Genomic DNA, 72089 nt, shown 5'->3' with positions numbered 1-72089 from the left:
TGGAGAACGTACTTGGCAAATGTTGATAATTAAACTTCGATATAAAGTAATTGACGTTTGAATCACGGATGTACTTCAATTAGCAGTACTTTCCAAGTTGTTGTGTGGAAATAAAGCAGCTCAATAGAATTCACTACCGTGCGCATGTAACAATTGAACAACGTGGACAACTAATAATGTCAAGAGAGCACTCCAGTAGAAATAATTAAGGATTTCATTGGTTTTTAATTGATTATGGGGCATTTTTAAATTAAATAAACAATAATTTTTTCCTAATATATGCATTTAGTGCTCGTTTTTATGTCAGCATATGCTTATCACCATCGGTTTCCAACGTGATAGGCCGATGACGCTGGCAGCGTGATAAAGAGAGCGATCACGGTTTCATAATCGCTGCCATCACCTTCCGTCGTGGGAATCGCGTTGCCCCTGGCAACGACATCGCTCTCACCCTTCTCACAGTTACATAATTAGGGTGCTGGTCTTGTACCATTACCATTGTTACATTGGAAGAATATTACGGTAACAAATGGAAAAGAATGCTGCGTTCAAGATTTTTTGCAAAAATTTCTGCAATAATGGGTTAAATCTAGCAAAACACGGTGAAAAGTAAAGAAAATATCTGTCACTAGCATTATCAATCAGAAAACATGTCAATAAAGGCCAAGTTTGAAAGATAATAACAAAATAAAACGAAGCGCCTCTGCGGCACAGTAAATCCAACGACTTAACTAAATTCGTAAATCCATATAAGGGTTAAATAACTGTGGAAAAGTGAAACTGCCTTCATTTAAATGCGTCGAACTTCCTCTGTAATACGCCTGAATCGATTAATATTTAACGAAAGGATAGCTCTACCCTCTGGAGTCATCTTTAAAATTTGATGAGAAAGCGTCCATAGTGGCAGCATAGATACAGTTTCTCTGGTATGGACTAAGGCATCCCTTATTTAGTCTCCTTGCTCAAACCAATCGAGTGGCTCGGGATGTCACCCTTATGGGTTCCAATACTCCCCGAGATGATTCTTCGCGCTGAGTTCAAGTCACCGGCTCGCGAGCTTAATCGATTTCAATCATCGGGAGCAGTCAACCGCCCATGCTACCTGCGGCCTCGTCTCAGTAATTTCATTTCCCGCGTCCCCTTCATCATAGTCAGCCATCGTGTTACCAGGCGGGTCGAATTCCACCGCTTCAAGCGCGCCTCTATTAGTTTCTTTTTTCTCCAAAACTGGGTCTGATCTTCCTTTCTGGCTTCATTTTTCTTCCGCCGGTCAAATTAAATGGGGAGATTTTTTTTCATTGCATTCCTGGCAATCATCTCGTAAATAAATTCCTACGAAGACAATTTCAGTCACACTTCCAGTAATTGCTCGTGGGAGAGATAGGAACTCTCTTTCGCATTGAATGGGGAAAGGTTTGCGTTTCTATGGAAAGCGCTGTCTTCATCTTTAAACTTTTCTGGTATCATGGAAAGTAATGATACGAGTAAAGTAAATAGCAATATTGTCGTGTCCAAGCGTTGAATATCCACCGAACCACCCCTTTGGATTGCATCTGCCTTTCTTCAGACGACAACTTGATGTCGAGTAGACAAATTATTCATCGAGCGCCGTTTTGGTGGAATGGCATGTATGGCATATCAGAGAAATATATTTTTTTCAAACCCAACTGTTCCATTTTTGTGGACGCTATTATATAAGCTCATTTGAGCGAACGATTTCTATTGGAATATGAAAGAAATTTCTCATTTATTTATTATTGAAGGCAGGCAGGATAATTTAAAACTTACTCTATAGCATTGCAGCATGAACTGAGACTTGGTTTCGAAGGTCGGCATTTTCGCTCTGCTTTCCAGCCTTTTATGTGTTTCTTATGTTAGTGTCGTTCTCGTATTTCACTGCTGTCAACGAGAAAAGAGGTAAACCAAACTTTGTCACCTTATATTTTATGTAATCCTACAAATGTTTTCATTGGATCGGATGGATTTGCAAAAAAAAACGATTTTTCCGATCCGCCCTAATGTACGGATGATCTTTGAGTGAGAGGCTTTTGAGAGAGAGAGTTGAGAGATATCAGATAACGGCGAATGATCACAACTACAGCAGGGGCATATGGGTGGCGTGAGGTTCTCCGTATCGCACAACCAAGTCGGCGCAATTGAATCAAATAATAGAAATTTGCACAAAGTTTTTCATCGCGATATTATCCCATAACTTTCCAGAAAGGTGAGGTTTTATCCAACTACGAGTTTTATTTAGAATGTAACGAAAATTTTAGTTTTTCGTCAAAAATATTTATTCGTCAACATTATTGCTGTCGCCTTAGAAGTAGTCCCTATTTGATATATAGCACTTGTCCCAGCACTTCTTCCGATCCCCGAAACTCTTGTCAAATTCAATCTTTTGGATAACCTTTAGCTCCGTTAGCCATTTCTTTTAATGTGATTTCCAATTGTAAAACGAAGGGCCTTTCAAGTTCTCTTTGCTTTATGAAATAGGAACTAGTCCCACAGCGCCATTTCTGACGAATACGTAGGCTGGAAAATCGTTACAGCATTGTTTTTGGCCAAAAATTCAGGAACAAGCACTAAGGTACTAGGTAAAAATCGTCGAGATAAAAAAAAAGTTTGATTTCATTTCCTCGGATTTTTAACAAATTTGTTTCATCGGAAGGTGACTCAAACTGGGTAAATCAGGATAAAATAGTTGGTACTCTACATTCATTCAAATATATTGACCGTGTAACAAACGAAGAAGAAACCACCAACTATCCATCTAAATTTTTAAAGTTCTTGGATGTGCCTGGCTAACCATGGCACAATTGATATCGAAAGGTTGGCTCGCTGTTCATCATGCCTCGAAGCCTAAACCACCGAAAATTAATCAACGGAACGCATTTGGAGATAAAAAAAGCTATTAATTAATGTGATTCAAGCGACTATTCTCAAACGAAATTTCAAAGGTGAGGAAGTGCTCTTTCCGAGGATTCCATGATCACAACATATATGCCCTTTTGAGCTCAAAGGAATTCAATTTCAAAATCGAGTTGGTTGCATTCGTGATGACGATTAACAAAGCACATGTTCAGTAATTCAGTTTTTTTATGTATGTGGTCATGAAATCCCATGATTTTCTAATGGTCAATTGTATGTGGTATGTTCACGAGTTGGTAAACCATCCGCTGTATTTCTTTCTTTGCTTCGGGGGCGCAGTTAGGAATTAAGGCTAGGGGGGTATTAGGCGCAACTAATACTGGCGGGTCTGGAGGGTATAGAAAACCCGCTAAGGGAAGCTAGAGGTTAGGGGGCCCTACCCCAGAAATTGTTTAAGATAATTGTGATAAATGGTTAAAAATGGCGAGTTTTACGGTTGTGTGAAGAGTTAGATATGTTTTGTTTGTGATTCATCCTTCCCCCTAATATTAGTTACAAAATTTTTCACATTAAAATATCTTTATAAAATAGTTCTCTGGGCTCTGTGGGGGATTTATCCCCCAAAATCCCCTCGCTGCGTCCCTACTTCTCTTCGCTTTATTTATTTTACTTCATCCGCTTTATCTTGTGCCTGATTACAAAACAAAACTGTTGTACCTATATCATAAGGTGCTTAACTCAAGAGATTAAACCCGAATGTGTAGGGCACATCGTGGTGCGTTTACGCATTGAGCACGTTTACGCAGTGCATTTTTTCCAAACAGAGTTGCTATTTCTGACACTCCTAGAGTCATTTTATACGAATGCTGCTTCATAGGGGCTTTCCTAACACGATTTTGAGTATCAGTATAGCGTTGTGTTAACTTGCCCCGTAAACCGACCAAGTTTACGCAACAGAGTTAGACCTAAAAACATATTTTTAGGATTAATAACACAAATAGCCAGCAGCTGATTGCGCATAATGTTGACTTCATTAACTGCTTTATAAAACCGCAATGTCCAACATTTCTTAAGTTAAATCGTCAAAATTGGAAAATTCGTTGAAAAATAATCCGCGTAAACGTGCTCAATCCTTATGTAGATTCAATAAAGATAACGTCTTTCTGACAAGCAATTTTAATACTGATTTACGCAGTTTTATTGAATTTTTTTCCTTATTTTATTATAATAAGTCAAATATGATTAAAAACGGTACAGCCGCTCTTGATTTGCAAATGGTGTAACTAAACTCTTCATTGATTGTTAGGCGGTACGAAGTTCGCCGGGTCAGCTAGTAAAATCTAAAAAAATAATTTTCGAACTAGTAACAAACATTAACTCTCTCCTTTTCCCTATTTTTTCATAAAATCTCATTTGGTATTGTATAACCATTGTGCTCCTTAGCAATTTCAAATGAATGGGATTATTCTGAAATACAAGTGGAGGAAATTCCGCTGGTGCATTACTACAGCTGTGCTCTTGTGATGAGCTGAGGAATAAAAATTTTCTAATCCAGCTCGGGCTTATACTCTGTGCACTGTTATGTATTGTATTATGTATATATATTGTATATATTATGTAAATTCCTATTGTTTTTTCCTCTCAGCAGCCAGCGATAATCCAATAAATTGGTATGTACCGCAGGAGAGAGAACTGAAGTTGAAGCTGTTAACCCTTCAACTGCGCAAATAAGCTGAAAAAGCTCCCCACAGGCGCAAAAATTATAATATTATTTTTATTTTTGCATAATATCATAAATTATAACTTTTTACTTGACGAAAAAATGTTTCAAAAATGTTTTATTGACTAATTTTCTGCTGATTTTACTTCAAATGATGGACTTTAGGACATGTATTACAATTGTGCGAAAAATAATTTCAAAATATACCTATTAATTAATGAAAATCGTCAATAGACTAAGGGAGCAATCTGCTAAGGCGATCGCTTATAGGCGATTGGAGCAGGTTAAGGGTTGAATCGATTCCATGAGGGATGATGAAGTCACATGATATCATCAATTTTTTATTTTATTATTAGTATTCTACCGATTAAGGTTGGTTTTCATGGAGTATTCAAGAAGTGAGCTGGGAGCCTCCCTTTCCTTCCAGCACTACCTTCTTTAATTCACTGTAAGGCCTACTCTCTTTCAATCTATCTAAAAATCCTATTCTTTTCCTTCCCCTCCCTCGCTTCCCTAACATTCTACCCTCTAACCCCATTTTCAACATCCCCTCACCGCTAAGCACTAACTCCATCCATACCTTCTGTCTCCTCCGTATCTCATCTAAAAGCTGCCTCTCCTCGCCAACCATATCCAGCACTTCGTCATTCCTTTTCCTCTCCGTCCATTTCACCCTCTCCATTCTTCTCCATACCCACATCTCCAATGCCTCCAATCTTCTCTCGTGTTCGTTCCTCAGTGTCCACGTTTCCGCACCGTAGAGAGCTACACTCCAGATCAAACTCTTCACTAACCTTTTCTTTAAACTCTTACACAACGATCCTCTCAGAAGCTCCTTCCTGTTCATGAATGCCTCGTGGAGGGATAACAAAATGGGTTCCCGTTTTATTGTCCCGTAAACTAAAATTGTCCTATGAATTATTATTATTCATTATGTGAACCACAACTTTCATTGCGCTCATTTGTCATCATAATTTGATGTTTCTCAGGGTTTTTTACTTCACCACCGAGAAATCGCCCTCATTTGTAGATGCTGAATCTTTTGAAGGTATTCTCATGGCTGGGCTATTCCCTTTTGGTCTGAGCTCTACCTCGTATCCCAAGTTTCATGAACGAAATCCGCAACGTCTTTTCTCCTTTTTAAGTAAAAACTGTAATTGGTTTTATATAGAGATAGATATTATAGAAACTGTATAAATTCATCGCTCGTACTTGGAAACGAGAACTGCGATGAAAACAATGGGCAATCTGAGCATCCTTGGACTGTTATTTACGCCGCCCAGGCCTGGAGAATATCGGCACTTTTTTCTGTTCGTACGAAGAGCTATCAAAGTCATGAATATTATGAAAATGACATCGATTCTATTCCATCCATTGCTAATTCTTCTTATTCTTTGATTAAATTTGCAAAAAAATACGTATCTATTTTATTTATTTTTTCATTCATGGAGTAATAATGATCATTTGTTTATCGGCCCTTAAGTTTTTGAAGTACTCTACCGGATGATGTAGGTATGCACGGAGAAGTTCGCGAATCGACCGAACCGTCACCCAATTCATAGGTTATCTTTCATTTTTAATTTAGGCCTATTCATTTTCATTCTATCCATAAATCCAATTCTAGTTATCTCCGATTCTCTTTTTTTCTTCCTCCATATTCCCCGCTTACTTAAACTCCTTCCTTCTTACACGGTTTTTAGCATCCCTCCTTCCAGATCACCTCTAGAAGTTTCCTCTCCTAGCCCAACACGTTTATCACTTATACGTTTTCCTTTTTCCAATCCACCTTCTCCATTCTTCTTCTCCTATTTTTTCCGATCTCCCATCCTCAACGTCCACGTTTATGCTCAGAAAAGCGCTGCACTTTAGATCTGACTCTTCTTTAGCCTTTTCTTAACACTTTATCGTAATATGATCCTCTTATCATCTATTCGCTGATCATGAATGCCTCCTATGCTTACGCAATTTTCTCTCTGATGTTTTGCTGCTCTGTCGTTAGCTCGGGTAGAGATGCCAGCGTTTTATCATGACCATTTCATTTTATCGCCATGAGGTCGGAGAGAGGGAAAAGATGGGAAAGTTTGTAAGCGACTCTCAAGGTATAGCTCGCTCAATGTTCCCCGTCGAAGTTGGTTTTTTTATGAATGAGGACAATCTCATCACGTGATAATACGACGAAGCTACCTGTGAAGTGCTTTCGGAGTATGGGGTCCTGTACCTTTCCCTATCACCGCCTGAAATTTGTTTCAGATGCTTGCGGAGACTATCCGGAAGTGGTCACATACGGAGAAATGTGAGAGCGTGCTTAAGTGAGGTAATTACAAAGAATTATTCGATTTGAAGTGGATTAGAACTTGGAGTAAGGCCAAAATGAGGGTCTTTCTTGTTCCTGTTCATTTTATATCGATTTTTTCCCCTTTCGTAATTTTCTAACTACTATGCACCCACCGTTTAATCCGTTCATCCGTCCGTTTTTAAAACAGTCAAGAAGTGAATAGTTCTGTTTGTGCTCTTTACTTTAAACGTGAAGGGTAGGGAACCTTGGAGGCAACAACAGTAAAAAAATTAACCTCAATCGAGTGAAAGGAAAATAGCCGTTTATATACGTTCTCCTCTATGGACAAATATCGGTTACATACATCGGTGACCTATTTAGATGGGACATTAATACCTTGATTTGAACGCAGGATCCTGCCAACTACGCGTAAACGAGGAAACCTGGAATCCATCGAGAGCGAACAACTGAACATCCAACTACCATGGGCGTGGAAAGTTTGGGAATTCTTCGATCGCTATCGTTGCAAAGCTAATATTATTATTAAATTTATTTACCGTTTTAGGTAGGTTTACCTTTAGCATTATGCAGATCTACTAACGTCTATCTACTGTATCTCCACTCTACTCCTTATCCACATATTGAACACCTGCAATCCTTCCTCGTCCTCTTTCCTCAACGCTTATATTTCTGCAAGGTAAAGTGCTATACACCTGATTAGTTTCTTTATCTTAAACTCTTAAATCACGATAAACTCATCAGCTACTTCCTGTTTATGAACGCCTCGTTTGATAATGCAGTCCCTTCTGATATCCTTGCTATAATCTTACCTGTAGATATTTAATATTGAAGAAAAGGATAGGATATTGAAGGAAATAAGGAAGAAAGACATCAAGGAGCGGAAAGAACTAGCTTGAAGGAACAGAAGGAACTAGGAGAAAAAAACAGGGCTACAATAGGCCTATGTTAGGATTAATCTTGTCTGTTTTTCGAGCGTCTGGAAGGGGCATGTTCCCCCGTGTCCGCCCTCCCTAGATCCGCCTATGTATGTGGCTACACCCTACTGTGGCGGAATTATCTTATGAAAAACTTCACCCTACTTTGTTTTCAAATTGTTACAAATGTCCTGCTTAACACTTTATTAACACAGTCCGTCCATTAGTTTATTTTTGAAGCTGGTAGAAATAATACCACTGGCTGAAAGATACGGGTGCGAATCGGAATTTCAGTATAAACGCCTACTGTGTGAAAATGAGATGCAATGTATATTATAATCAATAATAGAAGGACATTGAAAATATAATGTTAGCTTTCCTTCAACGAAATAAATGCTTTTTCTTACGATTTACTATCGGCACAAAAAAGGTAGAACGCTGACCTTAAAGTATTTGTACGAATTTCTGCCGAAGCTCCATAGGGTCGTGAAACATATATCGCTTTACTCTTTGTTTATTTGACTACAATAATAAATCATTATGCAGTGTAGATACGTAAAAGTTTAGCTTATACGGTCGAAAGAGTGAAGATGAACATTGCGAAAATCCAGGCGAACGGCGAAACGGTCGTCCCATTGTCACGGGCAAAATATTTTATTAGCGTATTTCATTGTTTTTTTGCAGAGAGAGACATCTTCGAATTACTAATAGTTTTATTTTAATTAAGTTTTACCCATTCTTTGATTGCTTTAAATGGTCGATAGGTATATTTCAAAGAGACACACCCAAATACCTTCGACATCGCAAGCAGACATTTTTCTGGGCGGAAATAAGTTGACCAAGGGTGGCATAGTGTGAATCGGTTTTGCTCAGTGATTAGAGCCCAGGACCCTCCTGTCGATAGATCAACTCGCAAGCCCACCACGTAGTGTGTAGGAAGAGGGGGAGGTGGGGAATGAATACGGGGACACGAGAGAAGGAGGAGATGGAGAGGGAGGGAGTTGGTGAGAAAGCATTAACGAAACTGTGACGTACTGTGTCGGCTTTTTCTCCGTGATTAGGACCCAGAACCCTCCTCCTGTCAGTAGCTTAGTTGTCTCCCCGCTAGACCACCACAAAGCGTCAAGGGAGAAGGAGGGAGTTGGTGAGAAAGCAGGAAAACATTGGCGAAATTCGCGACCCTCGCACTGCTCTCTCTTTCTGTCGAGGCGGGCGGGCAGGTGGGTATCACGAACTTTGCACTCCGCAGTGAGAGATTCTTTAGCACTCCTCCCCCCTCTCCATCCGACTGGCAAACAATCCCTGGACCATCCCCGCGGAAAGAAGGCAACGGTGCGACGTCGGCTTGGAGGGGGAGGGAAGAGAGCAGTTTCTTGCGGAGAGGAGGTGGGATAGAAAAAGGGAATTAAACAGGGTCGTGAGTGGGTGGGGTTCGGATCAGTGGATCCGCCCGTCCAACTTCTCTTTGCGCGACGTAAGAGGAAGAGCCTGGTTACGAAGGTAGTGCTGAAGATTAAGGAGTGGGAAGAGAGAGCCTCCATTTCGCCCTCTCTCCAGAAAGCTCAGCAATTCCTCTCATTTCACTCCCTTCGTACAGCTACTTCTTCTTCTTCTTCTTCCTGGGCTAATTCTTTCCTTCTCGGCCGTACAGGCGCAGGAGGGAAACGGCGAAACTTCGCTAAACACATCACCCTGTTGCCCCTCCACTACAAACTACCCCATTGCCCCTTCTTCAACCCCTCCTTCACCCCACCCTTCCAACCCGTCTGGCCGAACTATTCCCACGGAGAACTTCTTCTCCTTCTCACCCGCTAGGAAGCTTAATAGGTGTGGGGAGATTATTTTTCTATGAGGCCAAATGGCCCCGAGGAAAAGTTCCTGGTTGCCTTCCCGTGCATTAATAATGCATTTTCCCGCTGAATCCATAAAAAATGGAATACCGAGCTCCTTAATCGCGGACGGATGCATTACAAATTGGATTAAAACGTAAAAAAATATTTTTTCGTGCCTCAGGGTGCCTCTTTTCCCGGTCGCATGTGTAAAAATTACTGGTGGAAAATAAATTAATATTAACTACTCCTGAAGGTGAAAAATAATTATCAAAATATTTCATGGTAACCGGTACGAATAGAAGAAAAGGCTGATGTATTTTTTTGGTATTTAATACTAAAATTTGGTCGAGTATATGATGCATAAGGAAAACTCGTTTCAACAAGGTATGAATGAATTACGTATTTTCTGTGGTGCATAACATTCTTATATTGGTTTTTTTGCCAGCCTTCAACAAGGAAATGATATTCGACCTTTTCCCTCCTTAATTTCGTCAAATACATCAGCAGCAATATTGTCGGTTTTTAACTATTTTGGCTAATTGAAATTTTTTTCATTGTATTATGGAGACAGCAATTTAATTGACTCGGCGAAACCATCGAAGTTCGTGCTTTGCCATTGAGTGAAAGATATGGTCATTTACGATACCAAATTATCATTTATGACTTTTTTTTAACTACAATTCATTGATACAAATTTCTGTCTTATTTTTACCGCCCATCTGACGGAATTCCGTTCAATATGATTCATTTTAAAGCGATAAACTTCATATGAATATCTACTGCATAGTTAATGTAATTTGTGGTAAAAGAGGTATTGGGCGCATGACTAAACTCTGATCATCTAACTATAGCCCTTTTTTTCCGAGAAAAACATCGAATTTCGCGTCAAAATTGATTTATCTGATTTATTCTGCCTTTCGCATTTCTTAGAAGCGTGGACTATTTGCGAGAGAATAGCCACGTTTCAAAGCGTATAAAAACGTATTAATGCAGTTGGGAGATAAGTATCCAGCTTATTAAGTAAAAAAAATATGGGGAGAAAAGTGCATAAATGTTTTCACCGGAATAGTTGAGTGCTCTCGTGAATGAGTTTGAAGAACTCTTCACTTGGTTTGGACGTCTTGGGGCGTGCAGATTTTTCATTCTTACTTTGAGCTACAAGACAAGGAGGATTATAGCACAGACGTGCGGAGATGATGACGCCCGTAGCGGAGAATGCGGTGCAGGTGAAAATTATTTATAAGATCTTGCTCCTCCTCCTCTATAAAGCGATTCAAATGACATAAAAGGGAAGTTAAGGTTGAAACTGGGTTAAGCCGTCTCTCTCGTCTGAGTTCCTTGAGAGCGTGTTTTCAAATTATTCTTCATTTAGGAAGTACCCTTGAGGGTGTAAAGTCGCTTATGCCGTCTCCTAGCAAAGTTATGATTTTTTAAATCATTTTCAAGTTTCTATCCGGAAGTGAATAAGGCTTAAAATGTGAAGTGTATCTGGAGGGCATAAACTTAGTTTTTTTCTCCTTTCAAAGAAGGAATATTTAAGAGAATTCTCGTCGAGACTTGGATCTCGGAAACTTTGGATGACAAAGAAATCTAGCATCTTCATCTTGAGGGCTGTCCTTAACCAAATTTTCAATCTTAATTTTTCTTCTTGACTGCTAAACAACCCCTATGGAGAGATGACGTCTCGTCTCAAGGTTAATTCTCTTTCATTTTCTTGTCTTAGTTTAAAAAAATAATTTTACACTGTGACTCTTCATTGGAAGGATAAATAGTAAGGTAAAGTTTTGGGAGTATAAGAAAAATATTTACATTTTTATTTATTTTTGTATTCTTTACTTCTTCATACCTATATACTTCATTTATATTTTTTTACAAAATATTTTTTTACAATGAAGTACCAGTGATTCTGCTTATTGATATACTTTTGCCGTGGAGGTTTTGACTTTTACGAGGTAAAGATTACGCTATGAATCTATTTATAGCGAATTGATAGCTTTTTTTGACTGGACGATAGATGGCTATAGTTCTAGTTCAATTTTTGGGCCCGTTAAAGTATTTATTTATCCAACCCATGCGTTTGTTTATTTTACTATCAGCTTACCGTTAAAATGATTTATACAAGAAATTCTAAATTGAAGTAATATTTAAAGGGAGTGGAAGAGCCTTAAACAATTTCCAGGACGTAACGCTGCTTAGTTCACCTGGTGATGGCAATTAAATTGACTAATATTAAATCTTTGATGCAAGAAATTGAGGTTGGTTAAAATTTACTATGACAGCAATTTGGTTTCTTTCACTGCAACGCCACTCTCATACATGTCCTCATCCAGACAACAAACCTGAGTTAACTACCTTACCATATGAATCTTTCAAAGTTGTCAGCATTAGGTTAAAGATGAGGGGCAACAACGACTACAAATGCACTGTTTCAGCTTTAAATTTTGCTGTTACTCACAAAGCCTGTATAAACTCAGGTACTAGAAACAAGGCAATAAATTAACCAGAGAACGACGACAAATCAGCGTGTTGTTTGCGCTGGTGTATTTGCGGTGTAAATTGACGGCCTTTACGGCATTTGAAAAGAAAACAGAACTTTTGCAACCTTATCGTGCTTTTTTACTCACTATATTTGAATAGCAATGTATTGCAAATTAAATTGGCTACCAGGATATGGTTATATTATAAATATTAAAATAAGCACTTGCAATTTTCTAAAAATTGCATTGTTTGCATCAATATGGAAAATCATCACGCGAGGTTCTTCTGGTAAAATGACATGCTAGATTTTCATATTTTTATTTCGTAGTGTGGATTAATCTTCCGGTTGGCTAAATAAATAAGGAGTGATTTTTAAATATCTTGCAATTTATACGTGTTTAGTTGATAATATTCTCGTGATCACTAAATAAATGTGTGATTGCTTTATGCTAAAGTGAGAGGTAGCATATAATATTTATTTCAATAATTGTGAGCTTCAACCTCATTGTTGTAATGAGAGCAAAGAAATCCTTTTCATTGTTACTGGCTATTTTTCCAGGAGTTGAAAATTAAAATTATTTTTTGTTTTATTGCTAAATCGTCAACGTTTCGACTTCAATTTTTTGTTCGAGTATTATGAAAACAGAGGGTGCTTTCCATTCATCGACACTCTTCAACACAAGTCGACTAGTGTCGCGTTTTTCGTGTTCCATTCCATGCGTGTCGCCGACTGTTGTGACACAAGTCAACAAACGATTACGCGCAGTTATTTGAGAGTTAAAACCAGTTTCCGTGAGTTGACGCTTGGGTCGCATGAATGGAAAGCACCCAGGAAAATTTACGACGTTCCCAAGGAAACAGTTACGGAATAGATGAGAGATTCTTTCTACTCTTCACCCATCCTACTCTCTCCTCGAAGCGACGGAGAGGAAAATACCCTCATCGCAAGAATAAGCTTCCATTTTTTTATTCTTATTATTTTATTCCCAGCGTCAAAACTTAGGTGTTGTTCAGGTCGGAGAGAAGGTGGGAGTAGGGGTTGGCGGTGCCTGAGTTAAAGGGAAGGTCGAGAGGTTTTGACGCGGCGTTGCCTCCAAGAGTTGACACCGGCCACTCCTCTTTTCCGCCTCTGGAGTGGCTCCCCGGAAGAGAGCGCTCCTTTGTTGTGTGATAAAAGGATATCAAGAAAGCATATAAGAGCATCGATCCCGGCGTGACAAAAAACAAACGAGAAAAATGTCGTACAAATCGATAGTCCGCTACCGGGACGCTATTGTTTTTAAATTTCATATCTCTCTTCTCCTAATGCATAGCCATGAACAATTTTTTTCTGAGGTAAAAAGTAGAAATTTTCTTCCATTGTAGCACCAAAGAGTGAGTTTTCAGTGGAATAGATGCAGGAAGATATATTTTTAGGATTTATGCTGAATACCTTCCGTCCCGCAGCTGATAGGTTCCCAGGTGCATAAAGCTGTAAAGCAATGGTGGTTATGGTAAAAAAAAAAGTTTCGCTTGCCCACGTTTTTGATACAAAATTCGTTTTCATAACACTCTGATTTCCTGTCACAAATGTTGAATTTCTAGAAGTTTTTAATGAATAATTACGGTATACTAGCACCCCATATATTCACCTTCCCATTGTCCATGTTCTCAGGTAATTTTATCAGGTATTCTTGATAAATTGTGGTGGCAAAAATGTAACTCGTTTTAATTTTGTTTTTTGCATCAAAGTACAGGATTTTGGTTTCAGATGTTAGTGTTGAGGTAACTTCTACTTTGCAATGTATTGTTCCATCCATTGTATGCTCGATGAGGTAAGAAAATAAGTTTTTTTCAGATTTTTATTTTATTTTTCCGTTCCATTACGATAATATAGCGGTATTGACGTCATGGCAAAATTAGCAGTGCCGGAAGACACTTTACTTAACTTTTCATAGAAGTGGAATATTACTCTGTGTGTTTTTTGTTACAAGTTATTATTTACATTTTATTAAAAAACTCTTTTCTGGTTAAGAGTGTATATATTAGAAATTTTAAGGCAACAAAATTGATTAAAGTGTTATTTGGCTATTATGTCTTTTGTTAACCAATGCCGGAACGGAAATTCCGGCTCGTTTCGACGCCATGGCACAACTGCATAGCGGTGATATTTTTTCGTGATAAATTAAAGGTCTTTGCCATCATCATAATTAACAGTAATCAATCTGGAGATTGATGTTACGCATAACTCCACTCATTTGTCCTATCATCTAATCTTTTTACTTCTGCAAAATACGGATGAATACCTCTGCCGTTCTTCCCTTCCGTTTAATTTAATGTAACGAAGATAATTTTCATTGGGCCATCGTGTTTCATAATGCGGCCATTTCTCCTCTACGTTTCCATAGGCTTGTCTTATCTCTTTTAACTTCTGCATAACTCACATGAACTATCCGTATCATCTTCATCCTTCATCTAGGAAACCATTTTTCGAAAACCTCTACCCTTGATTTCTCAGTCATGAATACTCAGTCCAATATTCTTTTACTTCTGTAACCTCATACGTTGTCCAATTCCATTTTTTTTTTTTTGGCTTTATTTATTTAATGCCGTTAGTTATTTCGGTTTTCATTGTATTAATTAATATGTTAATGCATGTTTTGCTCGGTTGATGTTTTAGGTTGTTTATTGTTTGTTTAAAAGAACGTTGCTATGGTTAGTAGATAAAATGAAGGGGATTGTTAGAAAGAAAGTTTAAGAGAAAACCGTCAAGAAATAGCCGTCCAGGGGATGGTCGGGTTTTATCGATTCCTCATTTTTCCACCGATCTTCACCAAATTTAGGATTTATGACTTATTTAACATTATAAACAATCTTAGGCATGGAAAAAAGCTGTAGCATAACTATTTAATTATGATAAATATGGTACATATCTTGATTAGGAAGTGGTTACTTTAACGAGGAGGCAGCCATCTTGTTTGACGAAAGACGATCGAAAACAAATGATAGTAGTAGGTAATGGCAGGGAACGAGAGGGAAATATTACCACTTATTTACCTCCGTTTGCAAATAAAATGATTGTTTATCAAAAGAAAAGAAAATATATTAACTTCAAATGTTTAAAAGAATAGGTTCGAAACGGGGTGTAAGAGAAAGGAAGTGACGGGTGAGGAAAGAGGATCCACTTGTACCTTTCCTTCCTGCGACCACTCCAATGTTCACCTTCATCGGAAGTGCCACTGTCCCTCCTCTGTCCCTGTCTTTCTTCCACGCAAAGATCTTTTATTTTTTTGTCGCACTCTTCAACTGTCTTTTTCGGCCGCTTCAGATTTATCGGCCCTCTCCCTTCCACCCAGCGTCCCAGGGCTCTTTTCGTTATCAATCGTGACGTGGAATTCTTGTGAGTGGGGAAAGTTTCCTCTCTCTCTCAACCCCCTTGGGACTTGAGGCTGCGTGGGGGCGAGGAGACGAAAAGTGGTGGACATTGGACAGGGGTAGCTACCTCCTATAAAAGGGGAATCGAGCAATGGCATTATATTACTCCTGGGACCGCAACATCCCTAAGCATCGACTTGTGAGGGACAAAAAAGTTTGGTGGATTGCAATGGGGACGTCGATCGCTTTTTCTCCGCATGAGCTATTATTGTACTGAAAGCGACTCCAAGTCGGCTTGAATTTAAAATATCATAGGTATTTGGGTAGCTCTTATTTATTCCCTCGAGTTTTAATGATAATAATGATGAAATGAAAGCAGAAACAAATGAGAGAAGTTAGAAATTTAAAGTACTATTTGTAACCAAGACCACACTATGATATACGAATATCTTCGTTCAATTGTATTAGGTTCAACTATGTGGAATTAATGCACTAAAATGAAAAGGAGGCTTCGTTGATTTCCACAGATTTATTTCGTCCGTACGACATGTTTGATAATGACCTATGGCCGAAACATGTCGTACGGCCGAAATAAATCTGTGGAAATCAACGAAGTCTCCTTTTCATTTTCGTTTACGAATATCTTGACTCATCCTTTTCTGGCGTCCGTTTCAAAATTCATCTCTTTCTCCGTTAGGTAACTAGGTTACAGTCCATATATACAAAAAGAAAGTCGAAAATCGAGTTATTTGCACCATTAGTCGTGAACGGCTGTATCGATTTTGATGATATTTGGTTTATTGGATATGCCTCATCCACGTATCACAGAATAAACATTTAAAAAAGTAAAAGTTCACGAAAAAAATTAATCTTGATATGAGGGGTATATTTTTAGGAGTTGGTAACACTACAAAAGCTATCTAGTCGGTCGAAGGTCAATGATTTGTTTTGTTTTTACCAACTTAATGACTGAACTTTGTAACAAGATTAAAACTTTTTAATGGTTAAAACTTATTCAGAATATGAAAATAAGATTAAAATAGTTTTATTCAATTAAGCCCAGCTCCAGTTGAGTCGTCAACAAATACGTCACAAACGTGTGTGCAAACAAATAGCTATTGTTGACTACTGGTAATGATCGTGTTCCCATTGACGAATCGAGTAGATTGTTTTCATTTCATCGGAAGTTTTGCAATTTCGTTTCATTAAAAGATGAGCTCATCAAGCAAAGAGTTCCCGAACATGATTGATAGCTACAAAAATCACAAATGGTTGAACGCGCTTTTTAACGTATTCAATTTCCAATTCTAATTGCATTCGCGATGACGATTAACAAATCCCAAGATGAGTGTTCGTAATCTGAATCTAGAGAGACCATGTTTTTCTCATGGTTTCATTTATTTGGACTATTCACTGTCGGTAAAGCATCGCTAAGTTTGTTTTTGCGCCTGAAAGCTGAACATACATTGTTGTATATCAGAAGGTACTTGGCTCAAAAAAAAATGAATGTGTAGGGTGGACGTTAGGACGAATGTGTTGGGACGGTCATCAATGGGGCACGTTTACCCTGTGCACTTTCCCGAACCGAGTTACAGCTACTGCGCCATAAGTCATGATATATTAATGCAGCTCCCAACGGGACATTTTCATGAGATTTTGAGCGCCAGTCAGCATTGCGTAGACTTGCAACGGGGCAAATTTACACTAGGCTTGGACCTGAAAACATTTTTTTACGGTTACAAACATAAATAGGCTAGCCACTGAACATGCATAACATTTTGACTTTATAACCTGCATTATAAGACCACAATGTCCAATACTTCCTAAGTTAAACCATAAAAATTATAAAACCCATTGAAAAAAAACGGTGTATACGTGCCTACTTTAGGTAGATTGAATAAAGAAAATTTCTTTCTATCAAGCCATTGTAATTCTTATTTTTGTAGTTTTATTGATTAAAAAAAATGTTATTATAATGAGTCAAAAATTATTAAAATCATAATAGCTGCTCTTGATTTATAATTGGTGCCACTGAATTTTCATTGATTATTAGGCGGTACGAATTTCGCCGGATCAGCTAGTAATGAGATAAAAACATAATAATATACGCCTGGTGATGGTGATTACTCATCAAAACCCGGGTCGCTGTATGTGAAAAAATTAGCGGCATAAGTAAAAGTTAACTAACCAAGAAACCTTAAAAATATAATGCCCTGACATCACTGTGCAAGCTCTAAGTACACACTGAAAATAGGAGCTCCAAATTGACTTGAAGATAAAATTTAAGAATGTATCGTAGGCCCAAAAGTTTATTGAAAGAAATTAAATTCCCGAATCGGTATTTCTACTTCCGCTGTCGATCATCAAGGTGGAAGAGCATCTCGTGTTACATAGCGTTAAAAACATGTTTCCTGATTATCATTTAAGACTCCAGACGTCGACTTGTGTGGAGCAAAAAGTGTTTTGCCGTCCATCACTTTCCTTTGCATGAGCTTTTTATTGTAATGAATGTGACTCCTAATAAACCTGATTTAAAATCTTTCAGGCATTGTTACCCTTGAGGTTTAATGATAAAGAAGAAGTGTCCGCAACGGTATTCCTACCTGTTATACAGTGGAGGATAATCGTGAAGAGCTACCTCATACTAAAAATACCTTTGGATGTAATCTAGGGAAGTTTTGCCTGAGTTCTTTAGTAGAGGGTTCCTTTCATTACCTAATTTGAGGTTTTAGTGGTACTCAGTATTTTGCATTAATTCTGCTTGCTTTTCAAACTTGCATGCACTTTTTTCTGTTAGAATTCTGTAATTTATTTCAATATGATAAGTAACTATTTTATTTTATTATGAAACTATTTGTTAATCATTGGTGTTAAGCATTCATTATTTTGGAAGTTAATTCAGTTAATACGTACATTAGCTACAATTTGTTAAATGCCCTAAAGTAATGACGTAATAGCGGTGCCGATTCGGTACTGATATGAACGAATATAGAACTGATCCTTCATTAATACCAAAATCACTAGTATCAAAAAGGCATACTTCATATCTTTAAAAACAATAACACGTGAAATCGAAGTATTTAAGATGTAAAAGCGTATTTTATTTATTAGTATGCATTATTTTTACTTAACTTTTCTCTATTGTTGCTGATTTATTTCTCATTTCCATACCCTAGCGGTCGTTTTCCCATTACAATAAGGAACTCACGAATAATTTAATTGTTCTACTTCATCAATTAGAGCTCAATTTAGGTACGAGGTCTTTTCTCCAAACCCCGCAAATCAGCCGCGCCAAAATTAAGGGTAAGGATCAGCTCATTCAAAAACCAGATTTTGTTACATTCACTAAAATATTTGTTAAACGAATTCTAATTATTCAAATGGCATTCATATCTCTTCCGTCTCAATGCAATTTACTACCTAATGGATGCAATCATCCTTGTTGCTTTCCATATCCTTATCTCCTTATGAGGAGTATTCTGTGGTGTTGCAGATCGTAGGACGCTGGTAGGAAGAATATAGTATACTTCTCAAAATTTTCATTCCGTTTCTATTCTTCTTACTCCAATTTTGCCTCCATTCCTGCTAACGTTTTATACCGCAATTCTAGCTTCATGATCTGTTTCAGACGGTCTTACTTTGTCTACTTTCCTGGTCATATTCTTTATACCAATTATCAATGATTATTTAAACATTATCTTTTTATTATTTTTATATGATTTGATATTTCATTGTTGCCGCTGTACAAGCTTTTTATGTGGAAAGTGCAAAGTGTTTCATTGCGTATCTCATAATGGCCCTCCACAAAGTATATGCCTCATTCAATCAATTTAATTATTTTTCAATTATATTTGCTCCTCAGTCTTCCTCATTACAGATAACAGTATGGGAAAATACAAAACATGTGCGAAAATCCAAAAGCATGTGAAATACAGCAAAAAGATGAAATTATGAGTAAACTGCTAAGGAATAGGATAAATAATTAGTCGTAAATCAAATATTTTTTGCTTGGGAATTATAATTACTTAGTATTTAATTATCTCCAAAATCTACGAATAGGTTGAGAGTTTGGTAAAATTGATGTTGATTTTACGTCCGTCAGTCACTCATGAAGTTCATAAGTGGCTGTGTTTTACGACATGGGAAGAGAGAGTTGAAAACTTCTTGTCGGGTAAAGGCTGAGGAATTCGATGGAAGACTAATGAAAACGGATTTGAGTTCCGAAAACAGTATTTGGCCCTATTAGCAGGGTTTCACAAGGTCTTAGGCGTAAACCGCTCCAGGCGGGCCTACGTTAGAAGTACCCTCGCTAGCGAATAGGCGGGGGAAACTGTGTTGAAGAGACGGGAAACGATAGATTAAGAGTATATCTATCTGTCTTTTTGTTAAGACTTGTGGAGAGTTGGGCGCTGTATAAACCCATTAAGCGTTTCTCCATTACGAAAGTTTTGAGGAGTTTAATGCCGGAAGGATATGCGTCACGAACTTTCATCGTCTTGAGTTCTTGCTTTTTGTTCTCGCCTCATTTCCGAGGAAGAAATTATGGGATCGGTGACGAAAGCAGGGATATTTTCCTAATCCCTTCCACGCATCATTAAGACTCATAAATCATGCTCTTTCTTTATTGCCATTAAGAAAATTCGGTTTCAACTTTCAGTTTTCCTCACCACGGTTCCCAAGAAACTCGAATACACGTCGTAGTTATCCCTTCATCGCTGTATACGTACGATAATAAGATGGATTTAATTAGCACTTAAAGGACCGGGGTTGCATGACTACTTACAAGGATCGGCATTTCGACGGGCAGTAATTATTTAAAAAAATTATTTCTTAATGTTTAAATTAATTGATAATTTCATCAATAATAACATTTTCGTTTGATTGTAAATGTAGTTGAGATTTTACAAATGATATCACAATAAAAAATTTAAAATGAACAGAGGTCAAGTCGCTCCTGCTTCCCCTGCCCTGACCGACCAGAAACCACTTGGTATGGTACATATGCTTCCATTCAAAGAGCAATAAATAATGTATATGCATATATGTGCCATCTAAGATATCAAAATGGCTAGACGTAATATAGCGTAGTGATTTCCTATGTAAAACTCGCGTTACCGTTACAAATGAAATATGAACGCTTAACCTGTCATTTTGACGGGCGTTGGTCTTTTGAGGTATACAGATGATATAACTCCATATCGATGTGAAAAAATTAAATTATATTTTAAAAGAAAAGGTACCATAAAAATAAATGAAAGTCAGAAAAAATTGAGACGATAGGAAAAAGTCCTCGGCAATTTGATTAAGTTAGTAGAAGAACCAAATGTGATTAAGATACTAGAAATCGTAAATATGCCATCAGACTATATACTACTTATATTATGTTTTCATAAGGTGGTCTAGATGTACTGACCACTTTATGCGACATGCGAGTCGTTGTTATAATGCGTGCTGTTAAATCTCTCACTTGATGAAGCGTGTAACGTACAAATGTGTGCACAATGGCAACGGAAAGGCCTTTACTCTATTATTATTTTTTCCCCATTGAAAAGGATTTCCGCTACTAAATGGTGAATTGTGCTACGACCATTTTTGGCTGCTGCAGTCCAAAAATCGTACGTGAATTTTAAATTCCGATCTTCATATCAGAAGTTCATCGTCACTCTTGAGCAAATTTTCCTCCAATAGAATATACCTTACTATGCCGGTATCCATAAGAAGTCACTTGTTGGAATTTCAGTTGAAATAGTCCGTTGAGACGCCTCCAAGCTATTTTCTGATCATATGTTGATATTATTGCTATTTTAAGGGAGTTTTCGTCTACATTCTTTTCATGTATTTGAAAAGGTTCTTTTAATTATTTGAAGTTGTAAGATTAATCATTACGTTTAATTTACCCCAGTATTCAATGAGCAAATTTTTCTATCCCTCTACTCGATTGGATAACACTGTTAAAGCATTCCACTGGTTAAGGTAGGTTTACACGGAGCGTTCATCAAATTTACGATTACCCTTTCCTGTCTCCCCTACCAGAATACACCACCATTTTCCTTTCAGAATCAGGCCTACTCCGTTGCATTCCATCCTTAAATCGTATCCTCTGTATCTCTCATCCTCGCTTACCTTACGTCCTATCACTGTTTTCAATATTCCCTTCTCCGTAAGTACTCGTTCCATCGAAATTCTCTTCCTTACATCTCTATCGATATACTATAAAACACACCTCCAACCACTTACTGGCTAACTGATCCATACAAATGTTTAAGGTGAACGATACGAGATACGACAAAAAGTCATAGAATTGGCCCACTTTAAAATCGTCTGATATCCTAGATTTTAGAACCTAAATTTTCTATCTATCGCAGTGTTGCCAACTGCTTATATCACTCTACTTTTTGGGAACATTTGGGGATCAAAAAATCGATTTTTCATAAATGTCATTTTACGAATCTAGGCCATAAGATACGTCGAGGAAGCCATTTTTAGATCTTTCGAAGCACTGTGAGTCTTAGCCAAATCGTGAAATTTTACTATTTTGTGGATTATTGTCTCAACAATGGATGAAGATACGGTGTTGCGTCGTAGGGTTCAACAAAAATAGTAAGATCTTGCAGGAAAGGTATCATGTCTTTTCCGGCGGAGTCTGGAAGGCGGATCTCCTCCCCCTATGGTTTGACTACTAAGAAAAGTGAATTTATTTGAAGAGATTTATTATCCAAGCCTAGAGATTGTCTCAAAAATTTCCAACGGCATTTTTAAGATTAGCTAAGTGTGCGATAGAGAATACTGTTTTTTTTAGATACTCAAATTATACTTTTTTCGTCATCTAAATGGGAAAGAAACTCATTTAACTTCAGGAAAGATATTCATGTCTCAAGATTACGTTCTCAATTCCCAAAATGCAATGCCATGAGCAGAACAATGGTGCCAAGTGAGTTAAAATTTTTCTTTCCTTAGAATTGAATTATGAGGAGGCAATGAAGCCGCAATCATGTGAGTCTGGTGATAGGCGAGGCTTGATTATCCGTTCGTTACGATAGTTCGTTATATCTGCCACATTGAAATTCGAAATAATGGTCATCACTCAATCAATGTTTTCGGTGTTTCGAGTGGCAATTGGATCAACCGTGCCGTGGAGAGCGTCCATTTGGCCATATTCCCCATGCTACTGTTGGTCTGTATTTCCCTTGTTATAATTCGGTGAAGGAACCCTTAGCTTATAAACTATCGCCGGCGGTTGACAGATTAAGAGTGCTGGAGGCCAGCCGCACCATTATGGTCTCCCCCATGGTAATTCACTTCCAGGCCATTCAGAGGCAATGAATTCCGTACTGTGCTTCTAGTGACACGACATGGATTATTATAACCGCTGTTATCCGCATTTCAATTACGAAGCGATATTCCCACTAGTGAAATCAAAATTTGTCTCCTAGCTGTGTGAACTTCATCGCTTTCATGACTTGCCAATTCATGTCACTCGATTGGTAGATTATTGTCAGATGTCCTGCCTCGTTCTCACGAATCACATTTGGGGAAATTTCATCTCACAGATGCTTTTAAAGCTGCCCGGACAATTATTTTGATCAGTTAATGGCATTGCCACGTGTCAGAACATTTTAATGTCATCGTGTCGCAACGCGTATGGGAAATATTCTATTAACAGGTTTCAGACGCCAAAACCTTCATCGCGGTGGTGAGATGAAAGCTCATTTAACGAAGGCCAGGGGGAAATAGAGTAGGTATTATGCATACCGAAAAGATAGAAAAAATGTATGAAATTGTTATCGCATGCCTAAAAATATTCTCATACTTTGGACTGCCTGTAAAGCACTTCTGGTTATTTTTCTGCAAAAGCGCTGCATAGCGGTGACACGAAGTTGTTTATCGTGAGATTTATTACTTACTAGGAGGCCACCTGGCGTTGCTTGGGAAGATAAGTACCCAGAGAAGTGGGTAACTTGGTATCCATGGTCACATAGCAGGATTTTTAGGCAAAGGAGGAAAGCAGGTATGGTGGTGGTATGCATATGTAACGACCAACAATGGAAAAAAATGATTTCCGCATACCGCGCACGGGATGATCTTACACCCTGCACCACAAGATTTGTCATCGTTCGTGTCCGTTCGTGTATAGAGCAAAAACATCGTGTGAACGCAAACCCCAGCAAAAAGGTTTGCACTAAGAGGATTAATATGTAGTTAAGAGTAGAATCCTATGAGTCATACTTCCCGATCCGATAGGAGTTGAACCACAGAAGTTAAATAATGTGATGCAACAAATTGTAACAAGATAACTCCGCTGAGAACGCGTCAGATACGACCGGAATTAGCACTGCGGGCTTTGGGAATACAAACTGCACCTACGCTCTAACTTATGCGGTATGAAAATGCATAGCGAATAAACATACAGACATCCTCTTTTATATGCATAGATATTATCTCTTTTTATATGTCATTGTTTTGTATATTGAAAAAAAAAGCATTTGCAAAATTTCGTGATTATTATGTGTGTAAAAGAGTTTGAGGTGGCATTTTAGTTTTACCGTCTTGCCCCAAATTGGACATACACTTTATCTTTGGTTGCAATTTCTGCAGCGGTATGGAAATGCATAGCGAATAGACAAACAGACATCCTCTTTTATATGCATAGATATTATCTCTTTTTATAAGTCATTGTTTTGTATATTGAAAAAAAGCATTTGCAAAATTTCGTGATTATTATGTGTGTAAAAGAGTTTGAGGTGGCATTTTAGTTTTACCGTCGTGCCCCAAATTGGAGGTTGGACCCTTGACACCTTTTTAATCGCCAGTCATGAGGAACAGGAAAGAGCAACTCCCTTCCTGTATTACTTTTACCCTATGCCCTGAAAAATAATGATATGTGTGCATAGAGCTCGAAAAAGTGGTAAATCATTGGCTGATTTGCGTCAGAGTCAATTTTCATGGGTTATAATATGCACACCTGATATGGCAAATGATATTTCGTATTTTTTCGCTCGCTCGTAGTCAGGTCCGTAAATATTCTTCTCTTATGGTAATTATCTTTTTCCTATCGCTCGAAGAGCCTATTATACTTCCTCGTTATCACGTATTAGTGTATAGTATTGTGCACATATCTAGCTTTCAAAGCAGAGTTTTCGGGATTAGGATCATAATGATCATAATGCCTAGAAATGTACATGATGTGCATCCAAATCCGTGGAAAATTCAGAATTTTTAATAGGATACACACATTCTGTGTTTGATACTAATTCAACTATGCAAATTATGTCCTATCTGGGGACTGAATAATTCAAAGAATGATATGCGCTAATACTGGAGTTTCTACCAGCTTTTGAAAACTTCCACCTTTTTTTATGACTTATGTCTAACAATAGCATGAAACACTGTGAAAGATCTGCAGTCTATACCGTGTGTCATAGAGATCTATAATTCATAAGATCCTTTCGAGGTTAGAAGGCCGGGCACGAGGTGTATTCAAGCCTGCCTGAGTTATGACTGCGTAATTCTTTTAAGTTTAAAACGAATCCTGGCACATTCAGCAACAAAGAATTTATTTTTCGTACTAATTCTGTTTTAATTTTTAGTGTTAAGGTGAATCCATATGTGTTAGTTATCTGAACAGTTTGCGGCTACAGTGATCGGGGTACCTGCAAGTTCTTGTCATATCTCCTTTAAGTTATTGCATGCTGTAATAAGCATTACATTTAACATTCTTTTTGCATCTTAAAAATTACTCTGAATGCCCTTCAAATTCCTGTCTTTAAGACTTATGCATCATTTTTCTATTGTTAGAGTTAATTAATTTACTTGGTAGGTCGCTGCATTATTCAAAAGATAATTCTAATTCAAAGTTCCAAATTTAAATCCTAAAGTTCTTTCTATTATTCTCTTCAACACATACTATCCTCTTAGAAGTTTCAACTATCTTGAATGGCGATATACCTTACCTTTGTTTGAAGGCGAAGCCACGGAGTTTTGCACCTTATGCGTGAACCCCTAAACTTCTCAAGTCTTGAGAGGGGCATCGACCTCCGTGATAGAATGAGCGCCTTAAGAGCTCGAATCCTATTTGCACTAAGGTTGCTGACCCCGCACGCAAGTGGCAGGCAGAAAGAGCGAAGCCACTTAGCCGTCAAAGCACGCTCATTTTTCAGCACCTCCGCCGCGGCACCAAGCACATCACCAAGCGTTTGCCACAATACGGTGAATTTAAACACTCGGAATTTATGGGACCAATTTCCTCCTTTTAAACATCGTCGACTGTCGCGATTCTAAATGTTAATATTAATTTTCTCGCATCAAATTCAGCCTGCCAAAATCTCTCCTTCAGCTGCCTTAAAATTCCCTTTGCAGAGATTTTTTATATTTGATGATCACTTTCTTTTCCGTGTTCAAAAGACGATATTAAAACCCTTGAATTAAAATATCGAAAGGATTTACGGTTAAGATATGTATAGGGTTAAATACTACGCTAATTTTAGAGATTTTTTAAAACATTTTCCTGCACTAGATATTGTGTCTAATCATAATTTAAGAGACAAAATCCAGATATTTAGAAAAAAATCATGTGGGCTTAAACGGTTTAAATGGAGGCGTATCTACTTGTAATCTCTATTTTTATTGTTTTTATATGCAAGGATTTCTAGGGATTTCTATAAATACGACATTTAGTTCCAATATACAAACATAACATTGCACATTAACATTTTGACTGCTAATGACGTTAAATTACGTTCCCGTGATACTCAGTGGCAACGTAATATTACTTCCGTTTGAATTTGATCGCCTTTCATATTGCCTCCGTAATATTAAGGTCAGATATCTAAGTAGAATTGTTATTTAGACGAATTAGTGCATAGAAAATATACTTGAAGGTTGAGTCTTAGAAATTGCCATTTTTATTTCAACTTTCTTTGCACTGGAGTAAAATTACTGAAAAATTATAAAATTTTGGAAAAATGCTCACTACTGGAGTAATGTATTGGATATAATGGACTAGCACTAACAGTGGTATATGGGTAAATTTGAATGTTGTAAAACTTTCCCCTGCGAAAAACTTTCTCAACGCAAACTTAACGCCACCTCTTTCCGTCAATTCCTGGAGCATTTGCGTGTATCTCCAATGCATTTCTTTCTCATCTCAAAGCATTTCCAGCTGAATTTTTTTCTGGAATTTTTATATGACCACGTAAAAACTAGTGTGAAGTGTACCTACTGATATGGCTTCCACCGTCCGAGTTAAACAAATAAAAGCAGCTTCTCTGGTAGCTTTTCTCTTGCCAGGACCCTTGGTGGGTTTTTCAGTGGACCTTTTTACGGCTCGTGAATTCCCGCAATCGCTTAAACGCTTTCATCTTCTTGCGGATTCGAGGAAAAGCGGCTTTCCTTTGGCTGTCTTGCGGCCTTCGTATCGTCCCTAAGAAGGATTCCCTAATTTTCTCTCTTTCCTTCTCTCTCCCTGGATTTCGCTCACACTGTCGCTTTCAGACGTCCATGGCTACATTATAGAGATCCTTGACTCGAAAGCCTTTGATGCGTGACTGCACATTTGCCTTCTCTCGCTTTCCGTATCGCTCATGCTAAGCAAATAACTTTGTACAAGCTATTTCCAAAGTCAAAGCTCCCGAAAATCGAGATAAAAATAATCGGACAGGGCCAAACCTCCGACCAGAAAGAGTAGCCTGTTGAGCTGCTTCCCTCTTCAAAGGTATGAGAAATTGTGCAAAGGAAAGTAACGCACCTCTCCCTTTACGTGCTGGAAAAATGTCTATCAGAACTGTTTACATCTAATTTGAGAATATGTAACGTCTATTGTAGCAATGATCGATATCATATGTCGATATAAATCTTCAAAGGCGTGTAGATAATTTCATTTAACTCTTCCCTAATATTTTCATCTCAAAGAATGAAATGCTAAAGTAATTACTTATTTGCAATCTGAGAGGCCGTGCAGTCGGCGATTGTTAGTTTGTCTCTCCAACATTCTATTGAAACTTCATCTTTTAAATTCAAATGCTATCGTTGAATGAAACTTAAAGTAAAACTTTGATACCCGTATCAAAAAATTTATGTCCGATTTAATTCGATTATTTAACATTATCGAATATCCTTAAATCCACGCTTATCCTTACCTTAATTTGCTATTAAATTCATTTCCACTCAATTTTCTATGGTCCGGTATTGTGTAGTGGTTAGGATATCCGGCTCTCCCCGGGAGGTCGGGAAAAAAGTTTTTGGCGGCTTTGGTTGCGGAGAGGTTCGGGAAAAAGTTCTCGCTTATCAAGCAAGAAGGCATGGGTTCGAATGCGCTCGAGTCCCGCCTGAGTAGGTTGCCTCAATCCAGGGTATGGTGTTTCATGCACGTGTAATTGTTAAATTTGTTGAACACCCCGATGAAATATGTCCAATATATGCTGTATTAGGTGGTATGGGAAAAAAATTCAATATTCTTTCATCCTCACTGTGAGTAATCCTAGTTAGTATGATATTCTTGAAGATAGATTATATATTTTAATAATCACATGTCATTCAAGGTAACGCAAAGATGGCAGCAATTGTGTTCCAAAGTTAACGCTGGGTAAGGGGCTCTTTCCCCTTGTATCACTGCGTGAAAGTTATTTTCTTATTTTCTCCTACAGTGATTTCAAAGTGGAAGCTGGAGCGTAATGACAGTCGATTCTGAATTCAAACGCCCCGTCGCGGTCGGTCGTGCTACTAGGGCCGTTCTTTCATCCCAAAAGTGATAATAATCGATGTTGTAACACCTCAGCCTTGGTATTCAACACTTTCACCTGTGTCAAGTTTGAAAACTAGGGTTTGTCATTAATTTACTCTTGTTTCCGTTGTAACATCGTGATAAAGAGTAGCAAATAAGTGTTTTCTAGATTTTTCAAACGATTGCTAAGGCATTTTACAAAGTAAAAAGTATTATTAATTAAAAAGATTAATGATATATTCCTTCGATCACTGCGCATACCGCGTATCAATCGTGATTTTAGAGGACTTCAGTTTTAATTCCTATTAGTATCATTATTTTTGTCCAGAAAAATCCCCGCTGTTCTCATCTAACGACCACTTTTATCATTCAAATTTATCCCTTATTGCCCTAAAATTAAACGCTCATTATGACCTATTAACTCCATAGTTAAATAAAGTTAAGTGTAGCTAAGTTGTTGCGAACAATGCTTAGTAAGGATGAAGTTTGCCCATCAGGATGTAGGGCTTCGAGCATGCATCGGTTGTTTCCTGGATAGGTCTTGGTAAATTCATCCTTTTTCTGCTGCGAACGCTAGGATTACGAGAGAGAGATAAAAGACTGAAGGTGTTCGAAGTGTGGCTGAAAAAGAGAAGATGATATTAACTGAGGGGAAAAGACTGGGAAAAACACCATGAGTACCTTAGCTTGGATATAACTATTGGGGGGAGGTGAGGGGATAGATACCCCCCGAAAGCCTCAGAGAAATAAAGAAGTTATTTAAAACTGTTGTCTGGTTTTGCAATTTATTAACTGAATCTTATTAAAGTTAAATTTTTAGTACCAAAATGATTAAAAATGTATATCCAGGAATGTCATATTTTAAAAATTTGCCTGTGGGGGGGGGGGTCGCCACGCCAGACCACCCCATCCCCCCAAAGCATATTCCTAGTTACGTTAGTGATGCGTAGGTACTAAAGGTGTTAAAATTGTGTTACAGCAATTATATTTAATGTAATTAAGATGGGAAGCTATTGCGTAGACTCTTTTTGTCATCGAAGATCCTAGATATTATGCTAATTTGTGGCTTATAATGTGCTGAAATAAAATTAGCCTCCGTTTTATTTTACTACAGGAGATTCTTTATTCGTAAATCTTTATCCAAAGGGTGGATGAATTAAGCATAATATTTTGGCGGACCTTGCAACCTCACCTCATTTACTAACAGTATCAAAAGGCTGTTTCGTTCGATTGATGGTGTATTATAAATTTTTCTCTATTCCTTGGTTTAGTGCATTCATTTTGATTGAATGTAATGAGGCAGCAAAACATATTCGTTATTGGTATCAGTTTAGATTTTTTTCTATAATAATAATATGGGCGGGCTTCCAGCTTTCACAGAGCAATCCTTTTGGTGTAACAATAATTCCTTAGGTAATTTTTATGCCACTCATGGCTGTGATCCATTTCTTCCAACAGCTTCAATATTTTATCTCTTTGCGGCAGCGAAGCGGCGGATGTAGAATGGCGTGCATGTTTTATCTCAAAGAGCTGCATAAAAGTGGCCCCAGACCGTATCCTAGACGCTTGATTTATGTTGCCACTAAAGGCGCACTTCGATGGATTTCAAAAATATAAGCAGCGCGGCTATGAGTACTGGGCGATCCATTTATTATAAAAATTTAGAAAATAATAATTCCAATCGCGAAGACGTAAAGGAGACTTAGTTAATTCTCAGTATTTATTTCGTCCGTACGAAATGTTTCGAACCATAGAGGTCATTATCAAATACAACAAATTTGAATGGTAAGCAAACATACATACTCCTTGAAGGGGATGGGGGAGAGGGTGGAAGGAGTGGGTGTCAGGAGGGGGAGGGGAAGGCCTTAATCCCAACTCACGGGAAAACCCTTTTGAGTCAACCAACCTCTCCCCCCCCTCCCTCCGTCTCACCCGCGCCGTCCTCCAACGGTTGTTTTCTCAATTCTCAGTACAACTTCCACTTTGGGTTTCCAATCCAACACCTTCCCCTCCCTTTCCTGACACCTACTTCTTCCACCCTCTCCCCCATCCCCTTCAAGGAGTATATATGTTTGCTTACCATTCAAATTTGTTGTACTTGATAATGACCTCTATGATTCGAAACATGTCGTACAGAGGAAATGAATCAGTTGAAATCAACGAAGTTGCCTTGTCATTTTCGAGTACTAACTTCCACATAGTTGAGCCTAATACCATTGAACGAATTCAATCACGAATATAATTTCGGTTGCCACCTCTCGTGTCGGATCGCTCTGCCCATGGGCGGTATTTACTCTGAAACCAGTATTTTAAGTAAAATCTAAGCCATAGATGTTTCTGCTTAGGTTCTGTACTTACTTAGGACAAATTACCATTTTAGCTGGGGTGTCAGGATCCCCCTGCCCTTTCCCAAAACTGCGTCTATGGTCTGCCCAGCATCGACGCGAGTTAAGAATTTTGCTAACCCATTTAATTTGCGAGGGTTGACACCGTTTCTAAGGGCCGACGGGAAAATCCTCTTTGTTATGTACGTGTGTTTTCCGTTCAAAGTACTTTTTATACTCTTTCACCGTAATGGCGTCCAATTAAAACTTTTCGTACTGCGGGTCTCACTCGCGCCAAGGACCTGCCGACAAGGATTGTTGGGCGTTGTTTGAGCGAGCGAAGATGCAGTAAAGATTACGAAAGCTTTGCAAAGCGTTCAAATTGTAAAACATGGACCTACCCGTAGAAAGAGCGTAATAGTACTAAATTATTATCCAGAAAACGACAAAGCCTTTGGGCTTCGTTCGCGCTAAAGCTTTAGTTCACGAAGGGAAATAGGTCGATCCCAGCACCGCTTGGGCGGAAAGTTTTCAAGGTTCATTCGAGGTTAAATTTTTTCAAACTATATTCAACCTAATGCGTTGTTTCAGGTTTTCCGGGCGGATGGTATAGATTAATTCTTCACGGGTTTTACTCCGGGTTAATATATCCATATCCATGTCGACATTTTGTTAGATTATTTATCTAACGTCGTCACGGCTGAATAAATTATCTGTCTTATACCCAGGGCCTAAGGAAAATCCATCAAAATTTTGGAGATTTTAACTCGTTGTAAAACCATTGAAGAGTTCAATCGTTAGTAACCTGTTTTTTTGTGATAAACATCTTTGAAAACCTTTCAAGTAGATTACGCCTCTGTGTTATGTAGATACCAGATGGTACTTTCATTCAGATAAATATTGGCCGAGCCAACTGGGAGAAAGGTGAGAAGTGATACTATATGGAGGCTCCCATAAATGGGACATTGTACAATAGCGCGTGATGTGTGAACATTGCTTCTTCGATGGAAATTCGAGAAAAAAAGGTGCTCTCCCTTGGGTGCACTCAGAAAATTTCTCAAAATATTGCGCTGCTGCAGCTCCAGAAAGGAAGAATGGCGAAAAAAATTCCAATTTTCACACGCTCGAGAACTCGCCTAAAGGAATCCAATTTTCGAAGTGCCATGAAGGTCATTGGGAGGAAGGTCGTTTCTTTCTTCTGCAGACGGTGAGGTTTAATGGACGGATAGCATTTTCAAGCACTCACGCACTCAAAAGAGTCAAGCTCAAAGGCGGTGGTTACATTGAACGCCTATGGAACATCCGCACATCGGGAAGGTTGCTATGGTGTAGTAAAGTAAATGTATTTGGCGGCGAGAGAAATTTTGTATCAAGGATATAGTATTGGGTTTTGAGGGTAACGATGCACATCTAATGTCATGGTCATGAGCTTTAGCCTTAGAGATGAGTTAGGCATCGTCCGCAACAACTTGTCTGTAGCCCTTATAGTGGCACCAAAATCTGCATCTACATGCTACCCCGCAAGCCACCTAAAAAGGCGTATGACAGGGAGTGTTATAAGCTGGTGACTCTAGCCGTTTACATATGTGAATCTCAAACAAGATTACGACTAGCACTTATTAAAGTCCCTTATTCTGCGGAGGGAAAACGAATTCCCATATCTATCCGTTCGGCCTAATGTCTCTATAAATTTATCGATTCTATCGAACCTTGAAATATAGTGTGGTTCTAATACGATTTTCTCCTTGCCGCACTTAAAGTTTTGTATTATCAATTGCTCAAGCAATCTAAGCCTAGCGCGCAGCCTCCGAGAAACTTGGTGGTACTAACGAAAACTGCCAGCCTAAATTTTAGAATTTTGCGGCACTTGATAAAATGCAATATGAAGTTACTATTTTAGATATCAATTTAATGTACATTAATTACACTGTTGTAAGAATTACGACCGCTACTGGTCCGTCAGGGGAAGTACAGGGAACAGAATTGAAAGATTTTGTGAGGTTAAGACCATTCTTTATTGATCCCAAGTAAATGTTGCTCTCTCTACATCCCGCGATCGACTGCCCGCTGCCAAGCTGCTTACTCTCCCAAGTCCAACTTAGGCGTCCCCATGTGATCGGCATTCGCCTCTCCGATTTGTTGCCATCGCCGTGGCGTGTGAGGCTCGTAGGTCGCTGATGTTGCAGTACATATTGGTGGGAAAGGAGCAACCGGAAACTAGAGGGATGTGCAGGTAAGGTGCAAGCAGAGGAAAAGAACGGAGAGAGCGTGGGACGCATAGGTAGGTGCTTTCGAACATGACGAGCCAGCTCTCTTACACTGTTAAGTAATTTTTGTTTATTATAATGTTCTAATGCATATAATTAACTATGAAACAAAATGTGTTAATTATTATGGTTTAAAATCCTGTTTACGCTCGCCAGGCACCCTTGGAGAAAAAGCCGATATGTCAGCCCGTGGCCCTAAGGGAGTTGAGTTATTACGAAGTTGAAAACTTAAGGAATTAGTCTGCTGGTTCGCAACAATATACTGTGGCGTGATTTTACATGGAATATTCATAAGGAAGCCCTAATTCATCTTAAAATTTCCCAGTAACAGGAAAATGTCTATCAACAATAATATAAACTATCTTAGGCTCCCCAGCATTGACTAACGGTGTGAGCTGTGATTGATGGATTATTTCATATACAGGTATGTCAATGAATGTCATTGAGTCAAGTTAAAATATGTTAATTCTTGCCGTTAAGCCTGGACTTTATTCCGTTTGAAGGATTAGAAGTTGAGAAAGAAGGAATAATTTCTAATCTACGACATTGCTCAGAGAAGAAAGTTGGGAATTGATTCCCAAAAACCATGAAAGCAGTTCTTGGTTATCATTTATGGATGACAGAGGGACATAAGGTGAAGGTTGATGTGCTTCTATAACGGAGATTTACTTTGTGAGTAAATCTCCGTTGTAGAAGTATTCTCCGCTTCTAAAGTATTGGTGGCAAGAAAACCCTGCCTCTGCACGATACATTCGGAGGTATCTCAGTGAGACTTTGCCTCAGCTTTATCAGAATCGTCTTCAATTTCCTTGTATCTTTTGACGCTTCCAAAGTATTGGTAAAAATATGTCTTCTCTTCTTGAGCGCTCATCCTTACCCCTGGAATAAAGTCGCACGTTTTTGATGAACACGGTCCCTCAGGTAAAATAGTATCAGATTCGTATATGCTGAAGATCATTACTTGTGATTCACATCCTCTATGATAGTGTACTGATTCTTAAATCCTGTGTATGCAGCAGATGCGGTGACTTCAGAGACATTTAAGTATTCCTTGCATTGTTTTTTAATTCAACTTCTAATTTATAATGTATTTTTCAAACTGCTTCCACCGATTCAGATACTATTGGTTTATACGTCTATTACTGATTCCCCATTCAAGTACTACTCCCTTCCATGCTGTCTAAAAATCTATTCTCTTCCTTCCTAACCCTCGTTTGCCTTTCGTTTCACATTCTATCCTCTTCCACAGTTTTCAACATCCCCAAAAAAACTCAGCTCTCGCACCATCCATACCTTCTGTTTCCAACGCATCTCATCTAATGGCAAAAAATATTTGAACAATATATTTTAACGGTTAGCCACCAACCATTTTATTTTATGTTGTATGCTTTGTTTTGAACTCGCGGGCTATCGAATCGGATGATTCGATAGCATGGCTGGTTTTCGCACGCCGCCGTCCCTAGGGACGGCATAAAAAGGTGCGGCGGGTGAGGATTCAGGACAGAAAAAAGAGTGCAACGATGTTGTAGTGAGTGGTGAGTGAAATAATTGAAACCAAGGAAAGGAAGTTCGACACCGCGGAGCCATACGGACGCAGTAACGTCAAGGACAGAACGTAAAGTATCTGCACTCCAACCCCCGCCCCCCCCCCCAGTGAAGACCCCCCTCCTCGTATACGGTGAACACTGTTCGTGTGTGGGAAAAGGGATTTTTTTGTTCTCTTTTGTTGTTATAACTTGGTCCTTTCATTGTTCAACGGTTTTATTTTTGATGTTATAATAAATTGTTATTTCTGTATTGTAAGGTGGCTAACCGTCATTTCCATCCGAATCATCAGCGTGTTTTACTCGTGGGCGAACCCCAACACCCATCTGGGATTTCAAAATTTTCCAATTTTTTTTTATTTCTTGCAAATAACCACTTCCTTGGGACGTAGGCATCAGGGGAAGGGAGGACCCATTGAACGGGCTGGTTACAATATGCTAAAAGTAATTGTATTGATCCGCTCAATTGCGAGCCTGGATTCTTAAGGTTGGAATGAAATATAAACCTATTTGAGGTCATATTTATCATTACGTCCATACTACCTGATACGCATTATGAAAGATAATTGTATGTTGGGACTCAGAAATGTAATCCCATAAAAATAAAATTCTCATCTTAGTATTACTGTATGCATGACTTACTCCTTGTCCACGACGCTATCAAAAATGCTAATTAAATATTTTAGAGTTTTTTCCGTTGGTGAAGCATTCGCAGCTCAAATACGGCAAAAGTTATTAATTTTTATGTATGAGTGACCAGAAGTAGGCCACGTAACTTCGCACGGTGGGCGGAAATCCAAAAAGCACGCCCAAAAATGGTTTTTAAATACGGATGTGGAAAATTTGCACGTTATTTGTAGTCATCTTGCCAAAGTGTAATAAAGGCAAAAATCGCCAGTAAACTTTTTCTGAAATTCACATCGATTTTATTTTTGTGTTGCGAAAGGTTGGAGATGATATTTTTTGGGTGGATACTCAAAAAGTTTTGTCAATATCTGAGAGGAACTCGGTGTCCTTTCCAAAATTGCCATGTACGGCATGAACGTCATGAATGAACAATAATTATTTGGCAGTGAAGAAATCAGGTTATAATATTTTAATGGAAAATAAATGTGTTACCAATATATTATGGGTCTATCAATTCATTTTCTTCTTCGAAGCTCGAACTCGAAAAAAAGTTCAATGCGGGCAATTTTTGCGAAATTTGTTTAATTTGTTGGCCATGTATTTTGTTTAAAAAAGTAACCTTTGAATAATGAGAGCCTTCGTGATGAGAAACAAGATTCTAATTACTAGCTCTACTGTGACGTCTGAACCTCTCAAGTAATATAAACTTCTTTAAAATCTCAATTTGGCATTGCCCCTCTTTATTACACGTCTTCTCCTTTAAACTTTCTTTTGAACAATCCCCTCTTTTATCACCAACACATAGCAACGTTCATTAAAACAGACAATAAACAATCTTGAGCATCATCCTATCAAAATATACATTAATATATAAATTAATATAATCAAAAACCCAAATAATGCATGAAATAGAATAAAAGGTAAAATAAAATAAGTGAAATTGAGTTGGATAAGACACTCCACTACCCAATCCTCAGACATCGCTTGTCGCGGCCAAAGATTAGAGGAGATAGAAACTTCATAGAACAAAAATAGTGAAATTTTTCTTAATCTCACGATCATTTTCTCATTTGCAGCTATTTGTATTGCAGTAAAGTGAAATTCAGTCGCAATTTATGATATCTGAGGTTCAACCTATACTTTAAAACAGATGAGAGGTGAATCTGGGACGATCAGTTTGCTTTGTGGGAATAGGGATAAGTATTTCACTCGAGGCCTCCCTCATTGATCAATTTTTTTTAAATTTCCTCTCGACTGAATTTCAACCACCCTTTTACTTTTTTCGGAAAAAAATAATTTTATCATTAAGTTAATTATATCTTTATGCCAATTTAGTTTTGGGCTTGGTAAGAAAAATAGGAATCGTGAAAATAGAAATATTCTAATTAACGACAGACTTGTTCTCGGGTACTTTACAACCTCCTCAGAAACTTTATTTTTGATTTTTGGAACCGAAACCAAAATTCTGGCTTCCAAAAGAGGCGGTTTATTTTCTCTCCATCTCTGACTTCTTGAAAACTTTCTGTAGACGTGCGCCCGTCGTGTTACGTCACGTGGACGGCTCACAGGACATCTCTATTGATTTTTCAGAGTGACTTTCCATCTTCCATTCAACTTTTCGTCACCTCATGAAGTTTCTTCAGCCTTTCACGTCTTCTTTCTCTCATTTTTTTATTCTGCGATTTCACTTCTTTTTTTATACGTGGCGTATATGACGCTGTTTACATTCGGAAGTTGAAAAAAAACATAATCTTGCCTAAGGTCTCCGACGAACGAAACCATTCAACGCCTTTATGCTGCTCAGAAACATATTCCGGAAAACTTTTAACCAATTTATTTTTCAAGAGGGAAGCCTTTTATTTTTATAGGAAGATTTTGTTATAAAAAGGGAAAAAAGGCACTACGCCCAAAAACATCAGTGCTGCCCTTCCAAGAAGCACATTAAATAGGAGTTACTTAGCTAAGTTTGAATTTTTTTCTGCCACGTCTTCCTGTGGTGGGGGTGCTAAGAGAGCCATGCTAAGAAGAGTCTTATTTTCATTTTACTTTTTATTTAATTCAGTCCCCGAAAAGTTTCTCTCCGCTCTGCCTTTCTTGTCCTTCAACTTCTAAGTAAGCTTAGAGCAGTGGGAATGGGGTTTCGGCTCAAGCATTTTTTTCTATCTTCGCCCTTCCAACTCCACCTGTCGTCAGCGCTACGACCCGATGAAAATCTAGTTACACCACTCCGCGCCACGTGTTGAGGCCTGCGTTGAATAAATTAGCTTAACATTACTTTAGGGAAACACTTAGCGTAGTATACAAGTTCCCTTACCACAATAGCGCGTTCATAGAGAAAGTTAGCGTGGAATCTTGTGAATTGAGCGCAAAATTTGATGGATAATAATAATTATTGAAATAATAACAATAACAAATATAATAAAATCCAGAATCTAATCTATGATCTATTCTTAAAACAGAAAATAATGCAAGAAGTACAATCAAAGCTATCATCACATTTGCGGTCCCTGGGTTGGGTTATACATTTGGAGTGATTAGCTGGACCGAAACCGAAATAGCTGGTATAGAAATATCAATACGTACTACATCACTCACAAATTTAATTTGTCTCATCCAAAGGCTGCCATAGAGAGACTAATACTACCCCGATATACTCCTATGGTACTAATGAATATGCAGCAGCTCCTCAAAAATGAAATACATGGACTAAAAATTTCGTTTACTATAAATTAAACTGTCGGATGCTGCATAAATCAATAGTACATGCTGGCAATGACTTAACACCTTAAACTTAAAAAAATAGCACGTCTTTCAGAACAACCTACACAAGAACTGTTCCGTGAAATAGAGAGGCAGAAATATGGACCCAGGAATAATTACATGGACGACACCTCAATGACCTCAATCAACCATACTTTGATAAAATTTCGTAAAACATATGGTTATTATTGGGGGAACTTTACGGAGTAACTGAAGGGTTGATGATAGCTATCCAATACAAAAGTATCCGCATAAACAATTATGTACAATATATACTGAATGACAAAAGCACAACAAATGATAAATTCAAATGTTTTCAGGTACCACAAGCAATTCAACATATCTTACCTGGTTGTAAGATGTTAGCCAATACAGAATGCTTAAATGGACATAATCAATTCAAATAATTATTCACCAAAAACTGGCCTACCTTCACAAATCAGTATACACCCCGAAACTGCTTGAAAAGAGTTCATATAAACTATATTCAGATTTTCCGATCAAGAAAGATAAAACCAATGCCATTAACTTACAAGATATTATGCTGAATAACAAGAAAAATAGATTTTGTTTCGTAGTTGATATTGGTGTACCACTTTTGCATAACATAAAAAAGACAATATTCGGAAAAATAAACATTTACTAAGAATTTGCAATAGAAATAAAAACAATTTGGAATATGGAACAGAATTTAATAGCACCTATTGTCATTTCTGCTGCAGGTATCATCCCAAAACAAATACAAAATAGTTTTGAAATGCTCAACCTTGATCCAAATACATGCTTCATACTGCAAAAGACCATTATTAATTCAACACGAGGAAATTTCTTAACTCAAATGAGCAGTGAAGAGTAATTTTGGTGAGAGCCCCTACTCTTTACAAAAATATTCAGTGAAAACTGAAGAAAATTTAATAAAAAATAATACTGATGATAATAGCAATAATTATTACGTCTTTATTTATCATCCGATTTTACACCTCGTTGGCGCCGGGGGAATGTTCTGCCTGCCAACGTATCGATCGCGGGTTCGAATCCCGCCTAGGTGGATTTACTTCTATTCAGGGCATGGAAGTATGTGGTTGCCAAACAATTAAATTGCATAAGCGGACTCTGTAGACATAATTCTCTGGTAAAAATAATAATAAAGACTCTGTATACAATCGAACACTATGCACACAGTCTACTCTTACAATAGAGTATGAGGGTTTAGGGCGAACCCTTCGAAAGTACTACGCACCGGGGCCGGGAACCAAGCCAGTGGCTTATACGCCCGATCACCCGGGGAGGGAGAGAAGAGGAAAGGAAAAGGAAAGAGGCGCCGCCGCGATAGGAGCCCGACGACGCCTCTGGGAGAGGAAAGGTGCGGAAGGAAGGGGACGAGGGAAAAGCACCCCAACGCTATAGAAGCGAAGAGGGCCATACAATTCGCGAAACCAGGCAAGCCTTTAATATTCTAACGATCTTGGAGGATTATTCTATGAGGAAGAATAATCCGACGATCAGATCGTTAAATAGTCTACTCTTACAACGTGTGAGAGCTCAGGGGAGCCCTTCAAGGATACAACGCACCGGGGCCGGGAACCAAGCCAGTGGCTTATAGCCCAGACACCCAGGGAGGGGAAGGAAGGGAAGGAAAAAGGATTGAGGCGCCGCCGTGATGGGAGCCCGCCGACGCCTCTGGGAAGGGATAGGTACGGAAGGGACGGGACGAGGGAAAAACACCCCGACGCTATAGAAGTGAAGGGGGCCCTACTATTAGCGAAACCAAGCATTTACAATTAATATTCTAGCGATCCTAGTGGATTTTCCTATGAAGAAGAAAAATCCATCGATCGAATCGCTAGAAAAAATCTACTCTTACAGTGGATTTGGAACCCAGGGCGGGCCCACATGGGGTATACTCTCGAGGGCCGGGAACCAAGTCTGAGACTTATACCTTACACGCCCGCGGAATCTCAAGAGGGGAAGGACAGATGAAGGAAAAAGCACGGGAGGCATCGCCGCAATGAGAGCCCGACGACACCTCCAAGGAAGGGATAGAGAAGGAAGAGCGGGACGGGAAAACCCTCGCCGCTATAAAGGCGACCAGGGCCCACTATTAGTGAAACCATACTTTTATGTTTCTACAGAAAGGAAAGATTTTCCTATGAGGAAGAAAAATCCTACGATTTTTCGTAGATTAAGTCTACTTTTACAATAAAGTTAATGAACACGCGCATACCACTTTGACCACCGTGACCACTAGATTAGCAGGCTAGGACTTTACCCCGCCTCCACCGAGGCAGGCTAATTTATGACCTATTTTGAAATAATGGGGAAATTAGCGTAAAACTTTTGGGACGCGCAGTGCCGTAGTCATTTGTTTGAGTGTCTCATGCGCTATTCTTGCGTTTATATTTTGATTTAAACTGTGAATCGAGAAAAAGACTTATAGGGTGGAGAAAAACCGTGGATATGACATGATGTGGAGAATTTAACTCAGGAAAAGACACCGAGCCAATCAATTAAAAAATCTCTAAACTCAATTTCAATAACAATGTGTGCAGCAGTTGGCGAGAAGTTCTTCAGAAGATTGATAGATCCGTGTAGCACGTATTCATTTTTTAGGAGTGCCCGAGAGCATTTAATTTCAATTTTCGCTATTGGTTTCAATAAACTATTCATTCCCGCGGTTTCGGAATTGTCACTTCATCAGAAATGGGAATCCGGCGGTTTGGTAGGCAATGACATGGGATGACTAATGAATATCTATGGATATTAATGGCATAGATGGGGTTCACATCTTTTTATAGAGGTAGATATATAGGACACACTACCACCCATTTTGATCGAAGACCGTTTATAGCAGCTTAACTTCAAGCCGTGTGGATTTCATCGATGGTAATTTTTAGATAGAGCGACCACATTCATAAATTACATTTTCATTTTAAAATAAAAAATTGCTACCTCTCTATGACCAAATTTAGTTATTTATTGTGATCATTTAATAGCATTATGCTCAAAATAAATACCGCTTATTATATTTTTTTTGTAAAAACCTTTATTCCCATATTTTATACTTGCAAATATTTAACCATAGCTATCATATCCACGAACTATCTTCTCTTTTTTTTAATCAAATCGCATCCAATTTCATTCCGTGAAAGGAATATTGACGGGAATAATTTAAGCAACTGATCACTCCTCTTGCCTGCTACCATGCTCGAAATTCCACGGAAAGTAGAAAAATACTAATAAAAAATATTTTTTTCCAACGCATTTTACGTTGAATCGTCCCATTCAAAATGCTTTAATAGTAATAATTCACTTCAGTTAATTAGCTGGTTTCAGTGGGTTTTATCTTTATGTTCAGGTTACGTTCCTATGCGTTTTATCGTCATGTTCAGAACGTCATTCAAAATATTTTGTTACCTAAAGATGATACAAAATATGTGGAAACTGAAGATGACCCTCTCTTGGTGTTGCAGCTTTCTATGATCGCCGTGTCCTCAATGACAGGAGACTCTTTCATAAGTACAGTAGATTCCGTTTAATGGGTCCACCGGTTACTAGGGGCAGCCGCTTAATTGGGGGCAGATCTTGAAGAACAGAACCCAATAGAGGAATATCCCAGAGTATTCTCCACTTAATTGGGACAGCATGCCGCTTTATTGGGCCATGAGTCGGCAACATAGTCTCTATACTTGCGACGAAATTAATTTTTTTTGTTTTCAGAATACTACTTTTTTATATTTTCCTCCTTTGATTTACTCTTATTTTTCACAAATTTTCCTATTCTTGCCCTATTTTGAAAGCTCTTGTTGTTATACTATCCGCAAGAGAATAGGACTTAGGACTTAAAAGATATTCATTCAGCGTCAAAAATGATTAGAAATTAATTTAACTCGCTGATTTATTATTCAAATTAAAAGTTTAATAAACTTATGTTGCATTATAAGCATTCTTTAGTCTTCTTTCTATCATTTCAACGTTTAAACTTGATTGTTTCTGGCCTTACTTTGTGAAAATCCATTCTTAATAATAAAACGTTATTGTTCTTTTCCACACGATTTAATTAATACGACCGGTTTCGTCGCAGAGGCGACATCATCAGGTACAGGACGATTATTATAACGGTTTCTGTACCTGATGATGTCGCCTCTGCGACGAAACCGGTCGTATTAATTAAATCGTGTGGAAAAGTACAATAACGTTTTATTATTAATTTCAACGTTTGTTTATGCCCATATACAGGATAGTTCGCCTAATTGGGGTAGCCGCTTTATTGGGGCAAAGTGCACAAGTCCCGATATGTCCCAATTAACCGGAATATACTGTATTATTAACGGCAAATACAGACCTTCATACTCTTTTCCCGCTACGTCTTTCTTCGCGCACGACGAGGTTGAGTAACATATTTCATTGTTTCACTCCCCGCTTTTCTGTCTCTTTACGTTCTTTTCTATTTAGACTACCATCTTCCATTTACTCCTATTCTAAATTTGTTTCCAATTTTGATCTTGTTTTTCATCCCTCATCTAGCTTGCACCAACTCCATCGTAATCTTTCCTTCACACCTCTCTCCACCCTAAGACTACTACCATTCATTTTGTATTTGATAACACTGTTGAATATTGTTTTGTCCATTGTCGTCCACGTTTTGTTTACTGCTTATTAATCGTCTCCTTTGCTATAATGAGCCATTTTTCATTGGCCTTGATCTGCTTTGGGACGGCATTAAATAAATTAATGGAATAATTAGATACAAAATGTACTGACTCCGTTCGGCAAATAAATTATTCATGGAAATTTTTCATTAAATTTAAATCCATTAATATCTTTCCTTGGACCTCTTTTCCTCTAACGCTATTCTCAAATACTCTCTTAAAATACCACCTGAGCAATTCATCGCTCTCTAACCCCCTTCTTACGTTTAGACATTTTTATCTATTTAATTCTATATAAGCTGCTATTTATTTATTGATGTCAGCCAATGAAAAAGTCTATTTGTGGTTTTTGGTGGTTAAATGAATAAATCTGTCTTTTTAAAATACGCTATCCTAATACAGATATTATCTTAATGAGAGATCGGCACAAAAAATAAAAATTAAGTAATGTCTTTTTAGGCTCTAGAAGTTACGGGAAATTATGGACGATAAAGAGCATTTCAACTCAATACTAATATATTATCGATATCAACTACGCCCTACACTTGCCTTCGCTCAGACGTATCGAAACTACGAATATCCACATCAAGTCGTGCGTCATTAAAGGCTGCCGAAGGGGGGTGCATTAGGAATTATCGTTATTGGTGTGCGGTGGCGTGAAGCATTTTTCTTCCTTCCAACAAGGCTTCTCAAGATTTTTGCTCGGGGGTCTTTTCGCCTCTACGGAGCGAACCCGCTGAATGACTCCATTGTCCTTTGGAGTGCTCTTTGCGCGAAAGAAAAATCGTTCCAGGCTGGCGATCGGCATTTACTTTCCCGCGGTGGATTTTCGTAAGACCAGTGAACCGCAAACTTCCAACAAAATTTAAATGCTTTTTCAGTCTGGCATTTAATCTTTTCGCTTTGAAAAGATGTATCTTAATTGAACCTTTGCCACAAACTGAATGGAAGAAAGTCTTTGGTGTAGGTACTTAAATCGGAATTTCTAAGCGTTAACCTTCGCTATTGTAATCAGTGCCACTTCAGTGGAAGCAAATTACATATATGCTATACATATGAAAATAAGGCTGTAGGTAAATTAGGACTTGTAGGTAAAATTTTTAGGGTGATTCTGATGTCTTCACTTACAATTCTTTCGTAATACGCCAGCCAATTAATTTATTAAACTAGCTGACTTAATAATTCGATAACCTCGATTTTAGAACTTCTTACTTTGTACGTTTCTCGTCTCTTCTGGCACCTGAGCCTTCATCGACGGATATATGCGTTTTGCGGAGACAATCATAATTCTCGTAATAATAGCCTCGTACCCTTGTCGCTATTGAAATAAACACTAAACTTCATGAAACCTGCTGTGCGGCTATCTTTCTATCTTATGGATCGCATGTAATTCTTTTCCGGGGTTTCTATGACGTTTCCGGTACTCTAGGAATTTAACGATATTTTTTGACCTCTCAAATTTTACCATCAGGTTTCTCATCCAGTCTGCTTTTATCTGTGATTTGTTTTCCTTGCAAAATATTAATTTTTCCATGAAAACCTTATTCACCGACCAGTTTTCGCCTACGACTTTATGATTAACTTTTGCATTAAAAATTTTTCTCTCCGAAGGTATATAGGGCTATGGTTTTCCATGTTATTTAGCACTCATGATTATTAGCTCAAATCCTTAGGACCTTATTATAATCTTCATCTCAAATTAATGAACGTTTCTCGTCACGATGCATGATGTAAGTCGGCATTTCGGCAACCATGTGGGGAAAAAAAACCTCTTTAGGACTTTTACCTGATTATGTAATAGAAGAAAAATACCTCGTTCAAAAGTGTCCGGCAAAGAACATGAAATAAAGTAGCACGTACGAAGGAGCAAAAGCAAGGGCTAGGAGAAAGTAGGATGAAAACAGAAGGATTATATTTGGGTGTGGAGAGGGATAGAGATAGTGCGGAGAACGGGAAAGAGTTAGGACGAGGAAGGAGGTGATTGGCATCGTTTTTTAGGAAAGAAAACATTTAAGAGACCTCGCCTAAATATTAAAATGTTTCTTCGAAGTTTTTAGGGGAACTCCTTTATTTTTAGAATAGAAACTTAACACTGCCTGTCTTGCGAGAGATCTAAGTGATAGTGAGTGAACAGTGCATTTTATAATAGACAATCTAAGTATACTGAACACCTTTTTGAGAGGTAAAAGTGATCATCTATTACATTTTATCCAGTTGCATAATTTATTCTAAATTATACTGCTTCATTAATTCAATAAATTACCCTCCCTTATTCATTGATCATATGATTTTGATCATATTGATTTTCTCCCCGCGTTGTGTGTAACTTCGCAGTCTTAAATTTGACTCGTCTTTTTATTAATTTGTATTTGAATAATATGGCGTTGTATATCGACAAAAAAGACTGTGCCTTTTACCAAATTATGGCAATTTTCTATTAATTATGGGAATTATTATTTCATCCGGCCAATGCGATCACATTATATACCTTCAATTAAAATTATTGGTCTTAAAAATAAATGCAGCATGTTAAAGTGCACATATATTAATTAGCGCTTATATGGAGGTATTTCATTTTTTTGTCCTTGATTTTAACATTTACAGTTATGGAAAATATGAATACTGATCTAGTATAAATTACGACGCCAGAAAAATGCCTTAATACTTGTGAAAAATGTATTCCATGCATTAGTTAATAATTGAGATATCAATGCTTAAGGGACTATGTCAACATAGATCAACTTTTAAAAACTACCGTGGTCGTTCCTAGGAGGTCATCGTATACTAGAATTTAAGCATCATTAGCCAGTGTATTTAACCTCTATGCCCTGACAATATAATGCACTTTTCAAACTATTTCCTTCTCGTTGTACTTAAACCTTCCTTGCTTGGCCATGACTACCGCACATCGACGAAATGTTTCTTTTACACATTTAAAGAAAAAACTTTTTCGGTAGCGCCAGGGTAAGTGTGTTATTCTGTAAAGGTTACACAACCCCGCTCCTTATCCCGTTCCCCATCTTGTTCGGCGCATACGTTGCACCGTAGCGTCAGATTCCACGCCATTAGCCAGTGGTTCATTTTTTCCGCGCGAAAGGTGATGGGGTCCAACCCATCGCTCAACTCTTTGTTGTCTTCTGTGTGAAGAGTGCGGTCTGCAGGTCATCTTACGTGCTAACAATGGCGGCCCCAGGGGTTTCGAAGAAGAAGACAAATGCGCCTGTGCATCAGCGTTATCGACAATGTGTTGGTGGCGCCCGGTGCAATATACTTAGCCTTTTAAAGGAGACAACGGGAGAATCTATAAAGTGGCGGAAGGAGGTTTGAGATCTTACCAGAATAAGGTCTAATTTCGCGAAATGCTCTGATAAGATAATTTAATTGCCAAGTATGAAGGAAAATTCAGTAATATTTATGCCTAATGTTGAAGAGAACAATTACATTTTAGTGTACAGAGGCGCGGATGTTGTGTCCGCCTATGGTACATTTTTCACTACCATCATTTCTAAGTGCTGATAGGTCTGAATGAAAACAATATCTATGCGGACGCAGTAGAATTATTGCCTCACTCTTTAATATTACTGGCTTCGAAAGGTGTTTGATGAATTTGGCTAAGTTTCATATCTTAATAACTCACACGTAAACTTATGAAAAAGCATGGCCATATTTTTACGGAATAGTGCATGTTGCGATCATCATCATCGACACAAGTAATAGGAAGTCATAAAAAGAATAGAAGAGAATAGAAGTATCATGAAAACCTTGATTAGAAGACGAAGCAACCTAATCCACTCTATCTTGAGGCATAACGGCACGATGAAGACAATCGTCGAGGGACGAGAAATGGTAAAAACGGAATAGAAAGACCTCAAATAAAATACATGGAACAGCCAGAGAAGGTTGTGAAAGAGAATGAGTCAAAAGATTAGCTGACAGGAGTATTGAGTGGAGTTCTGCTTGAAATTAATCTTAGTATTGATGACCATTGATGATGTACAATCAATGTATGTACAGTAAAGAAAATACTTATCGTAATGGCCAAATTATTCTATTTACTTGAAAATTTTGGACAATTGTCAATTAAATCTAGCCTAGAACTTAGACATTAGGTATATACACGCGCACTCCATTCTATTTACAATAAAATATACTATTTCCATTTCCTCAAGCTCCCTATCTACAGTGAGAACAGTGTATCGTCGGACCCTGTATTAGACTTTTGTCTGACTTCGCAATTAGAGTAAAGATGCCTTTTAGAATTATTTATAGACGGTTTACTCTAAGAATCAGCAACTGGTGGACCGTGAAAGCAAACCAACACTGCTAACCATGCTGCTGACACAAAAAATAGCTGGCACTGAATATTACGGCATTACTGCTAAGTGTATTTGTGATATCATAGCATCTGTTAGATGCATTTTGTAAAATTACTCCTTTTTTAATTTTCTAATAACTATCGATAGATACTGCAATTTGCATCCTCCGCAGTTACGCTAAATTGAACGTAGGTATGTTTGGTATGTTGACCCCTTTAAGTATTATTTATCACGCCGTGGAGAGGGAGGGGATTTTCTGATTTGGCTGGTATCAATTTGTTTTAAATGTATAAAACCAACTTTAATTTTTTTCAATCAACTCATAAGATATTAAATCCTGTTTAAGTATACCACTGAAATATTCATAGATGATATGTGGATATAAGTAGCCTCCATTTTGAAATACTTAACCCTTTTTCAACCTAAGTAAAGCATGGATAGTTATGCCAAAATTAACTGTAATTTTACATTGTTTTTTCAAATATTATCAATTCTCTTACAGAAATGCAGTAGTATTATTTAAATGTTTATATTTATCGATACATCACTAAAAGAACAAACTTACGTGAAATGAAATATTTGTATGTGCCCATTTGACTCTTGATAATCGTTGGACTTGGACTATAATCCCCTTCTATTCTTTTTTGGCCTAATAACCAATAATTTAGAGATCATTCGGAGGTATCAAGTTATTTTCTCTCACAAAATTGTGGGTTAAATGGTAAGGCGTGAAATTTTCGTGGAACACGGGGAAACAGCAGCATAGTAGAGGTTATGGCAAAGGCCCAACGGATGTCTTACCGGAGATCCTTTTATTAAAGCTGAAGTTTGGTACCCACTGGGATGAAAATATTTGTTGCTATTGCGGGAGCAAAATCCAGGACCAAGCTCTAAGCTCCGTCTTATAATTCTAGCTTTTCTCCCCATGTTACCCCACTGAAGAGGAAATCTGGTACTGTAGGTATGTGACTCCTTGTCCTTCTACGCTTCAGTTTATTCATTTATTTCCCCTACCGTTGTTATTTTTATCAGGGAAACGCTAGACCGAGGTACTTGAAAAAAGGTCGGCTGCTTCCCAAAGAATGCAAATACAGGGTCCGCAGGAAGTTAAGTCGCGAGCGAGGCTGTTTGATCACGCCAACCTGATGACATATGCATACAAGGTCTCTTCGTTTGTTTTGAATATTTTCCATGCAGAGCGCGGAATTTTTGCTCCGTCCTCGCATGCTTTTACATTTTCGTTTCAGCCAAAGCCATCAAGAAGTATGATTTTTAGGAATGAAAGGACGTCTCCCAGGCTCTGTATGCAAATCAGAAAGGTCAATTCACTCCAAGGGTAACCTACATACAGCATTGTGATTTGAACACCTTCATTTTTATCATTCGTGCGCAATACATTTTTTAATAATTTTATTCATTCGTTCAGGTTGCTTGACTTTTTTGATTCTTGCTCCTGCGAAGGGTTTTGATATTTTTTTTCCTTTTGCTTTTTTCTGAAATGAAGGCAGTTGTACAAAGGTCTAGGGTGCTTTGACCCACCAGCATATCGGATTAGATTTTTTTTTGCCGCCTTAGTTGACGAACTGTGTTACTTGAATATCAATGTGGAAAACCTTAAGAGACAGGTGAAATGACAGACCTAACATTTGAAGGCCTTCATATTAAGAAAAATCATATGGATTTCTTAATTTCAAATCTCCCATATCCCCGATATAAAAAGGTTTTAAAATTCATAAAAATTCTTCTGGTTATGACCAGAATTTTTGATCTCTCGAATGTTTAAATTACAGGTTGCTCTTCCAAAAAAATTTGGGTTAGATTGATAGATAGATGGATCTATTGTTTTAGGAATAAAAGAAAACCTTTGTGAATCTCAAAGAAATATCTCCTAATATTTGAAGGAAAATCTCTGTGCATCAGGGTTCATTCTTAGGTACATTCAAATTGTACGTTAATGTTTTTTGATAACCGTATATTAAAATGCATTTTGTCCTATAGCATTGCATATTTTATCTTATATTTTCATATTGTTTACTTTTAAAACAATTTTAAGGGTGTTTTAATTGAGAAATTTTGTTTGCATGAATTTTCTCTGGTCTAATTGATAACTCAATTTGTAATTTAAGTAGAGGGAGAGTGGATTAGGATGTGCATAATTTGTATGCGAACAAATTTTATATTTATTATATCAAATATTTTATTATTTGATTTATTATTTATGAACAGCTATTCATAACTCGACTGGTGAAACACATATCTCGTCATCATTAACCGCATTCCTTACCGATCAGTAACCAGCATGGCCGAATTATTTCCCGAAACGTAGCGAATGAATATTTGGGCATTCGCTTTTTGGTTCAACCAAGAGTTATCCAATATTTGGTGCACTCAAAAATTCAGTTTATTGGCACAGGTTTTGCGTCCTGCGATTTATTACTAACAGAGAGTGAGATAATTACAGATTTTTTGTGTGCAGGTGGATGAGCTGATATTTAAAGGAGGGATTTTTAAAGTAAATGCAATGAGGGCAAAAATCCAAGTGGTGCCACTCTGGCCACTCGAACGGAATTGCACAAAGGTGTCCACATTTTAAATTCCCATACTATATCTCATAAAAACATTTAGGTTACACCATTCTACTGAAGAAATTTCAATTATTCCTTCCGCACGAATCACAAAAATTCGAAGTTTTGATAAAGAAAAATCAATTTTATTTCCCAGCGCAGTGGAACGCATGTAGCATCCTGCGATACATTAACGAGGAGATGTGATGCATTTTCGCTCATTACAATCAAATTTGGAAAAAGAAGTAGGCAGAAATCGAGAGGTAGGTAGGCTATACTTCTCTAGTTTACCTGACTTGTTAAATGGGTTCTGAGTTCGTTTCCGTGGTGAATTTCATCCCTGATTTATATTAGCCCCCGTAAGCCTTCCTGCGTAATAAGTTACTTGTTTCACTCTGTGCTTAGGTTTCTATATAACTACAGTTATAATTACTCAGCTTATAAATTTTGTCTAATGCATGTTTACATGTTTAATGTCCGGGAAGGAAGCTTAAAACCAGTGTTTTTGGTGGTGCATCCTCAGCCCAATAGTTGCCATTGCTAAATGTAAAACTTAAGAATCATAGGAGTAAATATTAATTTACTGAAATAATGACTTTCCATGCGACAATTCCTGGAAACGTACCAAAAACTAAAACCACTTCCTTCATAGCAGCTGTTATCATAAAGTCGTATACTCAGCAATATTTTTACTTATTTTCCCTAAACAATAAAGGTCTTTTATAAATTCTAGGTTGGACTTAGTAGCATTGGCGCCGACTCCATGGGGCCTGAGGGTGCCCGAGCCCCCTCAAAAATTTGTTATGGATGTGAGGAAAAAATGTGTCAGGCTTGTCGATTTTCCCCGGATTGTCCAGATATCGAGATTCGAATTATAATAGGTCTAATGTTGATCATATGACTCTTCTAAAATGCTTAAAAACTTAAAACTCACTACTTATAAAATTTCCCGGGGCAGTATTCCCGGTTTGGGCCCCCCCCCCCAATATTTTTTTGTAATTCGGCATCTTTGCTTAGAAGTCATATATCTCCAATACAACCTTACTTTTATTTGTTGTAAACGACCGATGCCTAAACTATCCTATTAAGGCGACTTGGGGATAGCATGTAGATGTAAATCAAATTGACCTTTTCCAAGTGCTCTTCCCAGTCTTAAATTTACAGCTTCCTCTACTCCTCGTACTTGTATTCATGCCCCAAATGAGCAGTTTTTGAAAATATAGTCAATACGTCCACGAGCGATTATAATTTCCATTTTGGAGAGTGACTGATAGGGGTGATCAGCTTTGTCATTATAATATTACCTATGTTGTGTAAAAAGGCTCCAATCTCAAATTACAAACTTATATATATATAACGTTCTTGTACAGCTTACGATTTTCTTTGTTGTTTTTTTTTTATTATTTCTTCATCTTCAAGGAGCACCCTTAGAATTTGAGGGTCTGGAAAAGGTCCCCGTCTCACCCATGGTAGATTTTCCACTTCCTCCCTTGAATATTTTCATCAATTGATTTTATTTATTTCAAGGAGACCACACTCGGGTGAAAAGTAAAAAAAGCTGATATTGAAATCATTCTAATGCGTTGGAATTAAACAAGAAAACAAAATAAAGGCACATCAGTCATTGGGAGAAACTGAAAACGGAAAATAAAAAACATACAAACAAAATGGAGAAATTTACCCAAAAATAATATAATAATTTTAGTATACTGACATTTCCTTCTCTCAACGGCAGGTGAGGTGGGTCTTTAAAGCTCTTTCTCGCATGTATGCGTTGTTTTCCTTTGAAAGGTTGCATTAAGTCTTCAATATTATTAGGTAATTGAAATAATTCGAATTTGCAGGAATAAAACAAGAAAATATAGCAAAATTAAACAAAATAGAGGGACATTCGTCATCGGGGGTAATTTAGACCGCAAAATAAAATAATTACAAAAATGGATAGATAAAATATCCTGGTTTATTTAACGACATAAGCGGTTCGCCTTTACTTAAAATTTTCACTAAATTCATCATAAAAATCGTTAGGAGTTTAACATATGAAGTGCGATATTGTGTTACAGTCGCGGTGGATGTATTCTGCTAACTGTGAAGCAGGATAACTTGCGACGGGGGAAGCAAGAAAGAAATTATCAGCACAGTAAATTTCGCCAACAAATATTTATTTCGGTTCCCAATTTCGCTAATGGAGTCAGTTTTATGGCTATTCTTGACTAGACGTATTAAATAACATATCAACAAAAAATTATCGCTCAATAAAAAACCGCAATTAAACGTAATGAAAATATGAATTAATAGAATAGCTTTGAAGTTTCACCCGAAATAATATGGTACTCTGTGGAGAATAGCTCAAGCGAAGAGAGCATTCCACCAAAAGAGAGACCTGCTTACAGCGGGAAAGTTTAATATGGATGTAAGGAAACAATTTATCAGAACCTACATTTGGAGAATGCGCCTATATAGAGGTGAGGCGTGGACAATGACGGCAGCGAAGAAAGCAAGGATAGAGGCCTTCGAAATGTGGTGCTACAGAAGAATGATGAGGATGAAATGGATCGACCGAGTTAGTATTATACCACCTTATAGGTCACATCTTGAGGCATGATGGCCTGATGAAGACAATAGGGTAGTTTCCTTCATCAAAGAAAACGAAAGGCATTGATTGCGATTCGTTACCCACCATTAGTGTATTCATAATACACAATTTTTTTGGTTTTTGAAATACCAGTTTAGACGAATGGCAAGGGTCAAATTTTATCCTCATTTGAAAAAGGCCAGATTGGCGCCCATGCGATTCCACTCCGCATGATGTCACAGGGACCTTGTTTCTACACGAGAGGATAGGAGTTATACATCGTCTGAGGTTACCAATGCATGCATGAGGCACAGAGCTCAGGGAAACATGTTTTAATAATCACCTATTAAAACTGGCTAAGTTCGGAAAGTTTTCTTCGTTTGATAATGTATTAATAAACCTTTTTTAAGCCAAGCGCTACCATTCAGCAAGGTACTCAGCTATCCGCTAGCATCCTGCGACGCATCAGCGCTAAGCCTCGCCTCAAGGTCACCTCACCGGGCGGGAGGGGGAACCAGAAATACGACGTACGGAGATATTTCCCGGTATTCATACTTAAGCGTCGCGTTTTCGCGCGCTTGAAATTTTTCACTTTTCATTTAATCGCGAAAAATAAATGTTGTCATTTAAAAATCTAAAAGCGTGAAATACGTACTCCAGGAGTAATAATCTTTCGATTAAAGCAATAAAAAAATAATAATAGGAAACCACCCTTTCGTCGAGGGACCAGTGGAAGTCAAGAATGGAAAAGAAAGACCTCGAACAAAATATATGGAACAGGTTAAGAAATATGTGAATGAGAAGAAATACTTAAGTGTGAAAAGATTAGCTGAAAGGAGAATTCAGTGGAGAGCTGCGTCAAATCAATCTTAGGATTGTTGACCAGTGATGATGATGATTAATCGCGACAATGGCTGATCAATCCTCCGACCAACGCAACGGTGTGATGCGCTTGGAGAGTTAATTTGCAGGCCGCTTGGTCGATATTTATCGTTCACAAATTTCCCATGTTTCGTACATATTTTGGAAAAGCAATTTTTTCGACGAGCTGACATGCAGAGTAAAATTTCGCCGACAAATATAAATTTTTTATAAAAAAACAACATTTAATCGGTTCCGAATTTCGCTAATGGAGTTTGTTTTATGACTGTGCTTGACTAGACATATTATATAACGTATCAATACATGTCAATAAAAAGTTATCGCTCCATAAAAATTGGCAATAAAACTTAATGAAAATATGAATTAATACAATTGCTTTGGAAATGTCACCCGAATTTAAATGGTACTCTGTGGACTTATATAGCGGGTTACAAATTAATGTAGCAAATAAATAAAATACGTAGATATTTATGGTACGCACAGGAAGACATGAAATCAAATTTTAAAATATGATCACATGTAAGTTTTTTGTATATTCGGCCGATAAATTTAAAATATTTTAAAGAAACTGTGTCGTTGTAAAGCTTATTTCGTCGAAAAATCATATTTCCAGTACGCGTTCACTACCTGATGAAGCAGAAAGAGTACATTCCATGCATTTGAATCATGCACTGAATTGTTGAGGCCTTTACTTTGTAGAATTCCATATTTTATGGTTGGAAGGAAATTTCTTAGCTTTTCTACAAAAACACACACTTTATTGCCGACTAGTTTCGGTTACACTGTACCATTTTCAATTTTCAAAGTCTTGAAAATGGCACAGTGTAACCGAAACTAGTCGGCAATAAAGTGTGTGTTTTTGTAGAAAAGCTAAGAAATTTCCTTCCAACCATAAAATATTTAAATCATGTTTCATGCCACGTACAAGGCATTTTTTGCGATGGCAATAGAATTAGGAAGCCTACCTTCACAGGGATATATTGATGGTATTTGCCTAAGATAGACCAAGAATTGGAATTAGCCATTGATATATGTGCCTTGTATTCTATAAAGAAGGGAGGGATAAGAAGGGAGGGATAAGAAGGGAGGGATAAGAAGGGAGGGATAAGAAGGGAGGGATAAGAAGGGAGGGATAAGAAGGGAGGGATGTAGTTATTTTCAGGATATCGAAGTAGGTTTTGTGATATTCATGTGAGGTAACTTAGCAAGACAACATTATTAAAAATTTATAAGTATTTTAACAACACACTCTGAATCTTACGCCCATTTACCGCAATCAGGTTCTTAATGCCCTATTTCAAGAAGATTTAGGGACACGATATGAATGTAATTAAAAGAAAGTAAAACTTTATTGCAATTCGTAAATAATCATGTTGTTATTGTATCCCACATCAATATGATGCAGGTTAAACGTCGGATACTTTTCCTTGAAGAAAAGCGAAACAGCTCTGTATGTGCTAAGCATTCACTATCTAAATACATGCTTATTATGAGAATATTATTATGTGAATATGAATTTATTACAAAAACATGCTTGAGTACATCGTTTTTTATTATGTTAAAAGAGCTCACATCAACTTACCACTGGTGAATTATCTGTCAAATAAGTCGATTTCAACAATTCGTTTTCAATAGAAAACGCGTTGGTCAACCAAAACTATATTATCTACTTAAGGTTTTATATCAAAGTAGCAATGCTTTTAGCCTCTATCTTATTTAAATATTTTAATGCTAAACATCACCAGTTATTTTTTTAATCCTGCATTGTCTTACCTAACACATTTAACCCTGGTCCTCCAATCTTCATTTCAAATTTGAACGAGACCTTTTCTATTAACTTTGTGTTAGTAAATTGAGAATAAATTATCTACATTTTGTTTTTATGTTCTCTGAGTTGATATTTTATGCTAAATTTTTCGTTATGGAAAAGGGTATTTCGCAAACTTTTAAAGTCTATCGAATTCGTCCCTTGCAATTTTTTTCTTTTCTCCCATGGCACTTAGCCCTTTTTCCAAGTGCAGGCATTTTGATGCTTCGTGTTTACGTTATTTCCATTTTTCGATGGAAGCAAAATATCCCGTTCACCAGAACTCACTTTTAAAATTGATGGAACGTAGATTATTTTTCCAACGACCTTTCACGGAACTACTTCTGAAATTAATTTTCACGGTTGTTACTTAGAGCCACATTGAAATGCAAATCATACACTTTTGCGGATTTTTTATTTGCTTAGGCCATCAACGGATTTAGGTTATTAACACTATAAAAAGTAGGCAGTCGAGTTAAAATAAAGTGTGGAATTCTTTAAACAAAGAAAGAGGGTTGAATAACTTCAGTATGAACAACTGTCACTTCCAATCCGGCTAAGCATCTCGTATGGCTATATCCTCTCCAATAATTTTATTTTGAAAATATAAGCGTTATAGCCAAAAATAGATTTGCAATTAGCAGTGATAAGATATTTTTTATTCCTTGATTTAAATTGTTGCTGATAACGGTCCAAATGGCTATTTTTTTCAGCTGTAACTCCCCGCCCTTTCATTAGAAATCCCTGCTTTCTTTAACACACCATCTTAGTCCGACCCTATCCGGGATGTGTATCTTTTTCAACTCTCAGCTATGAAAAATAAGGAAATAGTTTATCAGAACATACCCTGGAGTATGCTTCTCTGTGGAAGTGAGGCATTGCCTATGACTGCCGCGGAGAAATCTAAGGTAAAGGCCTTCGAAATGTGGTGCTACTGATGAGGATCAAATGGATCGATCGAGGTCGTAATGAGGTAGTCCTAAGATGAGTGGGAGAGAAGAGAAACATCATGAAAACCTTGACAAGAAGACGGAATAACCTTATTGGCCATATCTTGATTCACGATGGTCTGATTAAGACAATTGTCGAGGGACAAGTGGATGGCTAGAAAGGAAAAGAAAGACCTCCAAAAAATATATGGAACAAGTAAAAAAGGATGAGAAAGAGAAATAACACGCAAGTGTGAAAAGAATAGCCTATGAGAGTATTGAGCGGATATCTGCGTCACTTCAATCTTAGAATTATTGGCCAGTGATGATGAGGTCTTTTTTTAAGAAATATTTCAAGAGTCGGAGTCAATTTGGTCGAGTGGTTCGAAATTAATTCTTAGTGTATTTAACTTAAAAATCTACTTAATGATGCCTGTAACCTATATTTTCTAAAATCTTCACATAAGGAAGTAGGGTAGCCTTCAGATGGATTGAAATCCTTCTCTGTTACATCCTCCCATCCGTATTCGTATTTTTTTGGCTTAAATTGTTTCGCTTTTCAAGTTGGTAACGGCACTAGATTTTTTCTAATGCTCATGAATTACTCATGGCTCAAGCTACTTCATCATTCGTGCAGCGTAACTTCTTAGGAGAGGAGGCTGAAGTTGATGCAATTAGTGCCAAAACTTTCGAGAGAACTTTTGTATGCCCTTTATCTGATTGCATTAGCCCCAGTTAACTTTTTCCCTAACCGAGGGATAAGAAACTATCTGCCCATCAGTGACAGTAACAGTTTCAACATTTGCAATAATTACGAATATAATTCCACTCCTAAACTCGAGTTTTACAGTTTCATAAATTTTAATCTCAGTTTTTACCTAGAAATCTCACCACAGTCAGATTAGATCTTTTATAAAGACTAATTATGGTGTGTGCTGAGGGCTGCATATATTGCACACAATTAAAACATTTTCGCCAAGGAACCTTGGGTACAATACGCCCTATTTAAACGAAATCAAACACCCAGAGCAATTTAAAATATTATCAGACGTTACACCACAATGTCGTGGAATGAAATGGGTCTGATCCCAAACACATAGCCTTGCATTGACTGTGTCAGAGGAAACTAGGTGTAGTATGCTAAACAATTCAAATAAATGAAAGTAAAAACGAAGTTATTTCTCTGATAACTTATTTTCTACTTTCACACATTTATTTGCTATTTCGGAGAAAATAATTTTGCTTGTAATGACTTGAAAGTTTTACCATTCATTTATTAAGATAAAACACGGCAAGGCTTACAAAGGCCTAGCGCGAGAATACTGTGAAAAATGTTTCTAAAAATGCTCGTATAAATTATTATATGCTTCAAATTAAAGATCAAAAAACAAAATATGTCATTCAATTTTCTTAAAAAAAAAGGGGTAAATATTTTGAATTTAAATCATTTTAAATGCAATTGAAAGACATCGCCTGCTCTAAAAAAGACTTTGAAATAAAATGGTATCAGTAGAGCGTTTAATAATTATTTGATTATTTTTAATAAAACATAATTGTTTTCTTTTAATTAAAGGTGAAAAAAATCATTTTTGGCCAAGTTTTTTCGATTTCACCACAACGTGGGGCGCCAATTTGACTACTATGTCTCATTTTTTCCTTCTACTCCGGCTCAACGAGCAATGAAATGCGACGAAAGTGGCGCTGAAATGCGACGTGGAAAGACTTTTGGGATGTTTTCACAATTCGTCCCTCCGCGGTTGAATTTTCCACCTCTCCCCGTCCGCCCGGTGGCGTCATTCCTGGCGACCAGAAAAGTGGATAATCCACCCAGGGCGGAAACCCTCTTTTGTTTGCCTTCGGCGCCGCCGCGGTATTTGGACACCATCACCCCCCTACTCTGCGCCCCCCGCTGACATGTTCATCCATTTGCCGCGCCACCCCACTCGGGAGCGGCAGCGGAGGCGTGGAACGCTTCGCTCACACCTTGCCGCGCCGTCCTGTGACGGACGAGGTTAAAAAAAACGGTCGGTGAGCTAGAAAAAATCCGTCCCACCGAAGAACCAGCGCTACAGGCTTGTCTCACTCTCGGTGTCACTACTTCCGTAGCTCGACCGTCTCAGCGTTTGTTCTCTTCTGGTTCATGCCAATGCATTCCCCACCAGTGCTTACTCTAGCGCGAGATCAGTCTGGTCTCTCAGGCAGGTATTTATACTCCATGGTTAAACAAAAATCCTGTGGCTTTGCTAACCATTATTGAAAGGAAAATATGATGCATGTACTTTGAATGACTTACATAACTTTTATACACGTTTTTACTTATACATTTCCAGTCTTTTTAGGTGTTTCATTTTCTGGAGTTTATTTTTGTATTTGCTTTTTGATTTTTTAGAATTTTAGCGCCTCGGCTACAGAAAGAAAAACAAGGAATGGATGTGGAAAAAGTTCATATTGAGAATAAGGAATATGGTACGATAAAATAATGGCCAGTAATATTTATGTTTTTCTTATACATAATCACTTTGCTACATTAAACAGAGATAAAACCCTTCGTAGATCAAAAATTATAAGGGGCGCCATGGTCTATTCATAATCGCCAGAGCATTTGGAGTTTGAATCCTTGCTATGCTTGCTTGAATTACCCTGCTTCCCAACGAGGATGATACTTCGTTTTAGTATATGATGAAAACTTTTGAATGAATTCTAAATGTAGAACATTCGAGGTGATTCAAGAAGGGAACTGAATGAAAGTCCATGCATCCGGTTCTTAAGAGAACACATCATTCCCGCTTCACAGGTATTTTTGGTTACGCGTATTCGTGGTATACCTTTAAAACTTATAACTTCAACGTATCTACCTTGAAAATTTCAGATTATATTCAGTTAACTCTTTTTAATAAATGGCTGTAGCTCACATTTGAAAAAATTTCCTCGGTATTTTCTCGTACGCATTTTTTTATATTTGAGGTGTAAGTGTAAGCTGAAAATTGTCTACTCTGTAGACTGAAATTTCTACGTAATAATTTATGCTTAAATCGAGTGATACGTCACGGGTCAAAAGAAAATTCACCACCGGTCGGTTGATACGTCCTCTTAATCAAGTCTCAGTTATCCAAACCAACCCTCGGGTTGAGATTCTGAATAAGAGATAGAATGTGAGTGACGACACGGTGAGGTAATTGCATAGGAGGGCCTCGAAATCTATTAATCATACTACCGCAAACGCTTTATTTATACACCACAGTTTATCTTCACGCTCTTGAAAATATTTGGGCTCAGACAAGTTGTTCCTAATGTCGCCCCTCGTCTGATTTGTTTTATCTCCGTTTCAGTCAATCGAATCAGATGATCCACCCGAAGGTCCATATACCTATGACTCTTGAGAGACAACCGTCAGGATTTCTGGGAACAGCTTTGTGCCCATCCCTTAGACAAGTTGTGAACCTTTCAGGTACGTGCGACTGAGTGTCGTGAGCTGAATCAGTCAGCTGGAGACAGCTTTGGGCTCGGCCTAGTTTAGGATCCTTTCATTTCTAGTGGCTCGAGTGCTTTGGCTTCCTCTTGTGCAATTGCCCTTGAGTTATTATGAATTATCGTTGGCAGATCCAGCCGATAAGGAACGGTGACTACTGAACTGTTGAGAGTGTCCCATAGAGGTTCCCAAATAAATTAATCCTTTGAAGTTGTGGCGAACCTAGCCATATAAATATCTGTTCTAGTTATATTGAAATTGAACACTTCTTTTTGCATATCCATGTTGTGAAGTTGTCGAGTGTACCTATTGTATCTAGCGATTCGATCGACGGATTTTTCTTCCTCATAGGAAAATCCACTAGGATCGCTAGAACATTAATTGCTTATGCTTGTTTTCGCTAATAGTAGGGCCCCCTTAGCTTCTATAGCGTTGGGGTGTTTTTCCCTCGTCCCGTCCCTTCCGTACCTATCCCTTCCCAGAGGCGTCGGCGGGCTCCCATCGCGGCGGCGCCTCTATCCTTTTTCCTTCACTTCCTTCCCCTCCCCGGGTGTCTGGGCGTATAAGCCACTGGCTTGGTTCCCGGCCCCGGTGCGTTGTATCCTTCGAAGGGTTCACCTAGAACCCTCAAACTCTTTGTACTTATTGTCTAAATGATTAGCTATCTACCAATTTTTATGTATGAAGAATCATCAGGGAATGGATACAGCTAACAGTAATTAATGGGCGGCAAATTTCTTAATTTATAGATAAAAATCTCATTGGCAGATCATGATCAGCACTCGCGCTAGTTTTCCTCTTCATTGCATTCGCAGTGGAACTGGGGAGAATTTTTTTCAATTGAGAATTTTCGGTGCATTAATTTAGGGCAAAACTTTTTCAATGCGCCGATGATGCGCTGTAAATAGAGCAAATGTAAAATAAATCAATATCAATAGAAACGAAAGGAATATTTATTGATGAATGATAAAGATTTATCAAACTCCTCCATTTCAATAGGGTGTTGTTGGTGTGACGGAATTCCTCAACAAGTGTTTTAGTATCTCACCAATGATGCACACTAAATCTTGCAGAAATTTGCAAAATAAGCATGAAAATATGCCTCAGAAAGAGGCGGTATAAGGGGAAGTGAGCCATATGATGAATGATGCATAGTTTTTTACCTACATAAATTGTTAATCGAAGCTCACTTGAATGAATCCACCATAGGCGGAAGAATTTTGGCGTAATCGGAGGAAAATGGATGGTGCTAAATATATTCCTCGAATAGGCTATAAAATACATAGTATTTAAAAAAAAAACAATCCCGAATGCCACGGTTGAGTCTTCTCAGCGAAAGCTTATCTATTCCTCTGCTCATTCATGCCTCATCTTGCTCATCCATGTTCTTTACTATTTTTCCAGTACTACATTCGTTATGCGATTTGTATTTCGCCAAAGCAATTTGAGGTCTTTTGCGGATATCTCGTCTGCAGTCTTTGTTTTAGAGATGGGATGATTCTGGGTGGATCGGTTTGAAAAACCTTCAGAACAGACCGTAAAATGACGAAAAGATCGTCGCGTTTGCACAAAGCTTCCTCCATTTTGATAAATGCATCGCGGCATGCGAAGCCCCGGCGATCCATGGACACTGAAATGGCAGACTATGCGATTGGTAACGCATCAGTAGTCCTCCCCCCAACTACTTCCCAACTCCGTATTAAGGCCACCCACAATCAGGGATGTCAATAGAAACTGAACGAAAGTCAAAACCAGTAAAATTTCAATAGTTTCGTTCCCGGGAGTGAAATGTGGAAACGAAACGGAATGGATCTAAACCTGGGGAGCTTAACTAAGGGTCGTAACGAAATCGGAGTCAAAACTACTTCGGGTCGAAACTTAACTAAAACTCTAGGACGAAACAAAATGCAGGTAATAAGCGATTCTAATTTCTCCTAGTGAATACTGTTGATGCATTCTCCTCGGGTTCTCAGCCAGGTTAATTCTTTCATATAAGCCGACGTTTCGAGAGACGACTTGTCTCCCATCTTCAAGGCCGTGTTACTCTATGGAGGTCCAATTTCACACTAAAACTATCGTCGGCTCACGAAACGTCGGCTTATATGAAAGAATTAACCTGGCTGAGAACCCGAGAAGAATTCATCAAACGCAGGTTATGTTTTCGCACCGCAGGGACCACGTGCTTCTCCATCGAACAGTTTAGTTTCGACCCACACACCGAGTGTGAAGTATGGTTGATTGAAGTATAGGTTCGGCCCACCGCCATTAGATGCATGGGTCACTCATATTTGTTCCACTAACAGGAGAACGGTGAACGCAAACTGGCCATTCGATTTTTTTGCTTAATGTTTTAATCTCGTGTATGGTATGGTGTTTGGAGGAGACGACCGACAGCTGAGGTCATTTGCGCCATGAGGGTAGGGTATGGAATGAAGGGTGGAGAGAAACCCGTCGTCGGCATTAGCCTGCTCTTAACGAAAGGCGACAAGGGGACCACGGCTTAACGTCCCATCCGACGGACGGAGTGTTGCGCTTGAAATGACCTCCACACAACACTCAAGCAGGGATCGGGCAGTCTCTGAAAATTCTCTGCCACTGCCGGGATTTGAACCCGAGCCCGCCGGGTGGGAAGCCAACACTCTAGCCACCTCATCAACCAGATCCCCTATTTTAATCTCTCTACTCGTATGTCAAACTGTAATGGATCGAAACTATTCCCTCTTACCCCCCTCCACTCAACTTCTGAGATCGAAACTTAACTATGATCAGCGGAGTTTCGATTAATTTAGTTTCGTTCCCGGGAGTAAAGTTTCGTCCCGGGTCGAAACTAAACTCCTTGGTGATTTTTATTTCATGCGGGAGCGAAACTAAACCAAGGCCTCGTCTTTTCGTTTCCATCCTGGTCGGAGCGAAACATTTTCGTTTCGTTTCACTTGCAATCCCTGCCCACAATCTTCTTGTATCACTGGCTGACTCTGTTCATGGTATTGTAGATTCCGGTTAATTGGGACATATCGGGACTTGTTCACATTGCCCCAATTAAGCCGTTGCCCCAATTAGGCGAACTATCCTGTAAATGGGCATAAACAAACGTTGCAATGATAGAAAAAAGACTAAAGAATGTTTAAAATGCAACATAAGTTTATTAAACTATTAATTTGATTAATAAATCAGCGAGTTTAGTTAATTTATTATGATTTTTAAGAATTTTAACAATTTTTGTTAAAAATATTTTTCACATCCTCGGGCGACGCTGAATGAATGTCTTTTGTATGAATGTACTAAGTCCTGTTAAAGAAAAGTCCTATCCTCTTGCGGATAGTATAACAACAAGAGCTTTCAAAATAGGGCAAGAATAGGAACATTTGTGAAAAATAAGAGTAAATCAAAGGAGGTAAATATAAAAAAATGGTAATATGAAAACAAAAAAGTTTAATTTTGTCGCGAGTATAGAGTCTATGTCGCCGACTCATGGCCCAATAAAGCAGCGTGCTGTACCAAATAAGCGGAGAATACTCTGGGATATTCCTGTATTGGGTTCTGTTCTTCAAGATCTGCCCCAATGAAGCGGCTGCCCCAAGTAACCGGTGGACCCATTAAACGGAATCTACTGCATTACAATCCTAAGATTGGTTTATTGTACCCATCCATTTCTCCTACCAAGCCAGTTCATTAGCAGCCCTGAGGCTCTTCTTCCTCTTATCCGCCTTGATCTGTCGTTGGTCCATGTCCCTTCGTCTTTTCCTGAAGACTTTTCTATCAATACTTTCTTCTGTTGTGTTTCCCATCTCATTGCTATCATCTATTGGGAAATCCACCGTGTTCTTTGGCGTGCCATTTCACCGTGTTATTTGTTCTCCCCTAACCTTCAATGTACCTCCTCTGGTCTCGCACTATGCCACGTTTTTTATTTTCTCAATAGATGGCGGAAGATAATTATAAGGTTTTTGGCAGAAATCTCTTTTACAGCTATGGTTTGACCGATTGCATGATTCAACTGAAAAATAGAAAGTAAAAATAAAATAAATATAAAACTTAAAAAGCATGATCTTTCCAAACAGAGTATAAAATATACAAAAAAGTAATAAAAAAGCTTTTCATCGCTATGAGAATAAATTGTGGGTGCTAATTAGATTTAGACATAAAATTGCTTGCCTGATCGTTACACTTACTACAATCCTCGGCGGAAGCAATGTCGTCCATTATTCTCAATTAGCACTAACGCTCTTTCCTTCGAAAGATGGAAAAATAACCATGTAACAAGATAGTACATTTGTAATCTTTGTCAATTTTTCTTTCATTTCATATAAATGCCTAAAACAGCTTTACAATTTAGGTTTTTGAATACTTAAGATTTTCCTCATTACCTGCGATCATTGTCAGTTCATCTGCGAACCTTGATTCCTGGATAGAATTGATGGCAGTGGATATCTGGGAAGCTTCCGGTTTCTTTTATAGCAATAGTTAATGGTAATTTTTTTACATAACTTCAAATTATTGTTACATGAAGAAAAAAATCTTTAACGCACAGGTTAGTTATTCCTGTTTCAATATGTTAATTGTGTGTTCTCTTGGAACCAGATGACGTACCTAGAATTGAAAGATACTGCGGTGACCTTAATCTAGAATGTGTTTTTCGAAAGGCCTATGCACACATGGTATTGGTATACTGCACCACTCCATTTCTTCCTACCCCAAGCTAGTTCTTTTATCACCTAGAGACTCTTCTGTCCTTGTTCATGGTGTCTTGGTCTTCCTACGGGGACTTTTCCACCAATTTTTCCCTCCGTTATGTTTCCCATGATTTTGTTGTCTCATCATGAGGGCAATCCACCGTCTTCTTTGGCATACCGTTTCACCGTGTTCTTTCTTCTTCCCCTACTCTGTTATATACCTCCTCATTTCTCATCCTATCCGTCAATCCGCCAATAAACAACGTTCATTTGTGGAGCCAAGAGTGGGGAATAGGACTTAATCTGAGCAAATGCATGTCGGTACATTTTTTGCAGATTCGTCCAAATATAACCAACTTTATACTGTAGATGGTATTAACATAAAGACAACAGACGCAGTGAAGTACCTGGGAGTTACGATAACCTTGAAACTCTCGTGGGGAACAGAAACAAGGTATATTTGCGGCATAGCCATGAAGAAATTAGGATTCGTCAAGCATATCGTGGGAGATATACGTATGAGAAAGTAAAACAAAGGTGCTATTTTACACTCGTACGACCGCACCTTGAATATGCAGCGAAGGTATGGGATCCGGTGTAGAAAGACGCATCCGCGAACTGAATAAAATACAAAGGAAGGCTGCGCGGTTCTTCAAAAACTGCTACGGTCGTACAGACAGCGTTACCCAGATGTTAAGCGAATTAGGCTGGGAGCCACTGGAGACTCGGAGGCAGCGCGCTAGGCTTAGATTGTTTGAACAATTGAGAATGGATATCTTTAAGACCGACAGGGAGAGCATAATATTAGAGCCCCACTATATTTCCACGTCCTATACAAGCGATAAATTAGGAGAGATATTTTGCCGAACGGATAGATATGCAAATGCCTTTTTCCCCCGAATCATAAAGGACTTTAATAAATGCTAGTCGTAATTTTGTTAGAGCATTTGCTTTTATGAGCAAATGGCTGGTGTCGTAGCACCCCCTGCCACTCGCCTTTTAGGCGGCTTACGGGGTATTATGAATAAGTAGAATTTTATCTTCACCATCTTCCTCCTGCACCAGTTCTCGAAGGCCTCTGTTCGACCTCTTTTTCCGGTGGTACGAGCTTCTGGACTATAGAGAGCCACTGACCTCAAAAATGTTATCACGTACGCTTTCCAGGTTTCCATTCTTATTCTCCTCGATAATGGTAGCGGCTTCTTTGCTAAGAACGCTCCCTTAGTTTGGGCTTTCCGACACTCGATGGCTGTCGTACTTCTGCCGACCCAGGTAACGGTGTTTTTACTTTCCCTTTCCGGCCCAATTTTTTTATTATTATTGTTTTCAAAATAATTTTTAGGAAAAAAGAAATAATTGACGGGATTTATTTCCTCTAAATGTTCTTATTTTATTGGTTAAAGAAAAAATCTACTGGTTTTAATATTATCCGTATTTTATCAGAGTTTATTCTTAAGCCTGAATTACACGGTTCTTTCGTCGGGAAAAGTGATCACTAGAGCGATTGGTATCCGCGACCGGAAAAGTGATCGCTTAAGTGATCATTTTTCTGAATCACACGTTCCCTCCCGCCGTCGCGTCGCCTTTCGCATCACTTCAGATGCTACAGCTCGTTGTCATAGGACCCGCATAACGAAAATGTATAGCGTGTTTGTATATCTATGTATGTCGTTCCCACGATTGCCAAACGTTGCGGTGCTATCGCTCCGTACAGGAATGCGTTCTGATTGGCTGATATGGGGTTTTAGTGACGTTTCAGCGACGGAAAAAAGACCAGACGAGTGACGAAAAAAGTGATGGGAACCCTCATCATTGGAGTGATCGCGGAAAACAATTGCCGGTGACGATCATTTGCGAGTGATCACTCTAGTGATCGCCGTAGTGATCACTCGGAAATGACGGATAAAATGATCCTGTGATTCTGGCTTTAGAAAATTTTCGATGTTGATATCTCTTGAAATAATGTATAATCCCTTGAGCACTTGTATGATCGCAGTGCTTTGTGATGTCGAGCTAAGCTTTTCGTTGCATCTGATAGCGCTAGGTCTGTCGACTCTTTCTCGACGTTGGACCGCAAAGAGTTAATAAGGAAGGTGAATTACTCCACTTACTTCAATCTCGTTTCTATGAGGCGGATATCGGAATACAAGTACATCTTCGTCCGTATCCTATTTTTTCACGCTTATTCTAAACTTGCTTCGTCTATTTGTGCTTCATCGATGAAATCTTGTTATCCACTTTTTAACCACTTCCGAATACCGCACGAGCTTGAAATTTTACACGTGTTTGCTTCTTTCGACAATACAATATTCAATAATCAGACATTTAAAATTTTTTATTGTGATCTAATTTCAATTTAAATGTGGAAAAATAATTTTAAATTTTCTCAATAAAGGGCGTTAGTCATATTTTTTGGAAGAAATTTCTTTAGCAGCTGTGGTGTGATCGATTGCATGATTCAACTAAAAAATAGAAAATAAAAATAATATTTAAAAAAGACTTTAAAACACGATCTTTCCAAACAGAGCATAAAATGCGGTATTACTATGTAAAAACATTATATTTTCATCACCTTGAGATTAAAGTGTGTGCGCTGATTTGGATGTACCTATACCCTTGTGTTACTTTTGACGCGTATGTTTAATGTTATAGAAAACCCTTAATAACTCAACCCAAGGCGTCATGGAAAAGAACCATTAATGGGGGGGTTATTTATGTTTTGTTTATGGGGAGAACAAAAAAGTTCATGTAATCTTCTGTACGAAGGAAAAGAGGAAGAATAAATAAGTTAAAGAAAAAGAGTAAGTAGTGATAAGTTAGTTAATTATCGCTACAATTACGATACTTTTCCCCAGCGTGTTCAGTTACGCAAAAATCTCGCGGCTGAAGAGGTGGTATATATACTCACCGGCAGCTTGCCCCTTACCACCTGTAAAGGCTGGGCCAAAATTGAGATAGCGGACGGACCTACTAATTTACCCTTGAATTGCTTTTCCGTTCTAGCCAATATTTCCTTATTGAAAGAGGATGTCCTATTGTCTGTCCGCTATGTATTTCCACATGGCTGTACGGATTGGAATCGAAGTTAGAACGTAGGTACATCTCATGTTCCCAAATTCGGTAGTGCCACTTCTGGTTTTGTCCGACGCGTCTTTTTCTCATAACTATTTGTTACGTCATGCCATGCAACTTACGTGGTTGGACATCCTGCCGGTCAAGCACACGTCTTGAAACGCTCAATGGGAAAGCATAACTCAAAGGATTATACACTAAAGTATTCGTACTCTTGGCGGACACCTCTTTACTAGGGTATACGTTCACACGACGTTTATGGTCTGCGCACGTACAGACGCACATAACGATAAATGTTGTGGAGCGGGGTATAAGCTGATCCCGTGCGAAGTATAAGGAAATGATTTTTTTCCATTTTTTGCTATTACATATCTATACTGTCATTATACCTGCTTTGTTTCTTTACCCAAAAATCCTTCCATGTGACCATGAATTCCAAGTTTTCCACTTCTCTGGGTACTTTCCTTCCCGAGCAACGCCGGGAGGCCTACGAGTTTTTTTTATATTTGTGATTCATTAATGAGGTATCATAATTAAAACATTATTCATCATTGTTAAAGTTATAAATATTGTACAAGTTATAAAAAATCGGAAGTTTCGGGGATTTAACTACATTAAAACTGTGATTGTTAACCGTGTTACTATTCGTTTCGGTATAAAAAAGTTTAGAAATTAAGCGCTGAGCCGGAAGACATGTTCTGAGCGTAAAAAACACTGAAAAAAAACAAAAGCGTGGTAGTTGTCGGTGCCGTTGCGGAAGAGCGGTTAGCAAACCACTTGACTTTTCAATTACGCCTCCTCGTCGTCGTCCTCCCGTACGTAAATTAATGCGCGACATGTATTTGCTCGGCGGCGCGGAAGGATTAGATTTCTGGTGTTTATTCGGCGCCGCCAACACCCGGAGCGGAGCGGAAAGCACACACCTTCGTACGCTACCGTGTGGTGGAGCGAAACGGGGTAAATTGATTTGGCCCGCGCCTTATTTTGAAAGTAAAATTGCCCCCGATGAAACGAGAAGGATATCTCCTCATTTCTTTCAAGCAAACTTTTTACAAGCGCAGAGGGTCCCACAGAATTCTGGTAATTTTCCTCTTGATGGATCAAGGTGGTGATATTTCCATATCGGCTTTGCTGAATTTTGATGGCAATAACCCCTTCGAAGCATTCAGCGGGGATAAAAGGTATATTGTTTTCATATGGTTGAATTCTGTTGAAAATACTTTGATAGAAACATTTGCAATAGATGAAAAGGAAAGGATTTTGCGACTATGCGTTATCATTTGCGGTGAAAATATCTCGAAATTTTCAAAATTCATATCTTTTGCTTCAATGTTAATGGAATATCCGTTTTTCTGATTTTTGGAACGAGAAAACCGTTATCCTTCAGCTTGTAATTGGTCTCAGTTGTTTTAAGGAAGTTTTTTTTTTCAAAATTACATCCTGAAGATAGCTAAATGAAGACAGTTTTAATAATAACGCCCAAAAATTCTTTTATGGCATCCTCCTGAGAAACTAGCAATCAAGACCCTAAAAATACCGGACTAGAAAAATCAGAGAAGAAAGAAAAATGCTTTTTAATACCTAGAGAAACGGGGAAATTTAAGCTTGATCACGATAGTTTAAGAACAGGGAATTTTATAAATCAAATATGATGGAGATTATTCTGAAAAAAAAACAAAATTTTGTGCATACCCATGGAATTATATGCAATGATGACGTTTCTCAATGGTCATGCCTGTTAGAGGTAACAGAAACCCGCAGAATTATCTTATTGGGTTATCATGTGAGACATGCAGACGGCAGTAGGTGAGCCTAGGCCTCATAGAATCATCCCGTAGACTTATGTGCAACTTCTGCCTTGAAAAATATCGCAAAGAGAAATTTTTACCTACTCCAAGAGATCACCTTTCCGATGGGCTAAGACTAATGCCTTCTTTCTGTAGGTACATACGCAATACGAATCGGCCTGAGATAGCGTGAGGATAGGAGGAGATATTCTGGGGTCTAGAAGGACCCTTATTTATGCGCGGTCTGCATTGGGACGGAAGAGGTCAGGATGCTGGAGGGATATAGGGGTGGCCTCGTCCCCTGGAGGGTTTTTCCGCCCCCGAGGGAACGCAATATGGCCCTCAGCGCCTCCGCTGTCCCCTGGGGAAATCCAAACTCCATCTTTCGAAGATTCTCCGCTTCAGTTGTCGCGAAATAAAGTAGGCTGACTGGCGGAGGGAGAGCTCCTTGGGGATTTTCACGTTGAGTTGGTGTGGGGGACAGTTGACACCCCCTGCCATCGGTCCGATCCGGTTCGGAGGCGAGAGATCGAATAAAAAAACAATTATTTTGGATTCGAGAACGGCGACTGCGCCATCATTTATCCTCTCGCCTCGTTTTCACAGAGGGTTTCGCCGCCTGGAGGCCTTTTCTCCCCTCTGGGGAAAAGCTTTAGGTGGGGCAGGGATATTCGACATCCCCTACCTTGGCGGGCGCCATCTTCGCGTTTTACTCCCTAATCCAAATCAGCGAGCCTCACAGTACCACATGAACGTTTCACTGGTAGGTTCATAAAATCCTGAAATGCGAAATTATTATTATAATTACTGTACAATATTTGTAATCTGGCATTGCAGTAATCCGGCGTGCAGGGCTGGTGACTTCCCTTCGGCTAATATAATTTCGTCACTCTTAAATAAAAGATTTTTCAATACATAGTAAGTATTTGTTTAAATCTTGTGTATGTACAGTCGGATTCAAAAGTATTGCAACTAATGAAGCGGCGCCACTTTCGCCGCATTTTGGATATTGAGTTTCGGTATTCTCTATTCTACTACCCACCTCCCGCAATATTTTTATTACAACATCATTAAAGGGATATGTATGCGGGATATGTACCTTGATTAATACCACATAAGTCGTTTTGCTCATGCTAGATAATGAATCCGCCTCCAAAACTTCAATTTACTTTCTCTCGTAAATTGGCCGATCCGTCGAAATATATTTTCTTACAATAAATGCCGAAGTTTTTCGACGGGAGATAGCGAACGTAACATGTATATAAAATATCCCCTGCAATATCACAGCAACTAACGCCACTGTGAGTCAAAATTCAGTTTGATTTAGTGACACTAGAAGACTTGTTCGTTCCCTTGCACGACTTACGAAAGCTCGTATTGCAACACGAGTACAAATAATGAGGGCGTTGGCATAGTGGTAAAGCTGACGATTTCCATTGATAAGAATATATATTCGATAATTCGAACATCTCCGTCATGATTTAATTTTTCAGAGAAATTATGGCAGTAATATATTTTTCCTATCCGCTTAAACACATATTAGCCACTGCTGTTATAAAATTTTGAATGGCAATAATCATTTTTTTCTCCGCGGATATCGTTAATCGTTTTTATCGAAATCGCAATGGACGAATAACATGTAAAATATTTCGGTCAGGTATTCTCCTCCGTCAAGTCCTTGTTCGTATCACCCGAATGTTCTATCGTTTTCAATAATATGTAAACACTCACGAGACCCACTTAACTGAAGGGGTCGGGCCGGTGAAAACTTAGAAGGTTGGCACATGAAGCAACCTGCAGCCTTTGCCTTCACGGCACCAAGAGCCGATGCTAACTTCTTCTGGGTTCTGCCACAAATATTTTTTGTGTGAGTTCCCCCCAATAGGTTCGAAACAGTCGTTACTCCTAGAAACTTCACTTCATCTGTTACCTTTATGTTTATCCCAAAATAAATATTACGTTTTGGTTTTACAGATGACTCTGTTATAATTTTTAAGGCTGCAAAAATTACTCTATGATTACATCTAATAGCATTTCATAATTATTCGAGACCCTACCATCCCCGCACCTATTGGTATGTATGGAATTTTTAGCATGGAATGGCAATATTTTCCGAAACTTATATTGTGGAGAGTGGTACGTAAAATGATGGTGTACACTTTGAAGAAGCAGTACAGAAAGATATAATTTAAAAGAGACAAGTGCTATCATCCACAAGTTGCCCTTTATTTAGTAGAGAACTAGTAAAAATGCCATTAAATTCTACTTCATGGCAAAAATAAAAATAATTCACCAGAATACTCCATACCGCAACTACAACGTGATATTACGTGGGCTGCCACCCTCCTTTGTTCATAGACTAAGGTTATTTATAAACGTCCTTCAATAAATGTGCGTCGTTAAATCAGAAGGTGCTTTGGAACAGCGGCGCGGCGTCACATGAGAGGGGAGGATTTTTATTGTTTTCTACTATTTCGGAATTGGCTATTTACAATAGCATCGGAATTATTGCAGAGCATTCAGTGAAGTATAAGGCAGTGGTAATCAAAACCCTCTTTAACAGCACAAAAAATTGTATTATTTGGTTCGAGTCACATAGAAGGCACGGTTGAGATGAAATAAATTAAATACGTACATTGGTGCTGGTGGGAAGCAATTTTCTAGCAACCTTTGTGAAACCAGGTCACGGTTTCAATAAGAAGGTACCTACAGAGGACATTTGTTCTTCTGTACGGCCTCTATTTGCTATCAATGTACCGGCCTCCTTCTCCCAATGCCGCGCTGGAGCGAGAAATTCTACTTTTCTCGGTTTAATTTATTCTAAAATTCCACCTCAAGCCCTTTGCGCAAATTTCTTAAATGCATAGCAAGAGGCGCAAAAGGCATGTTTTGAATTTAGTTCCGTTTCTTTCTCCTGTTTCTGTAAATCCTCCAAATTGATAAATTATACGTATTCTAAAACTGTGATCTTCTCTAAATCACTTGTATTCATTTCCAAGCCCCCAAGATACTTTGAGGCCCTGGCCTGTTGAGTTTAGTTTTACGCATAAATCGAAACCTTGGTCTCTCCTAAAAACATTTCAATGACTCTTTTCGCTTCCTAAGCGCTCTTAAATGAATTTCAGCTCGTCAATTCTTCTTCGTTCCTTCAAAAACTTCGTTATAATCCTTCTCAATTTTCTAAAGTCCATGAAATTTCTTGCAATATTCGAAATTCATTATAGTTGTACCTGAGGATAGTTATACGTGAATATATTGATAATGGCGATGTTTCCATGCTTACTATAACCATAAATTTAAATTTTCGTACTAATTAAATTTATTGTAATATTTGATCCCAGTTTATTCATATCCCAGAGTATTAAGCATACGCAAAAATATATTATGTACTAGTTTCTCGTTTTGCTATAGCAAACATCGAGGTTTTGATACATTAATTTTAATTATTGTCTTGTTAACGTAAGGTTGAAGTTCAAAAAAAAAGGCTAGGTTAATTTCGTTGTCTGAACATAATTCATGCTTTCTCTACTGTATATTTGCTTTTTCTTCATTGGTTCTACCTATAGTCACCATTGTTTATATATTTATTGTATATTTGTTTTGTTTTTCATCGATCCTGTTGAATGCCGCCATTTTTTAATTTCCTCGTACAACTATAGAT

The sequence above is a fragment of the Ischnura elegans genome, chromosome 7 (assembly GCF_921293095.1).
Source record: "Ischnura elegans chromosome 7, ioIscEleg1.1, whole genome shotgun sequence".
Taxonomy (NCBI): Eukaryota; Metazoa; Arthropoda; class Insecta; order Odonata; family Coenagrionidae; genus Ischnura; species Ischnura elegans.
This window is presented reverse-complemented; position numbering follows the sequence as displayed.